Here is a 60948-nt window from a genome sequence, read left to right on the forward strand (position 1 = left end):
GTGTCCTAGAAACCTCCAGTATGATCCGTGAGAAAGGCAATTCTACGCGAACCCAGCTCCCTCAGATCCAAAGCAAATTTGGGTACTGGTAAAATGAAATCTGCGGCCTCCATGAGGCCTAAACGGGGATCCGAGGATTCCGTCTCTTTAAAAAGCATGCAGCGAACGAAAAATCCATAAAAATGCAGAAAATCCAAAAATGTAAAAGTGATAACGACTTGCTTTTGGAGCAAAGTTGGTGCCAAAATTATTTTCAGCAGAGAAATAGGAAAAGACTGTCGGCTCAGTTTTATTGTACTTTTATGGTGGTTTTCATGACCAATTTTGGTCTTAAATGCCATCATAAAAGTGTAATAGAACCCAATTTGTTACTTGGGGTATGTGAATGACCTGATGCATGATCAAATCATGTTTGAGGTAATCATAGAATGGTTACCCAAGCTCGATGACACCAAACAACTATAATTTGTTTAGCGGCGGATCATGGAGTGCTGCCACAAACGTATAACGAATAAGCATTAATAAGTAAAAAACTGTCGGCAATGCATTGATATTCTGAATATTTCTATTAGATAGTCTTACCTTGACTACCCTCATAATTTAATTACAAATTTTGGCAATTCGCAGTGAAAATATGATCAAAGAATTATTTTTCCACAAGTACATTAGCAGCTCCATAAACTACACCCGCTGCAAACCACAATCGACGATACAACCAGCTACAACACTCGACAACCTTCCATTTATTCAGCGATTGATGTACCGATCCGATTTGAACGGTGCAAACATGTGAATAAGCTTGCATTCGATGCGATTCCGATGCTGCTGGGATTGCCTGCTCCGCATTGCCACCGGGAAACTCCACTTCCGCTGAACGGTTGGCAAGTGCTTTAAAAAGTAATTTTCCGACTATATCAGTTCCATCTCATTAGAGCTGGTGAATTTATTGACGTCATATCGACCGGAACCGGAGCCGCTGCTGGGTCGAAGGACACGTGTTTTCTATAGATATGGCCTTGCCCGGGAGGGGGAGACGGATGGTGGAGAGAGCAGCATATCATTTGCATTGCTTCCACAAACACTCGACCGATCTGTGTACCGGATTTTTGCTGCAAATTGTTAAACGACGACGATGATTTGTTGCGTCCCGCCCGGATGCGAAACACTGCACTGCCGGAACAGAACGGAACGGAACAGTTCCATTCATGCAGCGAATCGGATATTGAACGTTTTTGAGCTATTTTTTGAGATTCTTTTTGTTTGATTTTCACGCACGAGTTACGATTGAAGGATGCAGCAATATTCCGGACTGCGTGAATAGAATCGGTTTCGAGTGCGCCGGCAAAATATGTTCATAACCATGCCTAACGGAAGCTCGTCGTGTATGATATTATTTAAACTATGTTCGTAACTAGATATGCATTTCACTTGCATTAAATATGCGTAAATGCTAGATTCAATTTTTAGATCAATGATGAAATTTAAATACTACTGGCACTTACAGAGTTAATCGCACATAGATGGAAAACTAGTTGATTACTATCACCTAAAACATTTTTTGCTATTGCTTTACATGATTGCTCAGCTTACTTAATAAGTAAGTCTAATATGATCACTGCTTAAGAAGCTAGTTATCGCGAAATCGCTTCCCACAGACCTATGATCAAAGGTGAAATATCACAGCTATACAATTTGGTATAGTTTTTCCTAATTTTGATATTGATTAAAGTGGACATTTCAAAAGTTTATTAAATCTGAAGCAACAATAAATGATTTTTTCAGATAAAAAACGTTAAACATAATCACAACTGAGCTAAAAACAACGCAGCAAATATCTTACCAGTTTTTTGCTCTCGATTCAAAAACCCGTTCTCCAAAGCTGCTTCACGTGCATATCATAAACCTTTTAATCCTTTTCACACTTTTCACTTGTTGAATTTGTCGCAAGCCACCAGAATCATCGCCCAGCGAAAAAGTCACAATCTTTTTCTTCGGATGGTACAATCCAGCGTAAACAGCAACTAGGAGCAGTTTCCCCTTCTGGAAAAAACCATTTAAACTACAACAACTAGCTAGTGCACTCAAGCCCGCGCGACACGATTTTTGTCCGAACAAAACGTTGTTCCCTTGACAATTTTCCAATCCGATCCGAGCCACGCTTGCCAGCAAACTAACGCTGACCAAGTCCTGACAGTGCAAATTTAATCATTTGCCAGGAAACATTCCTTGCGTATATCTCAGCTAAGCCTCGGAGAAAGTGAGCAAACTGCCGGAAATACTCAGCCACCTTCGCTCAACTGCTCGACTGACATCCGCTTCTCGCCACGTGGTTGACTCTCTGTTGACGGAACGTGAAACCAGATGTTCACTTGGAGACCAAAACAAATTCCCAACCCAACCCAACATACCGCCCCGAACACATCCAGAGGTTTTTGTTTACATTTGAGAAGCCGGCAAATATTGGCGGATCGAAACCCAATGCGCTTGTGCGGAGAGAATCTCGCCGGAGGGAAACTCTTCATTCATACCGTCGGTCGTCATTTCTAGCAAACCATTTTCTCGTATGTGGACTCCCATGTATGACTATTCCTGTTTATAATAAATTTCCTAGCACACTCGACATTCACTCACGCGAAGCAAAACGGCAGTCGTAAAAGGCAAAGCCGAAAAAAGGAACATCATTGGTTCTTTATTGACTGACTGGGCGCATAGCCTGTGGGTGGTGGCAGGCTCAAAGCTTCTGCTGTCAATTTCAACAAGAAGGTCTTCCTGAAAAATCCCTACTCAACGGACAAGATAAACATCGATGCGAAAATGACTGGCTGTGGCATGTTCCCATCGGGACTGGAGAAACCCAGGAAAAGACTGGAGAGTTCAATTTCCGGATGCTGCTGACTACACTCGCCTGCGGGACGGAATGAGATGGGGTGGGATGGGTTAGTATGGAGTGTGCGATACATAAGGGGAAAGCATGCCGTGATAAGTGGGCACTGCACTTGTTTTGAAGTTGCCAGGAGTGCAACAACAAAGTCTCCGTGAAGAGTTGACATCCTTTTCCGGCTGAAGTGGTACGCTTTGTGACGGAACTCCAAACATAAATGCTGGCAATTGGAATGGAAACGAAGCTCTAAGTTGAACCTGAGGGCGTTCGAAACGAGAGCGAAACTGGTGTGGAATGAGATTTTTGATTCGATGATTAATTGGGTTAGTATGGCCGCAGAGTAGTGCTCCTCCTTGGAAGTGTACTTTAATAGAGTAAGATGAAACTTTTCCGTTTTAATTCTAACTACTTATTATATTATTCCGAGAGATACGCATTTTGCCTCCGACTTGCAGACATCTTCCTTTGGTTTTAGATTTTATCACTCACAACAAAGGAACTATAGTCGCTCTACTTTAAAACATTAAAGGATTAAATTAGTTCAGATTCAATCAGGTCAAATACCATTTTTTCTAGGAAAGAAGACCATTATTCCCCAAAATATGTTTTTCATAACTGCTCTGTCATGTCTCTAAAATTACCTGTAAAAAAACAGACAACTATCTTTGCCTTCCTAGCTAAATAGTTACTCACCGATGTGACACAACCCATTTTGCCATGCGTCTTCTTTCTACTTTTCCTAGACAAAAGTACTTACCCAGATGCAAACAAAATTTTCATTGAAAACGATGAATAATCTATGAGCTTAACATTTATAGAAAATTGAAATTCCTAACAAAGTAAAGGCACAGAGAACAGACATGCATTCAGTAACATTTTTTGTGTGGAATTCTTGTATAAAATTTCAAATCAAAATCCCATAACATGCTAGCGTCTCCACCATTTGTTCGAAATAATTGTGAGTGGCGTCTTAATTCAACGTACTAGACACTACATTTCTTCGGACCAACACGGTTTCATGGCTGGCCGCTCCGTAACCGTGCTGCCCTGGGATGATCCCATACGACTGCCTCCTTACGAACATCGATGCGCTTTAATACGCCTGCCAACGTTAGCGAATAGGAAGGCTTTGCTGCAACGACTATTCATTTTTGATCTGCTAGGAGGTAATATCGACAGCCCGGAGCTCCTAAGTCGAGTCCGATTTAACGTTCCACCAAGGCATACCCGACGAGCAGATTTCTTTAGGCTTCCATTGCACCGTGCTCAGTTCGCTCAAAACAATCCATTTGACGTATGTTGTCGTGTATTTAATACTGTTTCTGACGATTATGATTTTATTGTTACTCGGACTACTTTCAAACTTAGAATAAGTAATTACTAAGAACTGTCTGTACGAAATTTCGAAGACTTTTGGCACATGGCCTCGCTCGTATTTATGTGATAAGGTTCTGCAAGTGAAACTTGGGTCTAAGCTATCGTTGCCGTTCACAAATAAATCTGGCGTACCTCAAGGCAGTAACTTGGGTCCACTTTTGTTTATTTTATTCTTCAACGACGCTGACATTTGTGAACTGGTGTAAATGGAACCACATGACTATCAGCATTACTAAATGTGAGATTATGACATTCCACCGTATCAAATCGCCGATCGTATATGACTACAGAATTAACGGTCAGGTATTGAGAAGGGTCGATTGCGTTAACGATCTTGGTGTCACACTAGACTCTAAAATGCTGTTTGATCGTCATCGTGCACAGATAATCTCTAAAACAACGCGCCAGTTTGGATTTATAGCCAAAATTGGTCAAAATTTCAGTGATCCGCATTGTCTCAAAGCACTTTATTGCGCATTAGTCCGACCAATCCTTGAAAACGCATGTTCAGTTTGGACTCCACACCAGCTCTATTAGACCCTTCGAATTGAACGAATTCATAGAAAGTTTATACGACTGGCTCTACGTAATCTGCCTTGGCGTGACCCAAACAATTTGCCTCCGTATCCTGACCGCTGCTGTTTGCTTGGATTAGATACATTAGAATGTCGACGTAAGGTTCAACAGGCTTTGTTCGTGGCCAAACTGTCAAATGGCGAAATTGGCTCATCGAAATTACTGTCGCTTATGAATTTCCGTGCATCTGTAAGGACTTTGAGGCCGACATCATTGCTGACTAACTTGTTTCACCGTACCGAATTTGGACGCAACGAACCAGTTACATCGTGTGTCAGAGTTTTTAGCTGTGTTGAGGAGCATTTGACGAGAAAGGGGCACTCAATCGTATGCTGAGTGTTGACATGAGACATAGTCTTACCAGCCTTGGACGTCTGTCCTCATGTCAGTGGCCGCTTCTGAGATCGGCTTCTCCACCTAGTGAGCATGTGCATTTCATGTTAGTAACGACTCCAGAAAACGCCTGAATTAAGAAACATGTTGTGTCCCCAAGTAGCACACTTTTGTCATTTCTGGTTGCTGGAACCTTTTTATGACTGAAATTAATTAATCGGTTTATAACAACTGTGCTAGTAGGGTAGGCACTAGAACCAAGATGACAGCCCCGTCACGAGACTCAGTAGTGTGGTCCTAGTAAGGCAAGTTACCCGACTTGAATACCTTAGACCACGCAAATTCGGCATCGAAACTCTGCAGGAAATCTGAGACAAAATTGGAATATCAGAGCGAGCTGGGAACAGACTCTTCGTATTGGGCAAAATGCAAGATCGCGTACGCGTGCGTAATAGATTGAATGCATCGCATCAAGATCGTCATCGAGAATATAAACGCCCAGATGATCAGAAACACCTTTTTCACACAAGAATATCCACAAAGCCATCTAAAAATCACCTGACCACCGCACGACCGTATCAATCATCGAAAACTGCTTGACAATGATTTACGTTTGGGTGCTTCGCAACAATTTGTCACATGGCTACACTCGTATTTGTGCGATATACCTAGTTGTGCAAGTGAAACTTGAGCCTAAGTTATCGTCGTCGTTAACAAATAAATCTGGTGTGTGCCTCAAGGCAGTAACTTGGGTCCACTTTGGTTTCTTACATTCTTCAATGACGCTGCCTCTGCTCTAGGAACTATTCCAGACTGGTATATGCTGATGATCTTAAAATTTACTTGACGATTCGTGGCATCGAGGATTGTAGCCGTCTTCAGACACTTTTGGACACATTTGTGAATTGAAGTAAATCAAACTACTTGATGCTACAGCACTCCTAAATGTGTTTCCACAGTATAAAATCGGTGATCGAGTTGATGGTTAGATATTAAGAAGGGTCGATTACGTTAACGAGTTACATTGGAATCACATAAGACCAGAAAATGATCGAAATGATAATTTTAAAAGCAACCCGTCAGCTGGAATTTATCGCCATAACTAGACGAGATTTTAATGACCCGCATTGTTTTAAAGCACTCTATTGTCCGTCCGATTCTCGAAAACGCATGTCTAATTTGGAGACGGCACCAGCTCTATTGGAATTTTCTAATTGAACGAGTCCAGAAAAGGTTTATACGATTAGTTCTACGGAATCTGCCTTGGCGTGATCCAGATAACTTACGCGTTGTTCGTAGTAAAACTGCTAAATGGCAAGATTAACTACCCAAAGTTGATGTCGCTTTTAAATTTCCGCACATCTCATAGAACTCTGAGACCGACGTCGCTACTGGTTAACCGGTTTCACCGCACTGAATTTGGCCGGAATGTACCAGTTGCATCGTGTATGACCACTAGATGAGGCACTGTTTTCTTCCGAGGAGTTAGATGCATCCACCCTCGAAAACGGTTGGGGCCGAATACACTCGGCTATCATAGAAGCCGCTACCGCGGTAGTAGCTGAAGAGCTCCGAAGTATACGAAATAATTGGTGGATTGCCAACAAGCGACGAAGAAGAAATCCAAGTATTACCACTAGGGAGAACTTTACCCAATGCTGACTAGCAAGGATCCAGTTGATCACTATTCCGAGCAGTATTCCTAGCTAATGAAATGCACAAGTTTTACGAGAAGGTGAACCAATCTCGTAAGGGCTACACACCGAAACATGACATGTGCAGGGACGAGGAAGAGAATCTGATTACAAACAGGTAGAAGCAGTTCTTAAACAAACACCTCAATACCGAAGTCGCTGAAGGAAGCTGTACGGAAGTTAAACTAGGAATTCGGATGGAAGATAGTAATGTCCCACCTGATTCGGTACCTGATCTCTAATAAGTGGATCAAAATCGGATTACTGAAGACCAGCAAAGCCGCCGTTAAGGACCACCTACCAGCAGAACCTTAGACGAAACGCTGGCCAAGAAACGCTGGTAACGACTCTACACTGAGTTATTTCTAAGATTTGGAAGGACGAAAAGCTACCGAAGGAATAAGTAGAAGGAGTTGTTGGTAAATACCGCGTACAAGGCACTCTCCCAGATCCCGTTACGCTGACTGTCACCGATAGCACAATTTGCTCACGCACCACATCTTTATTGACTTCAAAGCAGCATACGATACCGTCGAACGAAACCAGCTGCCCAGGTTGTGAACGATCTAGATTTTTAGAGCAGCTTTTCACTTTTCGGTTAAAAAATATGATGAGATTTTATTTAATATCTTCTATTATTTAAATGTAATTATTCTTACATGAATAGTTTTTCACAATTTATGTACTATTGGGCATGACGCGTATTTTAGTCCACCTGCTGGTTATAAACCATTATGTTACACATATTTTTTCATATCTTCACGTATGGATTTGTATTTCAGACAACGTCAAAAGGCTAAACAGTCTCAAGCTATGCTCAAACTCGCTTACAATTACCGATCGGTTTACATTTGTGGACTTTGCTGCGTAAAATTCATTGATTTACCGCCGAGGTAACAGACGTTTAGAATTTCGTGATATGGTGAGACCTATACTGAGAGGAGACCGTACAAATAAGCTAGAAATTTTCAAAAAATCGCAAATTATGTAAATTTTATTGTTAATATGTACTAGAAATACCTCCCAGTTGGTTTCGAGGTATGACGCTGGTCTAATAAGCCAGTCGTCGTATGTTCAAATCTCGACTAGGAGAGGCCGTTAGAGTTAATAGGGTCGCAGCAATTTTACCAATTCGTCAAATAATTTCTTTTAAGTCTACAAAAAATATGCAAAAAGGCTTTAGATTCATCAACTGGCGAAATATGGATCCTTTACACTGTAAGATGCCTCATGCAGAAAAGAAAAAGTACAATAAAGAGGTTTATTTTATATAAAAAATACGATATTTTGAAAACAACGGAAATAGTTTTACTTCCTATAAAATAGAGTTGGTCTGTCACTGGTAGAAATACTCAAATTAGCGCATTGGGCATATTATACTGCATTTGGTGGGGCATTTTGCCCCACGCAGACGAGTAACACAACATTTGGGTGCTTTTATTAAATAGTTCCTAGCAGATTTACATTTACATTTACATTTACATTTATTGGGATATTTAATCTGACATAAAAATTGTCTTAATTAATGGAAACTTATAACATATTACACCTCTTCAATTTTTGTGCAAACACGTGCGATGGTTCGCCGAACTCAAATAGTTCCTCCACTTTTGTAAAAGTCCGAATGCATTCCGTGATTGGTTCGTTATATCCAAATGCCGTTCGATGAAATGGAGTTTGTAGTAGGCCCGTCGATCGTAATGGTCGTTGTGATACCCGGAAATTCAGCAAGGACAACAGTTTCGGAGAATCAATTTCACCATTGATTAGTTTAGCCACAAATATCGCCTGATGCATTTTGCGTCTGTGGTCAAGCGTGTCAAGGTCGATTAAACGGCACCGGTTTGCATACGGTGGCAAGTTATCGGGATGACGCCAAGGGAGATGTCGCAAAGCCATTCGAACAAATCTTCTTTGCACACGTTCGATGCGTAGATTCCAAGTGATCTGCTTGGGAGACCAAACTAAATTACAGTTCTCCAGCAGTGGTCGTACTAGCGCGCAATACAAGGATTTTAAACAATGGACATCCTTAAAGTCTCGTCCAATCTTAGAAATGAACCCAAGCTGTCGAGATGCTTTTGAAATAATCAATTCACGGTGTAAATTAAATGTTAATTTAGCGTCTAGCAAGACACCCAGGTCACTAACCCGATCCACTCTGCGTAATTCAGTATGGTCAATAGTATAATTAAAGTAGATAGGGTTTTTGATGCGGTGGAAACTAATAACTTCACATTTTGGTATGCTCACAATGAGCCAGTTCTGTCTACACCAATCGGCAAATACATTCAGTAAACCTTGTAATCGACGGCAGTCGTCTTCATCACTAATCACCGCGTATAGTTTCAAATCATCGGCGTATACTAACTTGCTGCCAGATTCCAGTAGTAACGCCACATCGTTGAAGAACAGTAGAAAAAGCAAAGGCCCCATGTTGCTGCCTTGAGGCACTCCAGATTTATTGGAAAACATCGAGGAAATACTGGGTCCGAGTTTCACACGTAATACTCTACCGCTGAGGTATGAGTTCAGCCATTCAATCATTTTTTGGGAAGCACCGAGGCGAGATAGTTTCCGTAAAAGTATCCCGTGGTCAATTCTATCAAAAGCCGCTTTCAGATCAGTATAGATGACATCTACTTGTTTTTTGCCTTCCATTTGCGTAATACACGTCGTAGTAAACTCCAGTAAATTAGTACAAACGGACCGACCAGGCATGAAACCGTGTTGAACAGCTGAAATGTAATTCTTAGTGCGGGATAGTATTACACCACTTACAATTATTTCAAACAATTTAGATGCCGCAGAAAGACTGGTGATCCCGCGATAATTCCTAACATCATGACGGTCGCCAGATTTATAAACTGGAAACATAAACGATTGCTTCCAAATGTCAGGAAATTTTACTTGCTCGAAAGATTTGTTGAATATTAAGCTTAACGGGTCTAAGGGTACAAATGCCCTATGGGTTTGTAGTAAAGCCGTGGGGAAAACATGGGGACTACGACCAAAAACTGTCCATTGGATTTACTCGGCAATAGTTCGTCCGAAAATTACATACGCCTCACTTGTATGGTGGCCCAAACTTAATGAGGTAACCGCTCAAGTAAAGCTAGGTAAACTACAGAGACTTGCTTGTATTTCAATAACTGGAGCAATGAAAAGTACACCATCAGTTGCTTTGGATGCCCTTCTTAACCTGTTACCTCTGCATCAATTTGTGAAGCAACAGGCCGCGAAAAGTGCCCTGCAATTCAAACGGTATAACAAGATTTTAGACGGCGATCTGACAGGACATTTAAGGATCGTTAAGGATTTCAGGCTAAACTCAGATATTCCCACAATTGAAGATTGGATGACAACGAAGACAAACTATGACGTTCCCTTCAAAGTGGTTAAATCAAGCCGCTATGTTTGGGAGTGTGGTGGGCCAAGTTTGCGTCCAGGTTCAATTGTGTTCTATACCGATGGGTCTAAGATGGGTGAAAATACTGGAGCTGGGGTTTTTGGCCCTGGTGTCAGGAAAGTTATACCAATGGGTCATAGCCCAACAGTATTTCAAGCAGAAATTCATGCCATTATTGAATGTGCGAATATATGTTTAAACAGGATGTACAGATTTGCAAAGATCTGCATATTTTCAGATAGCCAAGCGGCTCTCAATGCGCTTAAAGCTTTTACATGTAAATCGAAGCTAGTGTGGGAATGCATTCTCTCTCTTAGGCAATTGGCCAGTAGGAACGAAGTAACTTTATACTGGGTGCCCGGTCATTGTGGTATTGAGGGAAATGAAAAAGCCGACAGTCTAGCAAGAGAAGGTTCTGCATCAAATTTCATTGGTCCGGAACCGTTTTGCGGAGTCCCGGAGTGTGCTCTGAGAACCGAAATAAGAAAATGGGAAATGTCCATGGTAGAATCAAATTGGAACGCCACGGCCACATCCAGACAAGCAAAAAGATTTATAAGACCAAGTGCAGCAAAAGCCCGGATCTTATTAAATCTTAGTAAAAAAGATCTTCGGATAATTACTGGTCTGTTGACTGGTCACTGCCCGAGCAGATATCACTTAAATAAAATAGGTAAAAATGATACTACTGAATGTCGTTTTTGCCGATTAGATATAGAAACTGCTGAACATATACTCTGCAATTGTGGAGCATTATTCAATCAAAGGATGTCAATATTTGGAAAGCGGTTATTAAAGCCTTTCGAAATTTGGCAAAGCGATCCTGGCAGGGTATTAGGCTTTATACAACGAGTCGAGCCTAACTGGGACCGTGTGCTATGTTAACCATTGTCCATCACACCTTAATTGTGATAGGATATCTAACTAGCACCAGATCAAACATGGGTCACACAACAATATTCCTTATCATTGGACGCAGTTGTAATATGGCTCTACAGGAAAAAAAAAAAAAAAAAAAAGCTTAACGGGTTAGCCAATACTTCAACGCAACGACTCAATACCACCGCTGGAATACCATCCGGCCCAGCAGAGAAGGAACGTTTTAACTTTTTGGTAGCAACTATCACCATATCGGCAGTAATAGTAAATAAGCTCAAATCCACCAAGTCGGTCGGAACATGCGCAGCAGCAATTTCAGCAGCATTATCAGAGGCAGTATCGACAGCGAAAACTGATGCAAAAAATTTAGCGAACATCTCACAAGAATCAGAGAATGAATTTGATTCTATACCGTCATAACACACATTTTTAGGGACAGACGAGCTTTTTCTTTTGGAATTAACGAAATTCCAGAATCTTTTCGGTTCCTTCCGAAGATCACATTGCACACGCAGTACATGCGATTTGTACAGCAGAGCATTCAGGCGGCGGTATTTATCACTAACATGCTTAAAATGTTGTCGAGTCGAAGGTGTTCTCCTAGCAGCAGAAGTTTTTGGAGCGTGATTCCTAGCAGCAGAAGTTTTTGGAGCGTCTTAGTAGAATACGAAACCTGGAAATTAAATAAAAAGAAAACTTTCGAAGAGTTCGAAAACAGACACTGAGGAAGCCTGCATGTCGAAGGCGAAATACGTATCTGTCAAGAATAAAATATACATTGTAGAATTAAATTGGATAAGTTTTATTTTTATTTAATTTCCACAATTGCAATTGGTTTTTAGCTCATATACCAACATATACTCGTAGTTGTAACGTTAATTTGGGGAAGCATAACAAAGTTATACTCATTTATTCTTAGGGGGGCACATTATACACATTTCCCCTACCTATCGTTGTAGTTACTTTTTAGCTTACCTACTTGGGTGAGACCCACACATGCTTACTTACCTACCAAAGCAGTTCAAAATATGCTGTAGGTCAGGTAATTCTGTTTTACTGCAAGGAATAAAATATCAAAAAACTGCTTTATTCCGTCGGGAAGCTTTTTATTTTTTTTGTTGAGGGATTTTACTAAATAAATTCAGAAAAACATTTCTTCTACATTTTGAAATAACTGTAATAATATTCTTTTATATCAATTTTCGAATCGCCTAAAAAGTTTCAACCAATTACATTTACGCATGATAGATTCTATTGGTTCAATTAGTTTTTACTTTAGTTTTACAAGTCCCTAAATTAAGGATAAAATGGGCGACCCCACATATGTCGAAATTCGTGTTAGGCTACCGTCAGAGTGCAAGTGACCTGCGACGCGACGCGACTCTTCTTGCTGTAGTTAAGCGCGCAGCCCTTTTTCGACCGTAGCAGAACTGTGCATTCGCGTCGCAGTCGCTTTTACTCTGTACGTGGCCTTATGTTTTAAATTACTTCCTTATCCCTGTATTGTAATATTAATTAAATGCTAATTCAATTCTGAATCAATTCATTTATTTGAAACAGAGCCCAGTTGCTATTGAGCCAACCAAAACCATTCATCTTCTTCCGGAATGAAGAATGGAAATTCTGTTGAACAGAAAAAAAATCTTTTCATAATTGCTCGTCCCACTTACTCTACTAAATCCTACAAATCTCGTAATGCCTCACACTCTCTAAATCTTTCAACGCTCCTTTCCCAGCATTGGAAAACCATCAACGATGGGAGCAAAGAGTGCCGATAATAAAATGGAAATATAAAATTGAATAATTCCATAAAACGTGCACTAATCTTTCATCTGAAGCTCTTCACCGTGCAGCCAGGAAGGAATCCTTCAGCCAGTGCAGTGGTGGGTGAATCCAGGCCAATAAACCCACGCGGTGCTGGTGGTATCATCATCTTATTTGTCTGAACTGTCGAAATCTGACTGGTTAACATCATTCCACTTCTCCGCCAGAACTATGCTTCCATAGATCAGAAGCGAAAGTTTATCAGACGGAAAAGATTTTGATCTGATTTATTCTATGAAACCACCGGCTGTTAGCCGGCGGGCGGAGGTCAGTGAAAAAAAAACTAAAAAATACGACGAACATGCCCAAGTGCCTCTCGTTTTATTTATTTCTTCGAGCGGCGATCAGCGGTGAATACTGAAAATGATGAGGTTTTTCCCATTTCCTTTGGCTCAAGAGCTTCGGTTTCGGGTTTTCCCTCCTGTTTCGCTTCCCGTTTGTAAGTGAATCATCGAGAGACATCGAGAAGGACTATGGGACGTGGACAAACCTGAAGCACAAAAAAGTTAATTAATGCTAATGGTTTTCAGTCAGCTTCCCCATCGTAGTGCGATGCGCTGGACCAGCAAGGATCGAACCGGGGAAACTAAAGCGCAAGAAATCGACTAGCACAGAGCTAATCTACTACGGTGAATCGTTTCAGGTTGGAAGCAATGGATAGTGAAATCGAATCGAGTGCAGAACAAATCCACTTCAAAGTGGACAGAGGCTTATCAATTAAAAATCTTTACGGCAGTTCAGCTGTAAAACTAGATTTAGATTTAACCAGAGAGAGTAATTCACCACCGAGACCTGGCACATCGCATCGGTTGGTAATTCGATGTTTACAACCTTTCGACCTAGAGTGGCACCCTATCCGACTAATGGCATCGTACTATCGAAAGTGAACCGACCCCAACAAACGATTCAAATCCATTCAGAACAGAAGGACACATTGTGGGGTCTCGGGTGTATGGTATAGCGTAGAAAGAAAAATGACATCCAGATCTGACTTTGGTTCCACAACCGATTCCAGTAACCGGCGGTAGATTTGAACGTCGGTCTGATCATTGAGTTTGTTTTTAATTAAAAGCCTATCGGAAAGCGTAATCAGAGAGCATATCCATGTACCTACACATTGTTGGGCCTCTGTCACACCAACATCGGGGAAAAAACCGGTATGAAGCATGAAACAACAGTTGTATTGAATTCGGTATTCCCAGAAGAGGCGCATAGTGTGGTAGGTAAACGGAAAATATTTTACTCCCATTTTCGTTGGTACAATCTATTGTGTGAACCTGCCATTTTCAACAAACCGGAAGCGGTATGCAGTTGTTGGCCAATCAAATGCAATCAATTACAACCAATCTGCTAAACAATACGTTGAAAAGTTGCCGCTTAATTACCAATCTGCTTTGATCAATTATGCCAGCGTTTTTTCCCTCTCGAACAGTTGTGTTTCGCATTACGAGCATTTTTGTCATTTTCATGAAACGTTTGGTTTCATGCAGATAAAATGGTAAACGTCGAACAAAAATGCTCGGTTCATATTTTCAGAGATGAGTTTGTCTAGAGGATGCAATAAAATATTTAATAAGTAACATCCAACTGAAATTCCTTTTTGTTTCGAAATTGATTTGTCTGTTATTCAACATACGTTAACACCGCAGCAGTACAGATTGTGCAAAACTCATCAAGCTCGGAGCATCAATTGTTCGCTCGGTGAGAGATATATTCTCATGCGGAAAAATTTTCCAGATTACAAATGGGACGCGAAAAATGAATGCCACTTCAATTATGCACAGTGAGCATTTATATTTTCGCTTATTGTTTCCAAAATGTGTGCACAATGCACACACACCAGGCAAAATATTATTAAAGTATTTTTTGTGCCATACCAACCGACCATTCAACATCAATTATAATGCGGAACATGTACACTTTGGGATGTCGAGGACCTGTTTACGTTTTACATTTTTCATGAATGCCCAGGCGGCTAGCGAGAGCTCTTTGCACCAAGTGAAATTGTGCTTGAAATTAATTTTCCACAAAAGCTTTCACCAAGCTGCTAGCCCAGCAGCAATGCTAATGGTGATTATTATTTTTCGATTCTTTTCTAAGCCTTTCAAACGGTTCGAACGCTATTTTAATGTTTTAGTTTCACCTCAATGCGGTTATTAATTGATGCCCGGCATTCTAGCAACATGTCGTGCCCAACGTATTCGTCCAGCTTGAGCCAATTTTCCTAGCAGTGCAGCTGCAGCAGCAGAGCTGTAGCAATGTCCACGTTTCGTGCCCGTAGAGGACAACCGGAATAATCAGTGTTTTGTACAGTGTGCACTTTGTACGAGGGCTCACATTGTTCGACCGCAAGTGTTTGTGCAGGCCCGACTTCCGCTGATAATACGCCTTTTAATCTCACGGCTGGTATTGTTGTCCTCTGTTGCCAATGAGCCAAAGTATACGAACTCGTTAACTACCTCACCCTTACCCTTTAGTTGCCATCTAGAAGGATCACTCAATTAAAGCAGTTTAATTTCTTGTCTATATTTTATCTATATTTTCATTATCGTCAATAACTTATACATATAATTCTAATCCAAATCCTAATACAGATTTAAAGTGCTACTTCTATGAAATGTGGTCACCAACATTTGAAGTTGAATCAATCAGTGACTCTTATTTACGCCGATTTTGGACGCTTGACGTCAAACCCTGCCCGACAGTTTGGTTTATCCACCGACAGAGAGACCGATCCCGGCAAACATTCATCCCGCTCAATGATGGAATAGCTCTTGTCGTTTAATGGTTCCTCAATAGCTTTTAACATTTTCCGGTAGTTAATAACATACCGTTCATAAGGACTCATTTTTTTCGCCGGTTTCTTCAACATTCGGTAGCTTCTGCCGAACGTTAAAATTGGCAAACAGTAAGGTTTCGTAGGTACTAAAGGAACACTCTCTTGTTCGGCTATCTTCCGGTCAATATCCGCCTTCTGCTTGAGTGTATGCGTTGGAAACCAATTCGGAGTCCAACCACCGGCAACTGCCTCGGGAATCCGGGGAAAATGTCCTGCACAAATAACAGCTCGCTCTAGATGGTTCTTCCATATGGCGTAGCCATTAATGTCATCTTTGCAGTCACCTACATACAGACAGCACGGCCTGGCATGTCCGTGATCACAATGAGAACACCAACTCCGGGTAGGGCTTGAACTACGCCCAATAGGTACATTATTATTCTTTCGCAGTAGTCTACGCTCCATCATGAAGTCTTCCTCGACGAGCTCAATTATATTAGTTGCGTTGTCTGGAGATTCTTCAACGGCCGAATTATTCAACTGCTTACTTCGACGCCCTGATCGCCGCAAAGACCTTGAAGCGTGCTGCTTTGGATAACTGATCGGTACACTTTCCCGGCTGTTGTCGTTCCCCATTGCTGTATCGGAGATAGCTTCCAAAGAACGTACTGCCACTGTTAGAGATCAAGACTGAAATAATACGATCTAAACCAGAACATGGCCTTTTATGAGCGCTACTCTGCTTACCTATTACGCTTGCGGGTATAGGTATAGGTAAAGGTAAAGGTATAAGTATAGGTATAGGGATAGGGATAGGTATAGGTCAACATAATAGGCACTTTATTTGTCAACGCAAACATTAATAATTTGAGATCATAGAATTTTGGTAACGACAGAATGTAATGCACCCATCTATCTGCGTAGCTTTCTGGACTATGTTTCCAGATCCAGATGTTTCTTCCACATGGTATATCCACTGATTTCATCCTAACAGCCTCATTATCCTTGCAGGCTCCAAATTATAGATATCTTTATCTTTATCACTTAATGTGCATGACATACATCTAATTTTCGGCGACTTCAATCTTCCGGACCTCCGCTAGCGTGCTACTTCTTCCGGTTCTGCCGATCTAGAGCCCACAGATTCAACATCTGTTAGTCATACCCTTATCGACAATATGTCAGTGCTCAACATGAAACAGCTTAACCTAAAGAGGAATTGCATGAATCGAATACTTGATTTGTGCTTTGTAGACGAAGATGCGGTAACATTGTGTAAGCTTGAAGAACCTCCTGAAGCGCTTATTTCGGTTGATCCTCTGCATCCACCGCTTTTAGCGCGTCTACACTGCTCGGCTCCCACACGCTTTATCGACCCGCTTGACGACCAAACATTGGACTTCGCACGTGCTGACATTGATAGTTTGAAAATGGCTCTTTCATGTGTTGACTGGTCACCAGTGCACTGTGCGGTAAATGTTGATGATGCTTTGCGATTTTTTAATGATACCCTCACACAACTCTTCTCGAGATTTGTTCCGAACCGTCGACCACGAGTGTCACCACCTTGGTCTAATAGTCGTCTTCGATATTTGAAGCAAAACCGTGCCAGAGCCCTAAGGAAATATTCCAATAATCGCAACTCGTTTACCAAACAAAGGTTCAAAATCGCAAGCTCCAGGTATAAATCTTATCTTCGAACGCTCTACGGTCGGTATATACTGCGTACAGAAAATGCATTAAAAAACCACCCCAAACGTTTTTGGTCGTTTGTCAATGAGAAACGGAAAGAACGTGGTCTGCCGTCAACCATGTTTTTGGACACTGACTCTTCGAGTTCTACCCAAGAAATCTGCAACCTGTTTGCCAAACGCTTCAGCAGTGTGTTCGACGACGTAATGCCTAGCCAACAACAAATTGAAGACGCGTTAAGAGATGTCTCCACTGGAACGATGCCAATGAGAAGCTGTGTATTTGATGATGCAGATATTATTGCTGGTTTTAGGAAAATGAAGCCTTCAACCTCGCCCGGACCTGACGGAATTCCTGCAATTATTTTAATAAAGTGCGCTGATGTTCTCTGCGCGCCTTTAAGAATAATTTTTAATCTGTCCCTTACACAAGCAGTTTTCCCAGAATGCTGGAAGAAATCAGTGATGTTCCCGGTGCTGAAAACGGGTGATAAATGCAATATTTTTAACTACCGTGGAGTAACCTCTTTATGTGCCGCATCTAAACTTTTTGAAATATTGGTAAACAAAGAACTTTTTAAAGCTGCAAAGTCTTACATTTCCCCGGAACAACACGGATTCTTTCCTGGTAGATCTACCGTTACCAACCTGGTTCAGTTCTCATCACTGTGCCTCACCTCCATGGATGAAGGACTTCAAGTCGACGCGATATACACCGACCTTAAAGCAGCCTTTGATAGAGTCAACCACCGTATTCTGCTTGCCAAACTCAATCGTCTGGGTGTGTCATCAAACCTAGTTCACTGGTTCGAGTCGTATCTGACTAATCGCCGACTGTACGTCAAATTGGGATCAACGGAATCAGATGAATTTCATAATCCCTCAGGTGTCCCACAAGGCAGCAATTTAGGACCATTGTTGTTTATCATATTCTTTAATGACGTCTGCCAAGTGTTACCGAGAGATTGCAAACTTTTGTATGCTGACGATCTTAAAATCTTCTGGACAATCGGTGCTCTCACAGACTGTCAATTGTTGCAGGAAAGGGTTGACAAGTTTTACGACTGGTGCCAACGCAATTTTATGACTATCAGCGCGACGAAATGTTCGGTAATCACGTTGACGAGGAAAAAGAACCCAATTCTCTGCAGTTATAGAATAGGAAACGATGAAATACAAAGATCAAATGTTGTACGTGATCTCGGGGTTCTGATAGACTCAGAACTAAGCTTCCGAGAGCATTATAGTCATATCGTTGGTAAATCTCGACGGAACCTCGGGTTCATCTTCCGTATCTCAGTTGAATTCCGCGACCCATACTGCCTGCGTGCCTTGTACATCAGCTTAGTTCGATCAGTGTTGGAAACAGCAGCTATTGTTTGGAGTCCATTCCGTCGCATTTGGATCCACAGAATTGAAAAAGTTCAAGCGAGATTCATCAGATACGCTTTAAGACTTCTTCCTTGGCGAAATCCAAATGAGCTACCGCCGTACGAAGCAAGATGTAGACTTCTGGGAATGGATACCCTCCAAAAGCGTAGAAACGCTCAGAGGACGGTCTTTGTCGGCAAACTGTTGTTGGGGGATATCGACGCGCCTTGGATTCTCTCCAGAATAAACATAAATGTAGTACCACGACCCCTTCGACGCTGGGATTTCACGAGACTTCAGCAGTACAGAACGGATTATGCACAAAATGAGCCCATACGATCGATGTGTTTTTTATTTAACCAGTGTTACCATTTGTTTGACTTCAATGTTAGTGCTAGCGTTTTTCGTGACCGTGTAACAAACTATTATGTTATATCCTAGTTTATAAGTGTTCATGTAGACTGTTTGTCCGATGAATGTATACAAAATAAATAACAATAACAATAACAAATGTTGGTGAGTTTCCTCTATTACAAATGTCAATATTGTTAGACGAAATGTAATTGAGAAGATTTTCGCCTCTTCTATTGATATCTGAGCTACCCCACAGTGTATGATGGGCACACATATATATTGCAAAAATCTATGTGTGGGACACAGAAACTATACGAAAAGTTTTCTCAGTATACTGCTCAACTCAACTGGCCGATTGAACTGCTTGACTAGACTGTTCGATTCGAATTTTCGACTGGTTAGATCGACTGGACTGCTCGATTCAACTTCTGGACTAGACTACTCGATTAAACTGCTATACTGGACAACTTGATTCAACTCCTGGACTAGACTGCTCGACTCGACTGCTCTACTGGACCGTTTGGTTCGACTGCTCGATTTGATACTCGACTGAACTGTTCGACTGGATTGCTTGATTCAACTGCTCGATTAATCTGCTCGACTTACCACTCGACTCGACCCGACCACTCGAGTCAACTGCTCGACTAGACTACTCGATTTAACTGCTCTAATTGACAGCTCGACTACACTGCTTGATTCAACTACTCGATTTCACTGCTCGACTAGACTGCCTGACTAAACTGTGCGATTCAACTGCTCAACTTGGCTACTCGACTCAACTGCTCGATTCAATTGTTCGACTGAACTGCTCGGCTGAAATCGACTCAACTGCTCCATTCGACTATTCGTACCGGCTGCTCGACTCAACTTCACGACTTACTACTCGTGATTCAACTACTGGATTTTACTGCTCGACTCTACTGTTCGACTTGACTGCTCGACTCAACTGCTTGACCAGCCTAATCGCCTGGATTGCTCGTCGCTATATCAACCGGTTCATTTGAATCGGTTAGTGGCAGAAAATGGAAGGTTCAGAGTCACTCACGCAAAAGAGCCGTTTTGCCCACCTATAGAATTAGCACAGTGGAGATAATGTTTCTATTAAGTTAAATTAAACCCAATGCGATCATAAAAATTATTTGTTTCAGTTTCAGGTTGGGACTCTTTTATGTACAACATCTTAGAACTATATGGTTGTAAACGTAAAATCCTCGCATGCCGTTCCGGATTTTGCGGATCGTTGGATTCGGGCTCAACTAGCAGAATATAAGCCTCTCAATATCAAAGGCAATTTCTCCGAGGAAGAAAAACCAACATAAATTTAATCAATAATAAACCTGCATTTTCGTTTTATGACCGTTGAGCTTCGGCTCAAAGCGCTTGCATTCAAGAAAGCTTACGCTGGGTACTTTATCCCATGCAGATTCAATTTCTGAAGTTGCTTATACAGTCAACTTTCGCTAATTGCACTAAGCTCTTAGCCCATTTAGTGAAAGACTTTCGTTAATTGGGCTGAGACGTCAAAACCGAGGGATGTATCGATTGTTTTTGTCGAAATCGTCGCAGAAAGGTTTATACAAATATGCACTTATATTAAATACGGAATCAAAGTGGAAACTAATCTTTTCGTTGTTGAAATTTATTTCTAGATTATTTAACAAGTAAAGAGTAGAATTTCAAGTGACAATGTTAATATATATTGCCATTTTTAACTGTTTCACCGTGATTCTAAAAATGGGAGGGTCAAGTTCATAATTGATCGGAAAACGATGTGATGCAATTGTATTCCATTTAATTAATTTTAATATTTTCTATATAAAATATTTTCCACACTTGAATGAACTATATTCAAGAGCCCCTCAGAAGAACAAATACGCAGTCAGAAATGACGTTTGACTTCGTTTTAGATGGGCTATAGCCCAATTAACGGGAGCCCGATTAAAACGTAGCCCACTTAAAGATAACCGAACGAACGAAAGTTGACTGTAGAATATATTTGTCGATGCTTGTGAAGCACGTAAGGGTTGATATTTTGTGATCCGAATAGCGGTTTATCTTCTGACACGCAGCACTTTTGGCCGATCGTGTTTTCGTATAGACAAATTTGCATTTCTGTTTTTGCTTCGTATATCTGAATAATGAAAATCTATTTCAACAACTAAACAGTACAGTCAACTTTCGCTAATTGCACTAAGCTCTTAGCCCATTTAGTGAAAGACTTTCGTTAATTGGGCTGAGATGTCAAAACCAAGGGATATATCGATTGTTTTTGTCGAAATCGTCGCAGAAAGTTTTATAAAAATATACACTTATATTAAATACAGAATCAAAGTGGAACCTAATCTTTTCATTGTTGAAATTTAGTTCTAGATTATATTTAACAAGTAAATAGCTGAATTTCATGCTACAATGTTAATATATATTGTCATTTTTAACTGTTTCACCGTGATGCTAAAAATAGGAGGGTCAAGTTCATAAGGGATCGGAAAACGACATGATGCAATTGTGTTCCATGCAATTAATTTTAATATTTTCTATATAAATTATTTTCCACACTTGAATGAACTATATTCAAGAGCCCCTCGGAAGAAAAAATACGCTGTCAGAAATGACGTTTGGCTTCGTTTTAGATGGGCTATAGCCCAATTAACGGGAGCCCGATTAAAACGTAGCCCAGTTAAAGATAGCCCAACGAACGAAAGTTGACTGATTGTAACCAAGGATGGTTCGATCACTTTGACTCAATTTTGATTCATTTGATAGTACCGTCTCAGTGGAGCAAAATTTGACAATGTGATATATGAATCATTTATAGACCAAGTTATTATCTACAATTTTGCTGAATAAAGTTTTGCTGTATCTTTTGTATTTACGGTGCTACAATGCTAGTACCTCTTTATTAACTAAATGAACGTTCATTTAGTCACTAAAGAGTTACTAGCATTGTAGCGCCATTACTACAAAAGATACAGCAAAACTTTATTCAGCAAAATTGTAGATAATAACTTGTTCTATAAATGTCTCATAAATCACTTTATCAAATTTTGCTCGGCTGAGACGGTACTCTCAAATGAATCAAAATTGAGTCAAAGTGATCGAACCATCCCTGATTGTAACGAATTAAAAAGAATCTCTCGCGTTCTGAAGGAAAACAAATCGTGCTATGGATGGATTATTCTTTCGGTATGTTTAAACATAACTAAACTATGGCTTCACTTTGATAAATATATATTATACAACTTTTGCTAAGGTTTAAAATAAATACTAAAACTACTCCCAACTTGGCCAGTCGTTTAACGACAACTACGCCGTTAGTTAGGACAATGCACTATTTCCCGGAACAACAATTTCGCTATTTACACAAACTTATACTTAGAGTACGACCAGAGCATGAGCACCCAGTTCAGCTCATCATCTTTTTGGTGAGTTGCCGTTCCTTCTGCTTCGGCTTTCGGGAACGAATCACCGGTGGCGGCAGGGAGTCCACCGAACGGCCCAACGGGTATTCCAACTTCAGTGGCGTTGACATCAACCGTTTTGCCGGCATCCACACGATCACATGCTGATGTTTGCCATCGAATTGTTGCTGCATGTAGAGCTGATACGGGGTCGGTCGCTGTTCCGGTAAAACATCCAAATCGTTGTCCAGTTCGTGAAGAACAGTCAAATGGTAAAATACTTGCGACGGACTTCGGTCGATGCTAGACGAGTGACGTTTCGTGTCCGATGACGATCGAAATATCGCCGACAGCTGGGTAATGGTTGGACTGGCCCGCGTAGCTGTTGGGAACCAGTTCGGAGTACTTCCGGCGGAAATTGCTTCCGGAAGAAAAGGATAATCTCCGGGAGCAATGGCAGTTTGCTCTAGATGGTCTTTCCAGCGCGGATACATTTGTAAATCCTCCGAATTGTCCCCGGGGTAAAGACAGCACTTCTCTTGATGGTTATGCTTGCAATGTTGGCAGGGATCATCTCGCTTTGGACTTGAACTTCGTCCGATGGGAACGTTTTTATTCTGTTTCAGAATTTTCTTTTCCATATGACAGCTTTCATTATGTTGCTTGATCTGAACAATACGAGCTGTGATTTTTTGCTGCACAATAGCTGCATCGTTAGATTTTGTAGAATTTCGCGACGAACGACTTGTAGGGAAACAACACGGCATTATATCACTGCAATCGACGATGTCCTTAAATTGTACACTTCTGCCGTCTAAACAGCCTGCAATCAACTTGTACACTGGTTCTTTGCCATCACTACGACTACCTCCTGCTCCCATTTTTTCGTCCTACTAGCGTCGTGCTCACTGAATGAATGCAGAACCGATAAATGACAGTAACAAGATTCATACGAAAGGCCAGGATGCAGGTAGGATCTGTTAAAACAGTATAATGGATGAGGAGGATCGTGTGCAGGTCGAAAATATATCGATTAGACTGAGTTTCATTCATACTTGAGTGGGGATTTCACACAGAAACACATTGAAACCACTTGAACTGTGCAAACAAATACTTTACCTACCATAAAAGATACTAAAGAATGAGACAGAGATTTACCTGAGACACTCATACTATTAGACTCATTAATAGAAAATAGATGGTCATTTGTGAAACACATCGAATGAAGGAAACCGGACGTTGTACAGGAAGGAAACTAATTTTTTTTTTCGCACAAACAACAAACCGCGAAGTGGCTAGCCGAAATTGTTCCAAAAACATTTCTACCCGGTCCGGCAAAACCTAGAGCTTCAGACAAACGAAAATTTATGAATGAAACTGACTGGGGAAATCCTTACCCTCGAGCGGGGATGTTTTGAGTTCTTTCAAGATAATCTTTTCCGCATGCGCCCAGCCCTCTTGTCTTTCCGAAACAACAACAAACGGATAGACGCCAACCGAATGCGCATAGGTATTGTTCGAACGAACATTTGCTGCCTGCGCTGGGAAATGTGAATGCACCTGTTGGTTGTTGGCGGCAAAACCGTCGTCGGTCGAAGCAGTCAAGTACCTTGGGAAAAGGAAAGTTTTTGTAGCGTCGTCCTTTTACAGATTGGTTAACGATGAGCCGGAATGCTTTCGGGCTGAACAGTTTCTCGATATACACTGGTGTCTTTCCTTTTTACGCGGTTTTCACACAGTTTATTTTTATTATTACTCAAAAATTGCATTTGGCTATTAGAAATCTTATTAAAACAATAATCAAACGAGATCAAAACATATTAAAATGAATTTCTATGAAATCAGAGTGTCCCAAGAATCCCTTTTCACGCGATTTCATAGAAAATCTGTCACGCGCCCCGTAAAAAGATACAATGTTTGATGTATCGTATGCAGGGTAAGGAACCGATTAATTAGGGGTCGCCCATTTTATTCAACTGAAAATAAATTACCTTAAAATGCAATAATGTTCACATTTTCAGAATCTTGAATCACTTAACCATAGATGAAAATAAAAACTACCGTTTGTTTTGTTTAAGATATGGGGTGTGTGTACTTTTTCTCGACGGTTAATTATGTTAAATGTAATTTGGTTTTGCGGTTTTGCAGTTAAAAAATCAGCTTTTTTTGGTTCAAAAACATTAAATTGCTCTAGACGAGTGCTAAGCTGTGCAACAATTCTCGGGTACTTTTTCAAATCGACATATGTGACAATGAGTGATTCTCTTCGTGACACCTCTCTTTCGCTTTTATCGATTGCTGAAGTCACTAATAAGCTAATGTTTTGAAAATTTTCTGTTCAATGCATTTATGTTGCCGTGAAATACGGAAGAGAGGAGATACGAAGAGGATCTCTCATTATCACATAGGTCGATTTGAAAAATTACCGGAGAATTGACCATGCCGAACCATCAAAACTTGCGTGAGAACAAAAGCAAAGATACTTCCTTCTCTTTTTTTCTCACGCAAAAAACAAACAAATATCAGCAACTTCGTAGTCGCGAATAGCCTTATTTTGAATAACTTTGCTAACGTCAAAAACGTCCCTAAAAGTAGTATTGAAACATATGAGACACTCACAAAAAACTTTCGCACACTTATATCATAGTTAAAGACCAAAGCTCCAAATGCCGCGATCCAAATTTCAAGTTTATGTCCCAATTCGTGAGTCCTAGATCCAAAGTTTCAAAGCTCCTAGTTTCAAATCTCAAGCCCCAAGTTTCAAATTTCATGGCCCAAAACACAAGTGCCACGTCTCAACTCCTAAGTCACAAGTCCCAGATCACAAATCTCAAATTTCAAATCCCAACTCCCGAGGTCATCCCGGGACCAAGTGACAAGTAGTCCCGGCTCTCAATTCTTAAATCCTCAAGTCTCAAGTCACAAGCCGTCACAGATCTCAAGTCTTAAACCCTACCTCTCAAGTTCTAAGTCATGCGAACCAAGACTCAAGTTCTAAGTCACAAATCCAGGTGGCAAGCCTCAATCTCAAGTCCCAAGTTCCAAGTCGTCTCGGGATTCAAATTTCAAGCCGTCTCGGATCTTGAGTCTTATGCCCCAAGTCTTGACTTCCAAGATCCAAATACCGCGATCCAAGTCCTAGAACTCAAATCTCAAGTTCCAAGTCCCACGCCCCACGCCCCAGGTCACAAACCTCTCTCTCCGTCACTCGCCTCAAAGAATAATCCCCTTGGCTTTACCATCGAGAACCGGAATGCAACCAACACGTTACATCTGTCTCTGACATTACAGATGTCCTCTGACAACTGTCCAAAAATAAACTTAAGGGAAAGGAATCCAAGCACAATCTAACTGCAATTACAACTTGTCACACGCGGAAGGACACTCCCACTAGCATGAGACAAAAATTGAGCAGAAGAAAACAACGTGGAGATTTCGGCCCATCCTTGACGGCCTACGCACAGGTTCGCGATTCAGCGCAAAAGTACTATGACAATCTACTCACGAAATCACCCAGTACACAAAACAAATTTATCAATTTCACAAAGAAGTGACGCCCGACTCATCCGATGTCGGATCCTTCCGCAACTGCACCCTGACAGCAGGCCTACGACAGCGTTGGGCTGATATACCATCTTCAGCATTCGTGCGTGTTTTTGACAAAGAACAATAGACCGATTCCACTTGTCTCTACTCCATAATCACGCTCGTCTGTTTGAGCTCAAAATAGTCCCGTGCAGCTTAGCGTCGCTTGGTACAACTTACTGAAGACTCTAATATGCACAGGCGGGCGATTCCTAGCCTCACTGCACCCAAACAATTGAATCTCAATTCCTCTAGATTCACGTTTGATAATGAAAATAATCTTCAGTGAGTCCCGATCGACTCGATTTGAACCAAAAACATCAATGGGCTATGCATGTATCACTTGTGATGAGCAGCGAACTTGTCGCTCGAATAGTCCCAGAACTAATGATCTCACAGAAGTCGTCTGTACTGGGATCAGCCTCTTCAATCAGTTCTGATCTGTTGCGATCGGATATCACCGCTGATAAAAGAGCGTAGGAGAGCGCAAGGGTGACATTGGTAGCGTGATCATCACTGCTGTGATCGGGATGCGATGTTTGACCCCTTTTGGAGAGTCCTTTTTTATTAGTCCTGGCGTAGTGGTTAGCATTCACGCCTCTCACGCCGAGGACCCGGGTTTAAACCCCAACCCCGTCACGAATGACAAAAGCTGATTAAAGTGACTATAATCTAACAAAAAAAATCACTATCAAGGTCCTCAACACTTTACGTTTTGTTGGTCTTTTGCGCTCATATGGAAGTCACTTGCAAAATTGACTTCTAGAGAGTAGCAACGGTACTTTGCAAGATTATTTTTAGGATTTGGAAAGATGAATGGGAAATGTCTATCCTTGTCCTATCCAATTCATAAAAACAATTAACTCAATAATAATGAAATACCACCACCCACAAAATACTCTGCCAATTTCTATTGCATCCTGTATCATCCTTGACCAAGACAATAGGCAAATGGCAAAGATAATAGATAAGCACAAGAGTTTTGGGAGCTCTCGGGCAGCGTCCGGCATTGAGAAACAAATAGAAAGCCTTGGTTGCTAAACAATCCGCTTTCGAGAGTTTGACCTTCTGATTTATATTCAACAGATTTCACAGCCAGCTGTTAGGATCCAGGACAGTTGAGAGGCTAATACTTATCAACGCTAACAGTCGAAACACGACTAGTTTGTTAAGCTAATACGATCGTACATCGGGACCAACTGGAAGGCCTGTATAAAAAATAAATGAAGCTGATTTTTTCATCATGAATACGGCCAGAGTTATCTCATTTTCAGAGCTTAGCACTTCGATCAAGTTCAAACCAAGCTGATGTGATGATGACAGTGACTAATTCTAGACTAACTCTAGCTATTTAAACCATTTAAATAACAGGAAATAATCGGATGTAGTGATTAAATTGTTTAAATAGCTGGAATTTTGTCAATATTTATGAAAAATTTGCAACTGTTCGGAATTAGGCACTGTTTTGAATATGATGCTTGCACGGTATTTACATGAAAATTTGAAATCAGACACGATATTTGATGAAACAAAAACGAAAAAACGATAAACAGATTTTAAAGATGAATTTAAACCTTTCCTAATCATTGATTAAAGGTAGCTTAAAAATATCAGTGTTTTGGCTCATCATTCAGTAAACTGACATTCCATAACTCGCTATTTTTTATTATTCCGTCTACTCACAGTATCATTGCTACATCCAAATAACTAAGTTACTTACTTTTCGCATCGTCCACAGTCGGTTGTTCGAGTGCTGCGGGTCCAACGATACGCTTGACCTTTGCCGTGTGCGTCTCATCCAGCGTTAACGAAGAGCATATATGCCGACCCAGGTCGACACTTTCCGGGAACCCACTCTCGGCGCAATACTGCAAACAACCGATCGCCAAGCTGGGTTGTCGTTCGTCAATGCAGAGCTGGATAAATAGACGAAGCGACTCCAGCCCCGGATCTCCAACAATGGAATTCTGTTGGCTGTTCAGTTTCTCGAATACGGTCTGCGCTTTAACCATGTCTTTGCCTCGGCAGCATATGGTTAATATATCACCAAGGATGGGTCCGGAGAGAGACGTTACCTGCGGTCGACTGCGATTTCCGGCAGCAAGCAATTCCTCCAGCCTGTTGTACATGTCCCATGCAATAGTTGTGTACCGCTCATCTGTCTCAGGATCGCTTGACGGATTTGTGATGATAATTTGTAGTACCAAAGTGAGCAGATTCTCGCGGCTAGTGTGCTCAAACTGGATCATGTGAGACCAAATTTGAGGTAAATGCTCGGTGGCACCATTAGCGTCGATGGATTTCAAAATTTCCTCCATTATTGTGGGTTCAGGGATATAAACGTTTGGAACAAGCATGTGGTATGTTTGCATGAAAGTTTCCAATGGTTCAGCAGTACAAAGAAGACTAAAATAGTGCCGGTAGTAAATGGATTCCTTGTACGAATCTCCAATCAAGTCGTAGTTGTCCTTATAGTGAAGCAAGGCGTCGACACGTTTGGCTAGGTCCTTGTCATGCAAATGATTCCGGCACACATCCATGGCCGTTACAAAAAATAATGTATCCTTTGGATCTAATATTTTAAACTCTTTGTTTTCGATTTCGTTCATAATGTCGTGAAGTACGTGACTGACTGGTCCACGTTCTCGACAGAAAATGACTAAAACGTGATACCAGCTGGCAAGCGAAGGCTCGATATTAAGCCTCCGAAATTCAGCCAAAGTTTTTACGGCATAATTTCTAGGATAATTGTAGCCTCCAATTGTGCTAATCGCTTGCAAAACTGCATTAAGTGTACCAACATTCGGTCGCAAACCTTGGGTATTCATAACTGTCATAATTTCGCATAGCAGTTCCCAGCGCTTTTCATAGCCTTCCCTTAGCGACGAGACTATCTGAAGCAAGCTGTTGAAAGTAGTTGTATCAAGTTGAATTCCTTTTTCAATCGATTCCTGGTAGAGTGCCCAAGCTTTCTCTACTTGGTAGTATTTGGCCATCCCCCGGATCAGGGCACAATAATGCTTTGGTTGTTTATCTTGCACCTCGTGAAAAAGTTGCTCACCCAACTCAAAATCTTTCCAAGTCTTTTTCTGACGATTACCTCTTTCAGCAACGCCTTGACGAAACCATCGTTCCTCAATATACTCATCAGGAAGTGATTCCTCGTGATTGAAAAAACATAACAATTCAAAGAGTGACTGCTTCACCTCAGGCTTAATTTCCACGTTGTTCTTTTGCAGCAGCTGGTACACCAAGACGGCATCCTTCACCTCAGCATTGTCAATCAACTTTTGCAAATCTGATTCCTCCACTTGACTTTCCTCGGTATAAATCATCGTCGGAATGAACGCCTCAACCGGCGGATCTGCTTCTTTGTGCTAAAACATGAAACAATAACAAAACTTTCGACCGGTTTCACCTAAGACCTTACCTGAAACAATTTAGAATTCTCCTGTCTGATCCAGCGAGCAGCCTTCCGGCCAGCTTCCTGGGCCATGGCGAATGATTTCTTGTTCGAGTTGGTAATCGGAATTAGGAACGGATCATCATGGTACTTGTAGTGTGCTGCCGTAGGATCGAAACCCACTGTGCTGGATAGTGCGTTTAGAATATCCGTGGGTCCACGTTCAACTCTTGCGGGAATAACAATTTTCTCTTTTCCCTTTGGTGACTGCGAAGCTGGAATGCTGCTGCTGCTCTGATGGCGAACATATTTCACTGTCACATTCCGAATTGATGGGTACAAATTCAATCTGCACGCGTGTTTCGGTAAGTTAATCATAGTACACAGACGATGAGCGATCACTTCCGCGAGAAATAGTTATTTAAATCAGCTTTTAACCTAAATTGCTACGGAATTTATTTGCACAATCCGTGGAGAATATCAACTAAATTACTCTGTTGTAAAATGCTGCAAACTGGAAATGGAACGAATCGTGTGCCGGGTTATGTCACTTTTATCAATAAACAACAAATGAGCTGTGCGGCCAAATTATTTCTTTAATTCAAAATTCACAGAAATTAAATCACAATGCTACTCAGCCGACTTTTTTAAGCAATCAAATTAAAAAAATAAATAATAATGCAAAATATTTACAACAGAGCATTTCCATTTCTTATTTTTCATTTAAACGATCTGAAACATCTGAGAGAAAAAAATTATTCCACATTATCACCCTATGCTCTGCCGTAGCGCGAGACAGCGCCTCTCTTCTTAGACGCACACCAGCGCCTCTGTGCGTCAGAAAGTGTACTATGCTCCTTTTCGCATGCGCCAATAGTCGAACAAAAGCTTCACTCGACAAGTAGCTGGCGCCGCGGTAAAAACAATTTTATTTTTATTTCAAGCTATAGGTGAACTAGAGTGACTATATACAGAGTGGCGACAATGTCAAAATTGGAATGATAATTATCTGTCAGTGTCATTCCAATCGAGCAGACAACCTATCCAACGCGTATGCAGGAAAGAGAAAGAAAAACCTAGGATAAACCGCATTGCATACATTTGGGATGACTTGGCGCCACTCTGTATATAGTCACTCTAAGGTGAACAAAAGCTTCATTCGACAAGTGGCGCCGCGGTAAAATTGATGATAATTTTATTTCAAGCTGTCAAAACACATAGAAAACTAAAATCATCAGAATCAGAAGCGAATTTGAATTTTTTTTAAATACGCGCTTTGGAATCATTTAAATGTTATGGTTGAATTAGAAAACAACATAAATACTTACTATAATTTTTATTTGCCTGCATTTTATTTAAACCTAATAAAATTTTATAACATAATAAATACTACACAATAAGGACATTGATTTAGCATGCCTTGGATGAAATATTGTTATAATTTCTCTTTAAACACTTAAAATTACCTTTTATTGTGTGTGTGGATATTATCACTACGACCAGCATTTTGATCTATTGTGATCTTATCCGGGTTTTGTTCCGCACTTCGTTGTTATTACAGCGAGCGAATTGCTTATTATCCGTGCTTAAAGTGTCGGTGTGTTTTCACTCTGTTTTTCCTATACGCTTTTTACTACTTTTCAACCAATCTAGCGCTAGAGCCCGGAAGTGCGGAGACTAGTTATAATTCGTCCTTGGACAAGAGGCTTCATTCGCACCTAGAGCAAGTATCATTCTTATAACCGGTCACGGCTAAAGGCTTAATGGTCGGTAAAGCAGAGTTCAGCACAGAGTGAGGGTGTGTATGTGTGTATGTATGTGTTTCTTACTACTTATGCATTACCAATCTCGTTCCTAGAACCAGGAAGCGGAACAAGCTATAATTTGCCCTTGAACAAGGTCATTCGCACCTCAAGCAAGTACCACTCTTATAACTTGCCCGGCAAGAGGCTTTCATTGTTAGTAAATGCAGAATGCAGCAGGAAGGATGTGGAGGGGCCTGAGAATAAACCCATGCTAAAGTCACTAAACATCGAACGGCCTCATTCTACTAAGATTCGAACCCACGACCACCGGCTTGTCAAGGCAGACTCGGTAACCTTGCGGCTACAGGGCCCCCCTAAAATTACCTTAAACAATTAAATAGAACACTTTCATGAATATATCTGGATCTAAATTTTTCGGGCCCGCACCTATGAACATAACCATACACATATACTCAATCCGGATCTCAATTTACTTGTCCTAAGTACACATTTAATTTGCAACCACCAGGGCGCTAGCTAGTAAATAAGATTTCTAACCCGCTGCAGAAAATTTAATGTTCGCAATATTCATTTGACTGAGATTTAAATAAAAACTGTTATGATTTGTATATCCGTCCAGCGAAAACTTGTAACTGATCATCATTTTCCTACTTCGAACAGCCAAATGTAGGAGTCGCATCCCAAGTAACACATTTGATAGAGTGACTATATACAGAGTGGCGACAAGTCATCCCAAATGTATGCAATGCGGTTTTTCCAAGGTTTTTCTTTCTCTTTTCTGCATACGCGTTGGATTGGTCGTCTGCTCGATTGGAATGATATCTACATCTACATCTACATACAGATTTTATTCACGATAGATACGTATTTCGCCTACGACTTGCAGGCTTCCTTAGTGTCTGTTTTCGAACTAGGAAGCCTGCAAATCGTAGGCGAAATACGTATCTGTCATGAATAAAATCTACATAGCAGAATTAAATTGGATAAATTTTCTTCTTTTTTTAATTTTAGGTTTCGTATTCTACTAAGACGCTCCAAAAACTTCAATCAAATCGACTTGCTGACCTTTCGTTTAAACATACTTAGTTACAACCGGATTAAGACTGAAACAGCGCAAAAAACGAGCTAAATTTTACATGTTTGTGAAATATTTCAAAGTGACGCCTATGTTTTGCATGGTTTTTGTACTACCAACTGAAAAGCTCAATCGCGCTGTTGACAGGAATTTTTTTTTCTGATATTTCCCTGCAAGATAAAATGGCTAAAGTTATATTTAGGTAATTCATTAATCACTCAAAGCAACATTGTAGCCTTGAAATAATCCAAACTAAAGTGCAATTTTAAATTTATCGTGAACTTTGCCATTCTACTTCCGAAAAATTGATGCGCTCAAAATACACTTTTATAATCAAAAGTTGAGTGGAATCGAAATAAATATAATTTTTGACAATCTCACAAAACATGCTAATCTCTTTGAAAACCGGTGGGTTATTTTATATTAATTAAGTTATATGTCCCTTTCATACATAAAGTCATTCTACGACACAAAAATAATCATCTATTTCATTATATTTTGGTGCAGTCATCGGCCATGTTTAACAAGATTGCGTACAAATGAGCACACCGGTAGCCGAAAAATTCGAAACCAATGAAAAGCTTTACTGTATGCATTTTGTTTCGCGTTAACTTACAACTGATTCACAGTTAATATTTATTTGTGGAAGAACTTAAATTGCGCTCAAAAAATACCCGGAATACTCATAAATTGGAGCATTTAAGCACAGAGAACAGATTAACAGGCTCGAAGGAAGTAATCGATTTTTTGTGTGTAAAATCTGTCGGTAGCGCCCTCCAGAAAAATGCGAGCGTCACGAAAAATGAAAGGTTTTGAGCGCTAATAGCTCAGCGGTTTTCCGATCGATATTCAATATTCTTACACCAATCGATCGGAAAATCTTCTAAGAATTGACCCAAATGAAGAAAAGTATGGATTCTTGATGTTGAACTATTGAAAAATTGAAAATAATGAACCTATGTTTTACCAGAATTCTCGCTTTGTGATTGGTTGGAAGATTCTTTACGATGATCTAAACCTATACCAATTTGATATCTGTGCTTGGGAAGTAAGCCAAAACGAGTGGCAGAGCTCCCTCATTTCAACAAGATTTCTTAACCACGGTTCAACCTAGACCATTTTGATGTCCTTGCTTGGGAAGTACGCCAGAGAGAGTAACAAAGCCCCTCGTGCCAACAGATTTCTTACGACCGCGATTAAACCTAGTCCAATTTGATGTCTCTGTTAGGGAAGTGTGCCAGAAAAAATGACACAAGTTCATTGTCCCAACAGATCGCAAATTCTTTACTGCAAGACGATTAAATCTAGGCGAACTTGATATCTGTGTTGGAAAAATGTGCTACAGCTGTACTGTTCGGTTATAATACGACTCTGTATGAATACGCATGCTTGCCGTTTCATTAGAAGTGTAGTGAAAAGATGTGCTGTTGTCTGTTGATAAAATAGGATTGAATTGGTAAAATCCCTTCAACGTGGGAGACCATGGATAATAAAAACAATCTTTAATTTCAGTAAGGTAGCAGGAAAACAATAGTTTGTGTTCTTGATTTTGTCAAATTGTTTTCAAATGCAATATCTTTTGAGAATTGAACGTATGCAATGTTACTACTTTGATAAATGTTACATACAACGCATGTAGCATGTATATATGTTGCATATAGCATGTATACATGATGAATCGAATGATTACAAGCATGAATACATGCCACTATCAAAGAGACTTACGTAGTCCTGCGTCACCTGTATATGCGGTCGTGTCTAGTACACAACCCCTCTGATTTTTTTTTATTAATAGCTTATTCAACCGTTGTATAGCTAATTATCGGGTAACAAGCGCTTGATAAGCCGTTATTCAACAAAAATGCTTGTTGGGTTATTTCGCATTCCAACGGCATTGCTACTGCTTATTAGTTATGATTGATTGTTATGGGTATGATTGTTATTCAGTATTTGTTTTTGCTAAATTAAATAAAAAAATAGCTTCATTTTATTTTATAAAATTTATTTCAGAAATTCCTTTATACCACTCTGGTTCGCTTTTGGTAATTGCTCCATATTTGATGATCTTGTAAATTCAGTTAAACTGCACTGGCGCCGTTGAGAATTTGGTTGAGTTGTTCACGTCCACGAAAAGCTCCGCCGCCAATTACAATAACCTTCGCGGCAAACTGAATAGATTTTTCGAGAAAATGCAGTCCAAGCCAACCACCCGATCGATCGCTATTGAAACTTTTTAGGTTAGTCCAACGTTCGACGGTTTTACCTGTGACGATTAACCCATCCACCGGACATTCCTCTTTGTTTACAATATCGATTATCTCCTGCACATCTTGTTCGGATAAATCAGGTGTCAACTTTACTATAATAGGTGTCCGGTAGGACAACGGTAGAGAACTTCGTACTTTCAGGACTTCACTCGCCAACATATGAAGTGTGCTCTTGTTTTGCGCTGATCCTGCTTCGTTCTCATCATTAAACCCACATTTTAAAAATAGTCCCGGATTACTCCGGTACGGCTTCGGTGTAACCGCAAATCCAAGTTGATTTATCTTGCTATCCGCTTTGTTCTGTTCGTCCATGGTTTTTTTACGTTCGTTGCTCAGACATGCGAAATTGAAGGTCATTGCCCCAAGCGTCGTTACCTTTAGCAGCGAGCGAATTGTATTCATTGTAGTTTCCGCTGTTTGGTTTTATTATGACCTGGTATTTTCCGTGGGCAACGATAACTTTCTTTCCTGATGATGACTTGCAGCTAACTAGCAGAACTTAACCAGCAAGCTTAATAAGCAATGTCAGGATTTTACCTACATCCGGCTTATCTACCTGGCTTGGTATGGAGTATTTACTGAAACTAAATGGCCTTTACCTACTTTTCATAGGACGTAGGACTATGCCTTACCGCAGGGTGTGCTACCAAAATTTAGACCAGGTCACAAAATAATGAAAGATAATGATAATGAAAGGAACTCTAATAACGCTTTTAGTTCTGTACGGTTTTGTATACCAATCGAATCATACAAGATGTATCAATTATGCTTGCTTATTAGCATAACATTGTTCAATTGATAAATAGTGAATATTAACTTATCAAATTTCCATACATTTACAGTGTGATTGCATTACTTCTCAGGTGACAATTAGACATCCATTCAAGAACAACTATTTTGGGAATTTTTGGAGAATATTTCAAATTAAAATCATCTAATACAGTGGACCCCCGTTCGTTTGAACGATTACTCATGCAAACTAACGGGATTACTTTTTAATTTTAATACTTTTTAATAATTCTTTTGATTTGCACATTGACAACCGTTGGCTTAAGCGAGGTACGCTGCTGAAAAGTAATGGGTAAAAAGATAGGACAAGAAATCGATTTGTATATACGATTTCTTAAGCAGTACGCACCTCATAAAAAATATTATATCTCGTCCAGATGGCGCAGTTTTACATGTAAGTGAATTAAAACGTCACTTTTCCGAACGGAATAATATTCGGCGCCATAATATTACTACTGTTTTACCCACCCCATCGACATCTCTAAATCGAGCTGCAGTAAACGTCAGCGATAGCATGTCCTGGGCTCAAAATTTGACAACGGGCCCAAATCAAGCTACTGGCAGTCGAGTGAAACGACGTGATGAAATGCTATTTCATTTTCGCTCACGTTGAGATGTTGGCTGCAAAAGCATGGTTGCCTGTTGATGGGGTGGTTTTACCTGACTCACTGCGAATATGCGTATTATTGAAATAAAACGTAACCATACGTTTTATTCGTTTATAACGCATATGCAGTTAATATCGATAACAAACGATTTTTTATAAGTTGTGCTTTTGTTATTGCATTTAATTTGTAAAAAGTTGCATAAATAACAATTCAGTTTCACAATACAATTATTGCGTACTACTGGCACATGAAATATAACGTTTAAGTACGTTATTTTTAGTGATCAAAATTAACGATATTTTCGATACAAGGGCGATATTTTTCGAAACCTTTCGAACCAACACGATCCCGCGAACACAACGCATATTCGCAGTGAGTCAGGTAACACAGTAGAGTACTATATATAGAGTGGCGACAATGTCAAAATTGGAATGATATTTATCTGTTAGTGTCATTCCTATCGAGCAGACGACCAATCCAACGCGTATGCAGGAAAGAGAAAGAAAATAAGCATTGCTAGAGCATTGCATACTTTTGGGATGACATGTCGCCACCATGTATATTGTCACTCTAAATATTACCACAAGAAAAAACGACGCTTTAATCGGGGTACGCTGCTGAAAAGAAAACAGCTCAAGAAAAAATCTTGCTATTTACCGAAGAAATTTTGACAACTCTAATACAAGCAACCACCTGTAATTTTTTTTGTGGTAATAATTGCGCTAGATATTACGGAAAAGTGACGTTTTAATTCACTTGCGTGTAAAACTGCGCCATCAGGACGTGAAATAATATTTCTTATGAGGTGCGTACTGCATAAGAAATCCTAAATGAAATCGATTTCATTGGCATTTGTTGTCCTATCTTTTTGCCCATTACCTTTCAGCAGCTTACCCCGCTTAAGAGATCGTAAAGGAAAAATTCAGTTACTTTTAATCAAGAGACATTTATTTTAAGTATTTCAAAACGAAATATCTGCTATATATTTGTGAACTTATAAACGAGTTTCATGTTTGTACAAAAGCTAAAACTTTGGGTCCTTTGCGAATCCGCAGACTTGGCATCCGTGCAATTAACTCTGACAGATGAGTTTTGTGTAAACAAATATCAGCAGCGGCCAGAGCAAACAGCAGCATCTAAGTGACAAACTTTTTTGCTTGCCGTTTGTTCACTTTCGTTAGAATCGTTAAAGTATTTAAAGGTTAATCCTCCAAATAACATATTGCTAATTGGAATATTAGTGGAAACGACGTGTATATAGTGATGTCCGAAATATTCAATTATTCGATTACCGATTAATCGGCGAGCGTTGTCTGCACTAATCGATTAATTCAACTATTCGTGCTAGTGGTATTCGATTAGAAATATTCGAATATTTTTTTAATTAATTCGATTAATCGAACGATTATGAACGATTAGCGGCCATTATTCGGGGATTATTCGCATTCATATTATTTCCTTTGAACTATTCGATTAATTCAACTACTCGTGCTGGCAGTATTCGATTAAAAATTATTCGAATATTTTTATAATTATTCGATTAGTTGAATTAATCGAACGATTAACGGACATCACTACGTGTATAGCCGTGTATTTTATAAGGTTGCTTTCATGAGATGAGCACATAAAAATAAGAGACAGGCGAATTTCGTTCCAAAAGTCTAATCATCAACGAAAAACACAATACAACGCTGGTACAATTGTATGTCTGTCTCTGGTATTACGTAGTCCTGCGTCACCTATATGCGGTCGTGTCTAGTACACAACCTCTGATTTTTTTATAATTGTCATTATTATTTGATTGCTCCATAGTGATACTAGTATTTATAAATGCATAATTTATTTAATTTTATTAAGACTATAACTTAAAGACTGTATTATACAATAAACATGATCAACTGAAACACAGAAAACCTAAACATAAAGAATTAATAAAAATCGTCCGAGCAAACAAAAATACCGTAGACAATGTATTCAGAATGTTCACTTTAGTTTCATTTCTCTGGTACAATAAATAATAATTAAATCTCGAAATAGTTCGAAGTGGTTATTTCGACACTTTATTCTTTATACAGCATATACAGACACCTGAGCTCAGCTTGCTGCCGATATACATGGTGGCCGTTTTTTAACAAAACATTATCGACTAGTCAAAAATATTCTTTTATCTGCTTTTAGGTTTTAGCTTGACCTGTGCGCTGCCAAGCCGCTTGGCCGCTGCCGCTGCCACCGATGATTTAGATCCGGTACGCCACCGAGGCCATTTTCCCAAGCCGACGATATAGCCCAACATTGAGAAAAAAGTACGGGTCAAAATGTTGTCAGTACGTAGTAAACCTATTTTGCGAATTCATTGTTATAATGTACCTTTAATTTACTCTGAGTATGTCCACGCGTCCAACTGAGAGCGAATCGAAAATACCTAACGTAAACGAGCCTCAGTATGACGTTTTCTATCAAACTTCAGTCTTACTTCTCGGTGCTCATCTCCGCCGTCGCCACCGCCGCCACCGATGATTTGCCCGGCGCACAGGTCTAGCTTTAGTCATTATTTTGAGATACTCCAACGAATTGCGTGCAGCAGCTGCTTGAGCGTTTTTGGCCGAAGTTCCACTTCCCTGACACACCGTAAACGGTGTCGTTGTTAACTGCACGAAACACTGGAAGCGACCGCTAATAGCCTTTTCGTCGATATGTACGTATGTTACCTCAAATTGTTGCTCGGTTGCAAGTTCACGAAGCATTTGGACAAAGTCGACATTTTGATTATTAAGGCAAGTATCACGCAGTTTGCTCAAAGTTTCGCCGGTTGGCGCCTTAATGCTCTTATAGAACTGGGAAACCTTTTGATCAGTGGTCAAACTAGCCATGCGAGCATCCTTAAGACCGGTATATCGTTCAGTGATGGTGGTCTCCTTCGGCTCTTCATGGCATTCCTCATGGCATTCTTCGTCAGTTATCTGCACAATTGGATTCGGCTCCAGTGGTTCCTCCTGTAATCTTTGCCACATGCGGTGCGCAGCCTGACGTTTAGCAGTCTTTTTACTGGTACCCTTGCCTACCTCATGATATTTCGAAACCGAGCACGTAATTGTAAATTGGCGCTCGTGTGGTAATCCATCTTCCATTTCAGTTTTGTAGGTTGGCGGTGGGCACCGCCGTGACATGCATAACTCTTGCAGCAAACCAATAGGGTTGCCCGTTGGTTCATCTTCGCCCTCGCCGACTTGCTCTGGTTTAACTTTTAAGGTCCCGGTTGCAGGATCACTGAGTGAAATTCCCCTTAGCTTGTCGATTAGAGCCGTAGCGGCTGCATGCTTTGCTTCCTTCTTTGACTTTCCCGTGCCCATAGCGTCTTTATCCTCATAACATACGCGATAACGAAATGTCGGTTCATGAACTGCTCCTTCTACTTGCATTAAATCATACTGTGGCGTTATTCCCCGCCGACTGAGCAGCTCCTGCAACAGTGAAATCGGTGTCCTTATATTACTGACACCGCTTAATTCCGTTTTAAGTGCTTCTTCGATAGGCAACGCATCTTGTTTTCCGCCAGATCCATACCTCGATCGACGAGCTTGTCGTTTCGAAACGCCAACTGGCGGATCAGCTACCAATCCATTCGGAACTTCAGGAGGCGGTAATTCCATAGCTCAGTGTTTCCTAAAAAATCAAAGCAATTTGACAAACACTTTTGCACGAAAGCACTAAAATAATACCTCGGATTCATTTTGGGTTTCGCCGATTGGTTTTATTATGACTTATTTTCGTATTTTCCGTCTGCGACGATAACTTTCTTTTCTGATGATGGCTTGCAGGTAACAAGTAAGATTTAACTAGCAAGCTAACTCCAAAAGCCGTGTTAGGGTACCGTCAAAGTGCAAGCGGCCTGCGTCGCGACGCGAATTTCCTTGCTGTAGCAACACGCACAGCCCTTTTTCGCCCGAAGTAGGACTGTGCATTTAGCGATATGTGAGCGAAGTCGTGCCGAATTCTACCTATCATTCGGTTCACCTACCTACGCATGCGGTATCTGGCTTGAGCCTATAGTATCGACCTGTAAAGAAATGAGCAATAAGGTATAGGCCAACGTGGCATGGCCAAGAAATACTAAAGAAAAGATTTTCCGTTTGTGATTTCTTTACCAGTACGCACCTCATAAGTAATATTATTTCACGTTCAGATGGCGCAATTTTACACGCAAGTTGATTAAAACGTCACTTTTTCCGCATACGGAATAATATCCGACGCAATTATTACCACAAGAAAAAAGCACAGGTGGTTGCTTGCCTAGCAGTTGTCAAAATTTCTTCGATAAAAATAGCATGAATTTTTCTTGAGCTGTTTTCATTTCAGCTGCATACAAGCAAAAACATCCCAAGAAAAAGACTGGCATTTTTTCCTCGCGCCCATACAAATGACAAGCAACAGAAGCAACATCGCACCCCTCCCGACAAAAATTGAAGCTGTGTGTACCATGTATTAGAGCAAAGATTCGCTAATTGGTGGCTCGTTATTTGGGCGGTTCGTAAGCTGGGCGTTCACTAATTGGGCGGAAATGTCAAAATTCACTGTCAAAGTGAATCATTTGAGGGGTCTAGAAATGCGATTGTCTATTTTTTGGCGTAGGACTACGTCTTTCAGGAAGGTAGCTGGTATAGGGGGTAATTCCAAAAAATCGAAAAGTGGTCAGATTTTGAATGCTAATCGCTCAGTGGTTTCCCGAACGATTTTCAATATTCTTACACCAATCGATCGGAAAATCTTCTAAGAATTGACCCAAATGAAGAAAAGTATGGATTCTTGATGTTGATCTATTGAAAAATTGAAAATAATAAATCTATGTTTTACCAGAATTCTCGCTTCGTGATTGGTTGGAAGATTCTTTACGATATCTAAACCTATACCAATTTGATATCTGTGCTTGGGAAGTAAACCAAAACAGGTGACCAAGTTTCCTCATTTCAACAAGTTTTCTTAACACCGCGATAAACCTAGACCATTTTGTTGTCCTTGCTTGGGAAGTACGCCAGAAAGAGTGAGAAAGCCCCCTCGTGCCAACGCGATTAAACCTAGAACAATTTGATGTCTGTGTTAGAGAAGTGTGCCAGAAAAAATGACACAAGTTCCACAGACTAACCGACGTAACACTCCGAACAAATTTTCTAACAAAACATCGTTTCATTGACACCCCTAAAACTTGTAAAAAACACTAGCATCACCTGGTGCATTCTTCGCGCTACGCAGAGTAGGTTGCTATGCATTTAGCAATGCTATAAATTTACTTGTATAATATCTGACATCAGCGCCAGCGCAGGCGAGCGACGTATTCGCGCAGCGACTGTTGTTTGAGTCTTGGCTTAAATGAAAATTTGAAATGATCGTTTTTATTGGCGATGGAATGAGGCTTCAGTGTTACGTCTGTTAGTCTGTGCAAGTTCGCTGTCTCAACAGATCGCACATCCTTTACTGCGAGACGATTAAACCTAGGCGAATTTGATATCTGTGTTGGAGAAGTCGATAGTCGAGGCCTATTTAACGAATTCTGGCTGTAGTGGGAAAAGATGTGTGCGAGCGTGGCAATGCATTGCATACGTGTTTGTGTACATCCATATTTTGATTTACACACACTAGTGTGTATTAGTTCAACTTTAACTCGGCAGATAGCATTGCTGTTACTGTCTCTCGACTTTTAGCAGGTTTGCCGGTCTTCTTGATGGAATGCTTTTAAAAACGTCCGCTATTATGGCTCGTAAAAAGCTGCACTCAAAATAATTTTCACGTCGAAATGACGGGAAAAGTTATGTGAATATTTTCTATCTTACTTTTCACGTACTATTTACGTGAATTCAACGTAGTTTGCATTAGTATGCGTGCATTTACGTGGAAATCAGATAGATGGTATTCTATTTCCCAATAATGTTCAACTGAAAGTCACGTAACACCCTGTAGAGAAATTTACGTGAATTTTCACGTGTAAAGGACGCCCAACAAACATTTTGACGTAGGACTACGTCTTACGGCAAGTTTTGAGATAGGGTGTCATTCCAAAAAATCGAAAAATGCGAGCGTCACGAAAAATGAAAGGTTTTGAGCGCTAATAGCTCTGCGGTTTTCCGATCGATTTTCAATATTCTTACACCAATCGGTCGGAAAATCTTCTAAGAATTGACCCAAATGAAGAAAAGTATGGATTCTTGATGTTAACCCTCTAACGGGCAACATCGTAAAAACGATGCGATCGAGCAAATGACTACTTTATCATGAAAGTACACTCAAAAGAAGCTCGAGTGTTGATTTTCATGGGAAAATATTTATCTGGAGGACCGCTAGGTATGAAATAGTCCAATTTCTCTTTTTAGTTTTTCATGCCTAACGCTCTACTCAAATATTTATTTAGTTCAAATATATCACAAAATTGAAAAAAAGCATGTAAATTACTCATAGGAAAAATTTGAGGTCGAATATTTTGTTCTAGATGTCCCTTTTCTTCAAACGTAAAAAAGGGAATATTCGCACCATAATTTTTTTCGGAATTTTTCGGAATTCTTGTTTTTGAAAGATGATAACTTTTGAACGCATGGTCAAAATGTTGTGATATTAGTATCAACATGTCAGGAAATCTGTTCTGAACATATTTCTCATATTATCAACTCAAGACAAATTTCGTATGTGGCTCTGGAGCTCCAAAAGCGAAGGCCGTCTACAGACGGTCTTACCCGTTAGAGGGTTAAACTATTGAAAAATTGAAAATAATAAATCTATGTTTTACCAGAATTCTCGCTTCGGGATTGGTTGGAAGATTCTTTTCGATGACTAAACCTATACCAATTTGATATCTGTGCTTGGGAAGTAAGCCAAAACAAGTCACAAAGTTTCCTCATTTCAACAAGATTTCTTAACACCGCGATTAAACCTAGACCATTTTGATGTCCTTGCTTGGCAAGTACGCCAGAAAGAGTGACAAAGCCCCCTTGTGCCAAAAGATTTCTTACGAACGCGATTAAACGTAATCCAATTTGATGTCTGTGTTAGGGAAGTGTGCCAGAAAAAATTACAGAAGTCCGTTGCCCCTACAGATCGTAAATTCTTTACTGCGAGACGATTAAACCTCGGCGAATTTGATATCTGTGTTGGAAAAATGTGCTACAACTGTAGTGTTCGGTTATAATACGACTCTGTATGAATACGTATGCTTGCCGTTTCATTAGAAGTGTAGTGAAAAGATGTGCTGTTCATAAAATAGGATTGAATTGGTGAAATCCCTTCGACGTGGGAAACCATGGGTAATAAAAACAATCTTTAATTTCAGTAAGGTAGCAGGAGCTGCAGGAAAGCAATAGTTTGTGTTCTTGATTTTGTTAAATTGTTTTCAAATGCACAATCTTTTGAGAATTAAACGTATGCAATGTTACTACTTTGATAAATGTTACATACAACGCATGTAGCATGTATATATGTTGCATATAGCACGTATATATGAAGAATCGAATGATTACAAGCATGAATACATGCTACTATCACTACAAAGAGACTTACGTAGTCCTGCGTCACCTATATATGCGGTCGTGTCTTGTACACAACCCCTCTGATTTTTTGCTGTACAATTGCTTATTAAGCATTTGATTCCTGAATATTGGCTATCTAACGGTTGTATAATCTATTGTTCAAAGAAAATGTTTGATGGCGTATGGATACAGAGCGAGTTAATGAACGATTCAGGTAAAAAATAGCCATATTTCGTACTACTATACAATAAAAAGTTGGAAAAACTGGCAGCCGAAAAATAATTAAAGTGAAAGTACATTCAAAACTGATTTTAAAACATGTTAAGTCATTTGTATCTTTTAGTATTTTCATCATTTAATTTCCATTTTCAAAAAATGTTACTCAGTCTTTTAGAGACATAGGTATATCAAAATATCACTGTGCACTAACAGCTGAAGAGCTAATTTATGTGAAGAGTAGTGATGATGTGATATCTCGTTCATGCTAACGCTAACATGTTGGCATCGAAAACATTGTATCGCTAACACAAGTGGTCGGTGTTAAGTCAGACCGAACCAAGTAACAAAATTCTGATTTCGAGAAAAACGTGTTTAAAGTTTGCTGCTCTGTATGGTTTATAGCTATCAATCGTTCGAAATCATCTTATAACTCTGGCTGTTTGCAACATTTAAATATGTTATCTGACTAGATCTAAAGTAAAATGTAGCTCAAAAATTCTTGGTCGTTTGCTGTCATTAACTCATTTTTTTAAATTTTGCTACTCGGTCCAAAAGCCAAGTCCAAAAGTCCAATTCCGTTATCGAAATTTGACCTTTTGTTTTTATACGCCAGACTTGCGACTCGGTCCGGTCTGATTTTTAGACCGACCAAGTGTTAGTGATAGATGGTATAGTCAAACTTGTGCATATGCGAACGCCTTACGAACACTAGAACACTATGACAGGTTAGTAAACCCTCTTGCCATCAGAAACCACTTTATCTATATCTGTATCTATATTCTTTAATAATCTAAGAATAAACTCACAACAGCTACCTGAAATTAAATTCAAAAGAAAACTTTCCAATTGAATTCTTGTATATTTATTCTTGACAGGTACGTATTTCGCCTACGACTTGCAGGCTTCCTCAGTTTCTGCTTTCGAACTGAGGAAGACACTGAGGAAGTCTGCAAGTCATAGGCGAAATACGTATCTGTCAAGAATAAATATACAAGAACTCAATTGGAAAGTTTTCTTTTGAATTTAATTTCATGTTACGTATTCTACTAAGACGCTCCAAAAACTTCAGTCACAACAGCTAACTTCTGCCTCTAGGGTAAAAATTCGTGATTATTCTTAATGTTTGTAAGCAAGGCCTAGATGTTACATTCCATGTTTCTTTTGTTATTATTAGACAGACTTTGCAGTGAGCTATTATATAGGTCAGAATAACTACGGGGCAATCCTATCGACTTTAACAGTTGTTTGTATTGAGGCAATAATTCAACGACCCAAGCTTCACCATCATCGAAGACATTCCTGTTGAAACGGGTCAGGTATCGCGAAGCGCCATTTAACATTTCTCCAGAGATTTTTCAATAGCCGCTGTTAAAAATAATTTCAGCACGTATCAAATTTTCGCAGTTGCTAATTAACGAAAACGAAAGCCGCAATGTGCTGGCGAGCACTAAACTACACCGGCAACAGCAACTGATGTCGCAGTGAGGCTATCTGTTGTCATGGGATTGAGGTTTCAAGATCTGTCTTCAAGCTGGAAGTGATAACTGTATACGAAATGAGTAATCATTCTAAATTGGAGTTCAATCAAAGCTAACAGATTTAACTGCTAGATAAGTATCAGGACAAAAATAGTCCGTTATTTATTTTTAGTTCTTCCTAGAATTCTTCACGAGAATTTCAAATTAACCAACAACGCAACGAGTGGACGCAAACCCTTATTGACTTCATCGGAGGCATGTAAACTGTTCGCTGCGACATGTTTTGAAGTTGCTGGTTCAAAAATAAGTCATGGTACAATGAACCATTTAGCACAAATTTCGCAATCCAATGTTAATTGATCCACTGAATCTACGCGATAACGATCAAAGCGCTTTTATATCAACTGTCTCAGTCGAAATCAATCAGTTGCCGAGGAATTCCCGAAGGGATAAGACATTCAACTATATTTTGACAATCCAATTTTTTAAGTTATCGAAATGTCGGAAATTGAGGTATATATATTTTATATTCAAAATGAACAGTGTGTTTACAGTCACAATCAGAACTCACTTGCGATTCTATTAAAATTAATCTAGATTTACAATGATTCTATTCAGTTCGTGTGTGACCTGTGCTCGCTGAGGTACTCCACCTTCGAGATACTGATGACCCACAACCGGATCAAGCATTACCATTCGATACGGTTTAGGTGCGGATTTTGCAATGAAGCTTTCATGAACGAAGACGACCTGCACTGTCACTTGATTCTAACGCACCGCGTTGATCCGTACAATCTAGACGACGGTCAAATGATAGAGCAACGGCGTGCTATTACCGATACGGTGCTCAGCGAGGATGAGAAACGAAGCATTATGATCCGTTGTGATTGTCCCAGTAATGACGAAGAAAACGATGACGCCGAAGATCAGATAGACCCCTTGGAAGAATACGAACAGCTAGAGTTGGACTATAATGAATTGTTCAAGCAGCGCAAACGGAGCGCACTGACGGCGGAAGAAATTTTGGAGTTAACCGATGTCTTCAAAAAATCATCCGATGCGCTATGTATATCCAAATTGCACTTTTAAGTCACGCGGCCGTTGATGCTGACCCGCGAAGAAGGTGCTAATTTCCGGGCTGGATCCGAAACGGTACCGCGCTCTTAGTAAGCTGGGTTTACCTTCAACATGGCGTTAATTGAATTATTGCAGATGACGTGTGCTGTTTGGGTGATGCGTTAATTTTATTCGTATATGTGCTTTCCTTTAGTTATTTTCATATTGAAAATAAGTGTGATGTGAAGATGCCAAGTATATAATAACAGTATTTTTGTTTTAGTAAGTTACTTATGATTAATACGTTGATGTAGCTTTTAAAAGTTCCAAAGGTTTTGGATCACTAAAAAGCGTTGGTTTACATTACTTTTTTACTTTTACTGCATATTACAAATTCTTAGAACCGATTCGAAAAAAAAATAAAATATTTATACAATTTTAAGGAATAAAACTGGAAACATATATGATTGATTTAGTAATTTAAAATTACCGAAAAGTAAAAAAATGTTTAACTGTAAATTTATTTTACTCAACCTGTTAGTCAAGAGTATCAACTGATAGATTGTCCATTCCAAATGTAGACTGCTTACACCTTCAGTAGTGTAGAATATAGAACCTGATACAGCTAGAGCAATAAATGGTGCTGTAGCAATCTCTCGACGTTATTTTTTATATAGTAAATGGACATCAAAAGAAATCGACAGCTTTAAACCGACCGACAATTGTGGTTGAATCATAGAAATAATGAAATGATTCTTTTTCACTCAGTTTAATGAAAAACAACGAAGTATAAAGTTAACAGAAAAATTCAGCTGTTCTTGTTTTATGGAGCATTACAAACTTGAGGTACTATTTTCATTATTTGTCAACCTCTTTAACATCTTTCAGCTAATCTTTGTAGTTCCCTCTATTTTAGCCTTGACTGTGACCTGATGGAAGATAAAACGGGTGACTATTAAAAGTTAAACATTCACAGTGCGACATAGTCCTCAAAGAGGTGTGTCCATTGATACTTTCTAACACTATTTTCGCTAAACATTATCGGTTCGTCAAAAAATTAATATTCTGTGTCTAATTCGATAGCTGAAACTGATAATCGAAAATAGCAGTTACGCTAATGCAACGTTGACACACTGACAGTTTATTAAAAGAGGGCCACTCTGATCTCAATCTTCAGTAGCACCTTCAGTGGCTCCTGACGGCCTGGGGGTTTAATAACCAGTCTTATCACAACAAACATTTTTGTTGAATACTAGCTTATCAAGCGCTTGTTTATTGGAAATTAGTTGTAAAATGGTTGAATAAACTGCTCTTCAAATAAACTATCATGACATACGTTTCGCCCCATTATCTGTTACCAAGCAACAGATATCCATTCAGAAACATTTTTTTCTGGAATGGATCATTGAAGACAAGGGGTTTCCAACAGCAGCGATTACTACGCACCTTCGAAAAAAGTTACTTTTGATTACTTTACTGATTACCTCTGATTACCAGTAATCAATCTCTTGTGATTACTATGAATTAATCATGATTACTAATGATTATTTAAGATTATCATTGATTACTCTACTGATTACCATTGATTACCTAATTAATTCGTAAATGATTACAAAAGTAATCTCTGATTACTACGCACTTACACGTCTCACTGGAAACCCCTAGATTGAAGATAGCTGGTTTTGAAGTTACGACTTTTTTTGACGCTAGTATATTAAGACGGTTTTAGAGTGACTATATACAGAGTGGCGACAATGTCAAAATTGGAATGATAATTATCTGTCAGTGTCATTCCAATCGAGCAGACAACCTATCCAACGCGTATGCAGGAAAGAGAAAGAAAAACCTAGGATAAACCGCATTGCATACATTTGGGATGACTTGGCGCCACTCTGTATATAGTCACTCTAGACGGTTTAATGTACACTAGCGCCAGAAACAACTAGTTGTCACTCCAAAACTAGCTACATTCATTGATCCATTCTTGGATAAAATTTCAAATTAAAATTGCCTTATATACTAGCGTCACCATCACTTCAGCTTTCCAACTTAATAATTTTTTTGATTTGCACATTGATGACCCTCGGCTCCCCTGGTGTTCGTATATATGGGCTATAAACGTAACACTAGCGTCAGAAGCTAGCTGTGGTAAGTTTATTGTTGAATTTTATGCGCCTTTGGCGACGTCATCACTATAGTTTCCCAACTATTCTTTGTGATAATAGTGTAATAAACACCCCATCGACATCTCTATATCGAGCTGCAGTGAACGTCAGCGACAGCATGTCCTGGGCTCAAAATTTGACAGCGGGCCCAAATCAGATTGCTGGCAGTTGAGTGAAACGCAGTGCTGGTTGCTTCACAGACAGGGACGACACCTAAATATAAATAAGGGGGGCTCTGTAGCCGCAAGGTTACCGAGTCTGCTTTGACAAGCGAATGGTCGTGGGTTCGAATCTTAGTAGAATCAGGCCTCGATGTCAAAGTGACTTTAGCATGGGTTTATTCTCAGGCCCCTCATCACCCTTCCTTCGTGCTGAGTTCTACATTATCCCGAAGACGCTTCTTATGGTTAGTATACTGGTACGAGGACCTATTGAGGTAATGGTTTTGAACCTCATGAGGACTCACCAGTTCTAACTATAACGAGGCGAAACAGGTTTGGTATAGTAGGACATGCATCGAAGCAAGGGTAAAACCGTCATACACATAGGCACGCATAAAAAATATAAGCTTACCGTATACTCAATAACGATAAAGCACAGAAATGCAGTGCAGAATACAGCATACACCCGGGCAACATTACAATAGATCAATAATGTTGTGGTCAAAGTGATAAGCCCATACAAAAAAAAATATTTATAAATGAACCATCTGTTTACTGTGATCTCGATTGCTTCATTTTTTTAGAATAAAAAGTGGCAAAGCCCCTTCGGCCTCCGTCCCATCAAGTCGAAGATCCTTTACGACTTTCAGACATATACTAATTTGATTTCCGTGCTTGGGAAGCACGCCAGAAAAAGTGACAAAGTCCTCTCCTTCTAACAAAATTTCTTAGAACCGCTATAAACCTAGACCAATTTGATTTCTGTGTTAGAGAAGTGTGCCAGAAAAAGTGACGAGTCTCCTCATCTCAACAAGATTTCTTAGGACCGCGATAAACCCAGTCCAGTTTGATGTCCTGAAAGTGAACAAATATAAAAAAGTATGAAGGTCTATACCTAGGGGCACGAACGGGGGGCTCACGTAGGACTGTGAATGCAGGGTCAGTTCGACAAAGCTAGACATTTTGCAAATGTTTGTCACGCAAATTTTTGATTCACTGTCGTATTGTGCATTCCAGGCCAATGTTGATTAGCAAGTTAGAGAGTGCATCCTCTGCTCCAACATCACGGAATCGGTTGGGGTCTCACCTGCTATTTTGTCGTATGATCCATCCAGCGTCACATGAGTCAGCGTAACTAGTTTCGTCAGAAAATCATGTTCTTGCCACAGCTCATTTCGTTTAACTAAATCGTACGACGCCCTAAAGTCCACAAACAGACAATGAGCCTACAAGTGGTACACCCAGGACTTGTCAAGTAGCTAACGAAGGGTAAACATCTGATCCGTCTTAGAGCGACTTCCACCGAGTTTGACTGATGACACGCTTACCACTTTCGAATGAATTGCATAATGAAGAGACTCAGGGAATGCTTCAGTTGATTCCTAAAATTTGGTAAACATTTAGAAATTTGGCAAGTTTGTCTGGCGTCTCAATTTTTTGGCAACGGTCGTTTTTTTGCGGAGGGAGCGGTGGAAGAGAGTAATGAAACAAAGGTATTGATAGTATCTCCAGGGCGAGACAACAAGTGAAGTGGAAAGAGCATAAAATTGAGTAAGGAAGGGTCATTGTAGCAACGCTTACTAAGTTTGTATAACGTTCCTCTTTACCCAAGCTGGGGAATCCATGGATTAAAGGACGAAATATGGGTTCGTCACCTTACTATATTTTTTTTGCGAAATTCAAAACAAACCCCAATCGCGCTAATAAACATTTGCCTTTTAGCAAATTTTTATGGTCCGCAACCACAGTCGAAGGGTTTTTTTCAACATGAAAAACGGCCTGTCTCTACATAAGTGGCTGTCACACATCATAAAATCGCAACGAGCGCTATCTTTTGTGTGTTGAAACTTCAAGCAGTTTATGTTCGTTTAAAGTACATTTTAATGAAGAAAAATCTCGTCTCGTTTATCTCCGATAAGCCCGGTTGCGTTCTCACGCAGTCCCCCGGGCGCGAGGTGCGAGTCCTATTTGTAAGTCCTGAACGAGGACGACGACGCACGACCCAAGCCATCATATCGATCAGCAATTTATCAACGTTTATTTTGTGTCGGTCACACATAAATATCACTATCACTTCTTGCTTACAACGTGAGCCAGCAGCATGCTGGCTGTGGCATATAGTCAATCGACAACAGGGTCGTTGCGGTGAAAAATAAGAGCATAACGCCATGTTGGGACAGGATTGCCGCAGGTCAATGAATCAGTTACGAAAAAAGGCTACATGATAGGTGATCATTACACCACCGGGCTGGCTGGGAGAACGGGTCAAAAAGGCACTTTGTGCGGCAACGAAAAAAAAAGACATAAAGGTGCTTTACGAAACAGTCAGTTATCAGCAAAGGGGTAAATCACGACGGGTGTGAATCCTATCAAGATCAATCTGTAGCAAGCAAAAATTGATTATCGGAGAGATTTAAAAAAGCAAAGATAACAACTTTGTGGTTTTTCAATCCTAGAAATTAATTTCTTAAATGCAAAAAAAAGCGAATTAACAAGCTCCATCCCTGCCGCTAAACGTCCTTGCACAACTAATAATTTTCTCTTAAAGTACATCATTGCATTGTTCGCAAGCGCAGGCCAACCACGTTGGCGGCCGTGAGAGCAAAGGTGAAGCAAAAAGAAATTAAGAAATATAAAAATCCTGTTCAAAATAAGCCATAAATCTTCTCCCTTATGTTTATGCGGGGCAGCATCCGAATCGGTCAGTAACGCAAATATGCCTTTCAGAGACGAGCAGGTTGAGCCGCGTTTGATCGCCACACGACAGGCTCCAGCCTTTTTCCAGTACGCGCAAAAAATCGAACCATTATGGTAGTAAATAAATTTAAAAGAAGTCATAAATGAATATTAATCGTCGATTATTACTATGTTTCTCGGTAGCATAAATTACTCCTGACTGGCGCACACGGACAGGCGCTGTTGAACTCGTAACAGATGCACTCCTGGTCTTCCCCGAATGACCTGCGAGTTATGTGTATATTTAAAAAGCGTTTAAATTTATTTTCATTTCTGTTATGACAAGGTGGATACTTCAACATCGTAACATCCAAGTCAGAAATAAAAGTAAAAAAAAGTTTTCAACCGGCGAATTATTTGCTGAAGAGTACAGGCGATAAAGCATTTTCCAGGGAGAAAATTTGCTACTCTACCATAACGGAACAGTTATGAACGAATAAAAAAATTGACAACCCGTTCCGGACGAAACCGGCCCCAGCAAAAGAGCCGCCAAAGAGCAGAAAACATTAAGACACACAGTAAATCGTGTCTGAATGTTAAACAATTTTACCGTGTAATGGACAAATTAAATGACACCAGCAATCAGAAATGCGACAGCCAATTGAGAGCTAGGGCCGACTGAAAATGGTTTACGATTTTTTGTTGTGACACGACAGACGAGAAGAGGCAAGAAGTCATGTGGGACGTTCGGGCTTATCGTTAACGAGCGCAATGATAGTACCTACCTACCTACCAACCAAGAAAAGCATGACAAATTTTCACGTCATAAAAAAAAACGCTTCGTACTAGAGGTTGTGCATGGCGCTGTACTATCTGCACGCCAGCAAATTAACATAATTTGAAAGAAACAGAGAATCAGTTGATTTATTTAGCATAATGATGTTAAAAGCTGTCGCGCTTTACCGGTTGCTTTTGGTTGTGCGATTGCTTTATGGTTTTTCATGGAGTCGGCTTAGCAATACTGACATTTGTAAATGATCTATTTGGTTACAGGTTTCAAACAGTGAAAGAATGAATGTTTTGAATGTAAGTTGATTAAAACATGAATATTTTATTATGAATTGAAAGTAAAATTAATTAAATGTTGTGCATTATTCATACCAACGAACGATACAAATAATGTTGTAATGTTCAGATTCGCATTTAGAGCGTCATCAAAGCGTGATCTCCTCTATCCTATCTTACGTACACAACATTCAAAGCCTCATTCGTTTCCATTCCACAGGCTTAAAACGTGGGAATAATTGCTCACCAAATTCTCAAGTGGTCCATTCTTTCTCGTGCTGTGTGGCATGTAGTGCCGTCTCGTTGAAATCACATGTCGACTGGATCGAACGTGAGGCAAAAAATGTTCGTCCCCATAAAAAAAAACGCGAAAAGTGTGCCTGTCGGGCCATATCACTAAATTCACACGAGGCCCGAGATCAATTTTAATTGAAGCACCTCTTAAACGATGGAATGACGAAAAACAACGTCCGAATATTTGATCAATATCTGGCTTGTTGAGCGCCACGACCACCGCACCGGCGGCGGCGGTGGCGACACGCCGCATCCACATCTGGCGAACGAACCAGTCATGGATGAGTCCAATACAATGCGAATACATCGCCTGCCTGGTAGTAAATACATAAGTCCATCAGTAAGTACAATGAATGACGAAACACCGGCATGCAGCAAGTGCACGGGCTGGATTCGCGCGCGTTCTGATGCAAAGAGGTCGGAAAAACGACTGAACGGAACCGTGTAATCGATTAAATTTTATTACTCGACCGTCTGACGATGTAATCGAGTCGAGATGCGTCCGATCGAACGAATAACCATTTTACCGGCCATTCAATAAGCCATTGCTTCTCTGTAATTAGGTTTAATGGTTTGTTTGATTTGCAGTGCTATCGGGGCGGTGGCAGGCTGCCAGCAGCCAGCAGTTTGTCCAGTATGATTTTGTCTGCCGCTATCTGATTGTAGTGTATTGCGTTTATTATTTATCGTGGAGATTTCACAACAGCGCGTAAAAACAGATGCTCTAAGTGCTAAGTTTTGTTCGACTGTTAGATTATTGTTCTAACAATCTGTCCACGACAGAACAAACAGCTTATAAATTTATTGCTTAAATGTACGATGCTCCACCATGATAAAAGTCGTAAGGATTCAGTCTCTTTCCATATGGAACACAAAACCACTAAACCAACATCAACACCGGGCAGTTTAGTGCCAGACGCAAAAACCACTGGCAGATCGGCAATATGTTTTGCTCCCTGTAGTCTGGTTGTTGTGAAATACGTTTTACTTATGACTATCAACCTGGCATTCTATATGTACTTCGGATAAATCAACAACAATTCGTACCTTTTGTTTTAAATTAATCTGTTTGTTTTCTAATTTAGGGAAGATAATGTGCCTAGCGGTAATTCTAGACCAAATAAATTCGTTCTCCATGATTAGCAACAGAACAAAAACCGGTCACAAACGGTACACCGACTGCGCCGGTATCCCATCAGGAGTCGGTTTTCCCAGATGAACATAATAGATTTATCGTACAATTTCCTGCTACTCGCGTTTCAGCATTCGCAATGTTGTGGAAGATAATAGATAGGTACGTGAACTGAATCATTGATTCGGACCGACGAGCTTTATGATGCTACGTGCATGAGTTCATTCTGTTGGCACCAGGCAGCGCGCAGAAAAAGGATAATAATATTATTGTTGACTTTCTACCTTGCCCCGCGGATACGGATCAGTTTAATCTTGTCATAAAATTAATGTAGGACCGTATGTTTACCATATCTGATTTATTTGAGGGATAATTTGTCTTCGCTTTTGTAACCGCAGAATCGCATATGATTCAAAAAAAAATGAACGACGATATGAAAAATGTATTTGATGCGGTTTGCTTGACATTTTGACATCAAAACACAACATCAGAAACATAGAGTTTTCATCATTCAAACACAAACAATAATAAATTGAGTATTTTAATTCAGTTTTCGAATCAAATGGTTGACTTGAATATTTTCAAAAGTATGACAAAATTATTTAAAAAGCCCTGTCGCGGTTTCTTAGAGCACCACGGCGATTTTTGTTTGTTAGAAGTCTACGTGAGCCTTATAAAGGCTACTTCTTACTGGCCCTTTTAGAACCTTTTACACGCTCATAGTCTTTCGACAAAACGTCATTGTGGAACACCTTGCATGAGAACGCCTCGTACTGAGCCTTGTACTCGTTTAAAGGAGGAATATAGTCGCCAGCTGCGCTCACCGCCCGGTAAGAATTATCGGACGGACGTCGTCCGACACAAGCGTAACTCTTGCTTGCGTCTGTCCGACGTCGCACCACAAATTCTTACCGGGCGCACACACATTTGAGCCCGCTCCCTGTTCCTGATGCCGGAGGGGTTGTTGAAGAGAACTGTTTTCGTCGCACTGTCGTCCAGCATCCTTACGACATGTCTAACCCAGCCTTAGAATACCAACTTTCGCCAGCTGTACAATAGGAATCTCTATAAGCAGTGCATGAAGCTCTCGATTCATACGCCTCCACCACTCTCCGCTTTTAGTTTGTACTCCACCAAATATCGTCCGCAACATCTAGCGCTTCATGCGCAACATAACGGCATTTTTTTCATGTTGGGTATTTTTATCACTGCGACCATTTGTTTGATATATTCCCCGTTTTATCAAAGCTATGTTGTCAAGATGACGCACCACAATCAGAAGTGATCGTCATTGTTTGACTAATAGCATTAGTCCAGCCCGGTGATGCACTTTGGATGAAGTGCACTACTGCGCTAGGGGTTGTTCTCCAAATATCAGAGGGTTCTAATAGCCCTCTTTCGAAGAACCTTAATCTTTTATTGAAAATTGCCGGACATCGGCATAATAGGTGTTCCGAGTCTTCTTTTTCTATGCCACAGAAGCGACATATATCATATTGAAGTTTTCTCATTAGCTTCAGATTGTATCGGTCCGGTCCCGAATACACGAACTCAACTACCACTTTTAGTTCTTCGCAGTGAACGGTTATCGTGCGTGGAAGGCACGCGTTTGTTTCATTTGAGCCCATTTCTTTCATGTATTTGGTCTTCGACGCATTTATTTTTAGCCCAATTTTCCAAGACTCCGCTCTCAGTTTAGCGTGGATTGCGTCAGTCATCGCAAAGTTCCTGGATATGATATCCTCTGAAATGCGAAACCCTTGCTGAAGTCCGCCCAACAAGCATATTTGTTTAAGAGTAGCTTATTAAACCATTGTATAACTAAAACCCGTGAAACAAGTGTTTGATGAGCTGTTATGCAACAAAAATGTTCCTTGGGCGACGTCAATCCTGGCCTTTTCCAGCATCTCCGATGAGGAAATCTTCCGACTTGTTTTCCTTTTGTACTTCCTGATTGAAAACATGAATATTGTTAGGAGTAGCGTGCCCAAAAGGCTGATAAACGACTGAATAATGCATACCGTCGGTGCCTTGCGCACCATAAGGCAACAGTAGTTCACAGCCTCTTGTTCAGCAACTTCAATCCCTACCTCCTCATAGCACCAGCCGGGATACGAGCAACCTTGTTTATTATTTATTTGTTAAATTCAACTAACATAGTTGTCTTACTGAATATTAGTCATACTAATAAAAATCTAGTATTAGCTAAATTATGTGCGAACTTATGTGACGGTTCGTCGAACTCAAAGAAGATTTTAACTGTAGAGAAAGTTCGAATATAGGCAGTTATTGGTTAGTTGCATTTGACTGTGTTGACTACAGCATATTACTGGATAAGCTGAACAAACTTGGTGCCGGCTCTAGTCTAGTACGATGGTTTCGATCCTATCTATTAGATCGAATGCTCTACGTTAAGTTGGGTAAAGTGCAATCCGAGTATTTCGCCAACCTCTCCTGCATTCCACAGGGCAGCAATTTAGGATCGCTGCTCTTTATGCTGTTTATCAATGACATATCCTTCCCGCTTTCCTTTTCACACAAAAAAAAATTCATTATTTATCCCCCAACGGTCCCTCCATCAATTGTAGAACCACCGTTTCAAAAAAATTATAAATATTAATGCCTGACCGCATTTCAAGGTCAAAGACTAAAATACGAGTTTGGTCTAATAATCTATTAACCATCAGTATCGAGAAGTGTTGTGCGATTTCATTCCATCGCAAGTCCAGCCCGGTTACATTCAACTATACTATCCCACAATGTGATTTTTATTGCACTCTTATGGTGGTTTTCATGTCCAATTTTGAACTTAAATGGCTACTTTATGTGTTTTATGTTATACATAGTATCTTTTATCATTAAGACCACAAGATGTCCGATGATTTTTATACCAACAAATAAAAGTTGTTCGATGGAAACTCGGCTGCAGTAGTCCGGTTGATCGGAGGAAGCGTCGCTACGCTCGAAAACTCAACACCGACAAATTGTCGGTGAATTGATCTCGCCATTTAGGATTCTTGCTACACATACAGCTTGCTGAACCTTACTTCGCCGCTCGAGTGTTTGAAGACCCAGGAGACGACAACGATCGGGATGGACTCTTGATATTACATGCTCAATTAATTGGTAGTTGAAGAAGATCGAACTAGTGATGCAATGGAAAGTCATAACTTGGCACTTCGGGATGCTGATGACCATTCAGTTTTTCCTGCACCAGTCAGCGAACAAATTCAAAAGCCTCTGAAGTCGCATGCAATCATCTATAGAACGAACTAGTGAATATAATTTGAAGTTATCTGCGTACAATAGCTTCAGCATTTGTGGCTCGAGCAGCACGTTACATTAGCTTTCATCCAACTTCAAGCAGCGAGGCGATATTCTTGAAAAACAACACAAACAGTTGAGGTCCCATGTTGCTGCCTAGAGGCACACCCGAAAAGTTAGTAAACCGGGAAGAGAAACAGGAGTCAAGCTGCACACGCAGAACTCTGCCGCATAAATAGGAAGTGAGCCATTCCGTGAAATTCCAAGATGTGCCAAGTCGTGAGATTTTTTGTAGTAGTATTTTATGGTCAATACGATCGAACGCTGCTTTCAGATCTGTATAGATTACGTTGGTTTGCGCTTTTTGTTCCATGAAAGTAATACAGGTAGACGTAAATCTGTAAAGTTCGTGTTTACGGATTGACCAGACACAAAGCCTTGTTGAACGATGGAAATATAGCATTTTATTCTAGCAAGGATAAAATTACTCACTACTATTTCAAATAATTTCGATGCAGCAGCAGCATTAGTTATGCCCCGATAATTGCGAACATTCCAGCGGTCGCCACTTTAAAAAACAGGAAACATGAGTGACTGCTTCCAGATCGTTGGAAACTTTTCATCCTCGAATGGCACAGTGGTTTCACTAACGCCATTGCATAACGGGCGAAGACTACCGCTGGGATACCGTCCAGTCTAGGAAAACACGAACACGATCGGGTCACTTCTACTATATTCTATGGCGGTTCAAACGGTGCCATCTATAGCTGTCAGTAAGTGCCTATTAACGAAAAAAGTTACATGTGAAAATGATAAAGTTTTTACTTGAAATCAGTTTATAAAGCTAATAAAGCAACATACGATATTTATATCTTCTAGAAAGTTATGTTTTTCGATGATATCAAAAGTTTTGTAGAACATGTCAAACCAGTTAGATAAGGTTTTGTGTGCATAAAGGTTAATAAACTGATTTTAAGGGGTCACAAATGAAAGCCAATTATATCTCGCAATCCATACGATGTAGATGCCTAATATCTTCAGCAAAGCTTGATAAAATTTGTAGTTCTACAATTTTGCTGAACATGCGAACTTTGCTATCTAGTTCTTATTAAAAGTTAATTGTTTCAAGTGTGATATCCCCTTAATATCGAATTGTAAGAAGAAGTAAGAAGACGCAAAAGGGTATTTTAAGTAACTTATTGTAAATTATTGATATACATGTCATACATACATACATACCGAAGGCAATCTGCACTCGCTTCGGTCTAGGTAACCTGCCGGTTACCTACGTCTACCCGTAAAAGACCAGCGATTGGTCCTCTGATCTTCCGTATAATACCCGTCAAGGAGGACATCTACCTTCAGGCTTCAGCCCTAATTACTAAGGAGGATTCCATTCTCGGTCTGGCAGAAGCCGGTCTCGTCCGTCGCCAACCGATCCCAGTCAGCGAAGGAAGCGCCTGAAAGGAGAACTTACCTGGAACGCCTTTTTCTGGTCGCCCATTCGTCGCCGTCATTTCACCGTAGACGCCATATTGTCAATCGGCAGGGAAGACGCCGATAGCTGCAGCGGAGATCAGCGAGCGCTCGCCGGTCATACTCAGCCACCAACGTCAACATGCAGAAGAAAGCAATGAGTAGTGAAGTACCGTGAACCACCCCATCAACACACTACACATTACAATAAATACGCTTTGCTAGAAAGAAGTTGACGTTTCAGTGTAGAATTTTGTATCGCGAAATCCCTCCAGTTTGCCCAGTAGCGCGCCGACCTAGCGACGAAGTCCGGGTCTCGTGCTGCTGAAGTTTGTCGGGGTAGCAACTCACTTGGGAGTTGTTACATCGTAGCGCTGCAAGAGGTGTGCTGGAAGAACTCAACAGTGCGTACAGCTTCCATAGTGATGGGCGAGATACAGAAACAGGTGATTGGATGGTGGCCAAACAATCCTCGAATGTGCAGGTTGAGAACAAGGGGCCGGTTCTTCAACATAAGTAGCTCAGAACTTGCACAGCTCAGAAGTACCGACGACGGCAACGATGAACTCTACGCGCAGTTGGAGAGTGAATACGATCGCTGTTCAAAACATGATATCAAGATCGTCATCGGGGATTTTAACGCTCAAGTTGGCCAAAATGAGAAACGCAAACCGGTGATTGGAGGGTTCTGCGCACACCAGCTGACCAATGAAATGGGTCTAAAGGCCCCCATACACGTACACACATGTTGGCCGAAAATGTTGGTGAATTCATGCTCGTCCAACACGCTCGCCGGTGTGTGAGTGCCACGAACCAAGCTGACAGAAGAAAATGTTCGGCTCGCCGCTCGACCGGAATGAACCTCCAACATTTTGTTCATTTCCAACCCAACATATGCGTACGTGTATGGGGGCCTTAAGACTTATCGACTTTGTCGCCTTCCAGAACATGGTCGAAAGTGTGTGTGTGTGTGTGTGTGTGTAATACAATCCATCGCCCGCTGACCGGCAGCGCTTTTATGTAAAAAAATTACTTGCATCTTTTAGTTAGAAAGTTTGTCTTCCTAAATGCAAATAATTTTAGTCCTGGCGATAGAAGGTGATAGCTCTATTGTTCATCCAACGACCCATTTCTAGAATGCCTGGATATACACGCACATTCCGAAGCCGCCTTCATAAACAATAAGCCCCGCATGGATACTTTTACATATCCACACTTCCAGAATAATTTTCATTATTCTGGCGCGTTTTTAATTTGACAAAATCATAGTTATAATTTGAAACAAGCAGCATGCGAAGCTGATTTGAAATAGTTCTCTTCCATACATATACCGTTCAAGTTCTATTTTGGAGATATTGCATTAAACACGAAATTTCATTCATTCAAATTATCCGCTTTTATAATTTTAATCAAAATACAGCCGAAGAGAACATTTCAGTTGCTCAGCTACACATTTCAAAACTCTGCTTAACTATTTTAATTTTCATGCATAACAGCATCATCTGTACCGTAGCGCCACCTACATGTCAAACGAAACCCATATTCGTCAATAAACATCGAAAACAATTGGCATCTCGAATTATTTTTTATGGGGTTTCTATGACATGTCATCGGAAACTACTTAAAGTTTGAAAATGTACTTAACCGTGCTTATCCTTTGTAAATCAGCGGGATTAGGAAGCCAACAGCACTAAACAACACACGCGCGCAAACTGCAGAAATAAATACTGAGTTTTAACACTGAAAATTTCGAAAGCAACGGAGCGATAAAATAAAAACAACAATTCTGAACCGGGCTGCCAGAACTCCCTTCCAGAACATGGTCGAAAGTAGTACCTTTTTCCAGCACAGACTCCTAATAGGTTCACCTGGAGGTGGATTAGACAGAATCACAAATCGACCACGTTTTAATCGCTTCTCGGCAATTCTCAGACACTATCGACGTCACATCCTATCGAAGCGCTAACGTTGACTCGAACCACTACCTAATGATAGTTAAGATTTGGTGATTCAGTACCGAACCGATGCCAGCCTCGGTTAGATTCTGTGCGGCTGAAGCAGCTAGACGTCGCCGCAGACTACGCATTCACTCGAAGCTGCGTTGCCGGAAGAGGACGAGCTAGACGAAGTCTCTCTCGAGAACTGTTGGAACACCATCAAAACAGCCTTCAGCAATGTGGCGGAGAGCTCCATCGGGCATGTGGCACGGAATTAGCGGAACGATTGGTTTGGCGATGATTGTAGAAGGGTGATGGATAGGGTTGCCAAGAGGCCGGTTTTTGGCCGGCCCGACCGGTTTTTCACTTGCAAAGCTGGTGGCCGGTCAATCCAGCAAAAAGACCGGTTTTCCGACGTATGAAACCGGATTTGTACATTTTGCCTGGTTTGTTAAATT

The 60948-nt window shown here is 40.3% G+C and overlaps 4 protein-coding genes across 4 annotated transcripts; 1 reads left to right on the plus strand and 3 right to left on the minus strand.

The window, feature by feature from the left end:
* Nucleotides 1-27809: 27809 nt before the first annotated feature.
* Nucleotides 27810-30035, minus strand: LOC128743803 (protein PTCD3 homolog, mitochondrial). The gene is made up of 2 exons (XM_053840471.1): nucleotides 29582-30035; nucleotides 27810-29528 (listed from the first exon to the last, which is right to left on the minus strand). Exons 1-2 carry the CDS (start codon nucleotides 29930-29932, stop codon nucleotides 27864-27866), a joined length of 2016 nt encoding a protein of 671 aa, XP_053696446.1. The 5' UTR covers nucleotides 29933-30035; the 3' UTR covers nucleotides 27810-27863.
* A 4438-nt stretch (nucleotides 30036-34473) lies between these two features.
* Nucleotides 34474-35064, minus strand: LOC128740840 (dihydroorotate dehydrogenase (quinone), mitochondrial-like). Its single transcript, XM_053836407.1, has one exon. The coding sequence runs from the start codon at nucleotides 35062-35064 to the stop codon at nucleotides 34474-34476; it is 591 nt and encodes a 196-aa protein (XP_053692382.1).
* Nucleotides 35065-38101: 3037 nt separating this feature from the next.
* On the minus strand, nucleotides 38102-40076 carry LOC128743805 (interferon-inducible double-stranded RNA-dependent protein kinase activator A homolog). Its single transcript, XM_053840478.1, has 2 exons — nucleotides 39779-40076; nucleotides 38102-39722 (listed from the first exon to the last, which is right to left on the minus strand). The coding sequence occupies exon 2, from the start codon at nucleotides 39707-39709 to the stop codon at nucleotides 38543-38545; it is 1167 nt and encodes a 388-aa protein (XP_053696453.1). The 5' UTR covers nucleotides 39710-39722; nucleotides 39779-40076; the 3' UTR covers nucleotides 38102-38542.
* A 5686-nt stretch (nucleotides 40077-45762) lies between these two features.
* Nucleotides 45763-46353, plus strand: LOC128743808 (uncharacterized). The gene is made up of 2 exons (XM_053840480.1): nucleotides 45763-45777; nucleotides 45862-46353. Exons 1-2 carry the CDS (start codon nucleotides 45763-45765, stop codon nucleotides 46351-46353), a joined length of 507 nt encoding a protein of 168 aa, XP_053696455.1.
* The last annotated feature ends 14595 nt before the right edge of the window (nucleotides 46354-60948 follow it).

Source organism: Sabethes cyaneus, chromosome 3, assembly GCF_943734655.1.
Source record: "Sabethes cyaneus chromosome 3, idSabCyanKW18_F2, whole genome shotgun sequence".
NCBI classification, from domain to species: Eukaryota; Metazoa; Arthropoda; class Insecta; order Diptera; family Culicidae; genus Sabethes; species Sabethes cyaneus.

What these genes read in the sequence shown, in the direction of transcription:
- LOC128743803 (XM_053840471.1), bottom strand. Translation starts at nt 29,932, where the DNA reads ATGATTAACTTACCGAAACACGCGTGCAGATTGAATTTGTACCCATCA. An exon ending in AGAATTCTAAATTGTTTCAG is followed by an intron (nt 29,529 to 29,581) that starts GTAAGGTCTTAG and finishes TTCATGTTTTAG; the next exon opens with CACAAAGAAGCAGATCCGCC.
- LOC128743805 (XM_053840478.1), bottom strand. Translation starts at nt 39,709, where the DNA reads ATGGAATTACCGCCTCCTGAAGTTCCGAATGGATTGGTAGCTGATCCG.
- LOC128740840 (XM_053836407.1), bottom strand. Translation starts at nt 35,064, where the DNA reads ATGAATACAATTCGCTCGCTGCTAAAGGTAACGACGCTTGGGGCAATG.